Source organism: Theobroma cacao, chromosome 7, assembly GCF_053813885.1.
Source record: "Theobroma cacao isolate CCN51 chromosome 7, ASM5381388v1, whole genome shotgun sequence".
Classification (NCBI taxonomy): domain Eukaryota; kingdom Viridiplantae; phylum Streptophyta; class Magnoliopsida; order Malvales; family Malvaceae; genus Theobroma; species Theobroma cacao.
Window position 1 is genome coordinate 5,631,438 of NC_142645.1, and position 70,599 is coordinate 5,702,036.

Below are 70,599 nucleotides of genomic sequence, written 5' to 3' on the forward strand. Positions count from 1 at the left end.
CAAATGTAATAAAGCTGGAAGGTCTGGTTACCTCGAGGATGTCTTGCAGCTTGTACCTTGTTTTTGAGTACATGGAACATGATTTGGCTGGTCTTGCTTCACACCCTGGTCTGAAGTTTTCAGAAGCACAGGTACTTCAGATTGTTTTGCTTTATTATTCTTTCTTAGCTGCAATTTAATATATTTCCAAAGTTTACATGTTGGTAAGTAGTAACTGTGGTCCAGAATGATTATTCCCATAAACATGGGGATTACATGATTTTGCATTTTTTTTATATTGCAGTCTTAATAAGTAGAAAATATTCTGTGAAATCAGAAAATTTTGCTTTCATTGAACGGCTATCCTGACATTCAATTCATTGAACTTTTGGGCAGGTTAAGTGTTACATGCAGCAACTTTTATGTGGTCTTGATCATTGTCACAGCCGTGGTGTCCTACATCGTGACATAAAGGGTTCCAACCTTCTAATTGACAATAATGGCATCTTGAAGATTGCAGACTTTGGCCTGGCTAGTTTTTATGATCCCCATCAAAGTCAGCCCTTGACAAGCCGTGTTGTTACTCTTTGGTATAGACCACCAGAGCTTTTACTTGGGGCCACTTACTATGGTACTGCTGTGGATTTATGGAGTACAGGTTGCATACTTTCTGAGTTATATGCTGGCAAGCCCATCATGCCTGGAAGAACTGAGGTGTGTTTTTGTTATTAAATGAAGCTTTCCTGCTAAGCATTTACAGTCTTAAGTAGAAACTTTATTGTGTAATGTGAGATGCATAACATGTATTTTAGCTACAGAATGTGTGATATGTGGCTGTTAGACTTCAAGTCATATAGCAGCCTAGCATTTATTATACAAATGATACTGATTTTACCAAGGTACTGATTGAGGCTGAAACATCTGTCCCCAATTGGGGTTTTTAAGGAAGATTTAGGCTTGATCAAAACAGCTCAAAGCAAGCTGTTGCAACTTGAATATGCATGCAGGAGTCTTCAATGAGTCTAGCCTTAATGATATTTTCGAGAGCCAACTTGATTGAGATGTATTGGAAATATCTTTTAGGATGTTTCTAGGCAGGTTCAGGCTCAATGATGGTGATAGCTCAAAGCAAATTGTTGGATATGCAAGAATCTTTGGAAAATCTAACGTCTGAATCGAATAGTAAGAGCCATGGTGGAATATGTGTGTGTGTGTGAGAGGGGAAGAAGCCCATCTGCAGGAAGTGATATTGATATGGATTATGAGAGAACTCTTTTCCCGTAACCTTTATGTGTATACTGACTGCTGACGAGGAGAATAGACTTTTTAATTGTTCTTAGGTCTGTCATAAGCACCACTGGTCAAATATTCTCGGAGATTTCTGGACCAGTTCAAAAGCTTATATTGTTCCTTAGTAGTGCCAAACTACCGTGTATCTAATCAGGGTGTGCTACTACAGGGATTATTAGGGAGTTGATGGTTCTTGTAGGTGTAGTTTGAATAGCATGTTGTCCTCATAATAATATGTTTCTAAGCTGGTAAGCTGGTATTTGAGATAGCCTTGGTTACAAGAATTTATTTTAATGGGAGATTTAGTGTAACTTATGATAGAGTGCACCGTAATAATTTTTTTAGTAGGTGCATCAGCTAGTACACTATGTGTTATATGGGCTTCTCTCTTCCTGTAATACTAATTTTTATGTGTATTTGTGCAAATGAATTTGAGTGGTGACATGCCAATGCATATAAGCTGGCTGTATGGCCGGGGAAATATTGTTAATGTGAACTTTGAAAGCAAGTATAGGTGTTCATTCTTATGTTTAGCATTATCTCATTTTTCAATTAGGAATATTTTTGTGGCAATCAGATATAGCTATTAAGTTTTCTTCAATTATGTGTTGTCTCCTTTGTTTTGTTTGTGGCAATCTGACGTGGTTTTGTCCACTCAAATTGGAAATAGTTTGGTTATAAAATTAAATGATTTGAGGTCTGTCATTCTGCTTTGTAGGTGGAGCAGTTGCATAAAATTTTCAAACTTTGTGGCTCACCGTCTGAAGACTATTGGAGAAAATCAAAGTTGCCTCATGCAACCATTTTTAAGCCCCAACAGCCTTATAGACGCTGTGTTGCAGAAACATTTAAGGAATTCCCTGCCCCGGCTTTAGCACTCATGGAGACCTTGCTTTCCATTGACCCTGCTGATCGTGGATCTGCAACTTCTGCTCTCAAGAGTGAGGTATAATGTTTTTGAGAAATTAATTTCTATTAAAATTTTAGATAATGATAATCCATGCATATCTGCAAGCATGTCTATTTTTTCAGGGGGATGGTGTCACAGGGTGAATGTTGGTAATGAAGGTTGAATTTTGCAAAATGACTTGATTATTTTAGCAAGATGACATGCAACCAATGCTTATATTGTAGCTCTTTTGCCTTTTCAATTCTTATATTCCTTTTTAGGAATTTTATCATTGTTGATTAAAGTAGTTAAGGGAACATAATTTTTCATTGAAAGGGTAGGACACATTCTAGTATCCTAAGACAAGTTGCACATCTTATTTGTTTGACAACTGGATCAGAATTTTGTTCTACTATATTTCATTTATTCAGGGTAAATATTAATGGTATTAATGGGCATATTTTTGTGTGCCTAAAGGTCTGCTATCACAGTTATTTGTCATGTATTAACATGAGCCTCCAGGTCAGGCTTTTTTAGAGCATTCGTGCCAGAGTTCAAATATGAAACTTGAATACCAAAACCCCTTGACTTGTTTTACCATCTAGGTTGTGTTCAATCCCCTGCTGCCTTGGGATGCAAGAGAACATTTCTTAATCACCATCTCATCTAAGTCACTATGACTTTGGGAAGTTTCCTCTGGAATGGATTCTTTAGTATAGTACTGCCAATTGTATTTTAGTCCTAAATCATATTGTTATAATTTTTTGTTGTAATGATTTATTAATCTTATCTATATTATCTAGTGTACTTGACTTGTTTTTATTTGTGTTTTGCAGTTCTTTATAGTGAAACCTCTTCCCTGTGATCCTTCAAGCTTGCCAAAGTATCCCCCAAGCAAAGAGTTTGATGCAAAAATAAGAGATGAGGAAGTTAGAAGGTGCATATTGTATAGTAATTACAATCAAATGTTAATCTTCCTTAGTTTGTTTCTGTGAAAGTATTTATGCTATATGGAAAATTTCATGCTTCTTAAGGAATATTTTCTTTAAACTCTTTGGATACTTTTGAAGGATTTACTTCCAAAGAAAATTGAATGCTTCAAAGGGATCATCCAAAAACTTATGATTGCATGTCAGTTCAGCAATCAAATAATTTGATCTCTTGAGTCTCAGCCTATGCCGGACTGCTGTAAACTTGGTGTTTATTTTTACTGGATGAGCTAGTATCCTCATCTTTGGCTGTTCTGCTGCTGCTGTCGCCATAATGGCCTGAAATCTTGAGTGGTTGGTATAGGTGCTAATAAACTACTTTTGTTTGTATTGGCAGACAAGGAGCAGCAGGAAGCAAAGGCCAGAGACCTGATCTTGACAGGAGAGGAACAAGAGAGTCTCGAGCCATACCAGCGCCTGATGCTAATGCTGAACTAGTCTTGTCAATGCAGGTAACTTATGATTTAGTTAATAATTTTCCATTTCCTTTCTTTGTGCTCTACATGTTTGGTGATGGGCATTATCAGCTAGCATATGCATCTGGATATCAGATTAATTATCAATTTCACAACTCACAAGATTTTTAAGCTTAATGATATACAAAAACAGCAATTAAGCCTTTTCCTGCTACATAGGTTGGTTTTAATGCTTAATGACATGTTCTCATGACTTGTTTTAAGTGCTTAGTCCTCCTCTAGACATGTTATTAAATTATCCCTCTGTTTTTAAACATGGTTGAGATATATATTCTTACCCCCTTTTCTTCTTTCAATCAAGGGCAGGCTGTTATACGCTTATGTGTAATAAGCATAAATTAAACCATAAAGGAATTGAAAATGGAAAATAAGAAAAGAAGCAGAATCTAACTTTTGATTCTGAAAATCTGAGTAAAATCAGGATGGGAGAGGAGGGAAGAAATGATAACTAACAAGTTGTAGAGAGACCTCATTGATTGAAGTAACAGGTGGATGGCTTGTTTTCTTTACAATTGAGGTGCAGTGCTCATGCTGCACTAATGACCAAGTTAGCTGATGCTTTACCGTATAACTGAATTAAGCCAAAAGGGATGAAGTTCCTGGGACAACAGTAACTGGAAAATAATGGAGTAAAGTGTAAATTGGTGATCATCCATATGACCATCATGCTTGCAATACTAAAACACCATTGAACAACCATCATATAAAGCAGAGCATAAAACATGATAAATGTCTTCCAATGATCTCCGTTGACCATATGCCTTCTGGTCTGAAGGCTATCACTTCTCCATCAGACCAATTTGCATTCCTTTCCCAAAAAGTTCTGATAATTTTTCCTTGACTTTATTTATTTAGTTTTTTCCTGGGAAATAGGCATTTTATGAACAAATGCCTATCAGTTTGTAATTTGGGTAGGGCAATTCCAAGTACATAAACAATCTGCTTTTACTTGACTTTATTAATTTATTTTTGGCATGTCTATATTCTTCTGTATCAATATGATCCAGTTGGCTAAAGAGATTTGGAAAATGGATAGTTATTTGTTAGAAAATTTCAGTCTTAACTTTCTTTTCTTCATTTACATGCCACACAATGCTGGGACTGATGTGGTGCTAGGCCAACTGAATTGCTTGTTGAAGTCTGTTATGATATTAATTTGAGTGATTATTACTAGTAGATGGATTAGATTTAGATATCCGGGTAGCTAATATGGTGCTGCTTGATTTTGTGATTGCTTCTCCCCTCTTTTGCTAGCCTTTATGAAATAGATGTAAATTCCAATTCATGTTTTTGCTTATAAGCTTTCTACTTAAGTAATTGAATTTTTTTTGTTATTCTATTTTATCAAATTTGCCTCTTCTAGACAGTTACATTAATTTGATGTTACGAACATTTCTTTGACATTCCAGAAAAGACAAGGTCAATCCAATTCTAAGAGCCGGAGTGAGAAGTTTAATCCTCATCCTGAAGAAGTTGCCTCAGGCTTTCCTATAGATCCACCTAGACCATCACAAGCAGTAGAATCAAATGCAGATGCGCAGGGGAATCATTACAAGAGAGCCTCACATTCAGGGCCACTGGCTCACCGGGCTGCATGGGCAAAGTCTGGGAAAAACCTGGATGATGCTCCAAAAATTTCTACTGGGGCTGACTTGTCAATGATGTCAGGTTTAGTGGCAGCAAGGAGAAGTAGTCTTATATCTGAAGATCGCAGGGAAAGATCTGGTTCTTCGCAATCAGAAGCTCCAAAGATTGCAAGATTTCCAGGATCCTTCAAGGAGGCTTCAGAATCCTTCATCCAACAAGATCAGAAACATAATCTGCAGCAGAAAGAAGATGGAAGAAGTAACAGCAAAGATCCAGTTCTGGTAAGTGGTGAACCTATTTTTTGTGCCTTGATGATTGATCATCCTGGTCAACTTCATGCTAAAGAAGAGCCTCATTGTAGTGAAGTGGGATATTTGTGATAATTTGTTGATTCTTGTATTCGGTGTTTTCTGGTTTTCTGCATTTCAACATGCTTTTGGGTTTTTGGTTGCTTGCTAGTAACTTATGTCCATTTCAAGTATCTGATACATGCTTTTTATGATTTTTGTTTCCAGCTTGGTTATGGGTCAAAGGGTCACAAAATTCACTACTCTGGTCCGTTAATAGTTCCGTCAGGCAACATGGATCAGGTGCTCAAGGATCATGATCGCCAAATCCAAGAAGCTGTTCGACGAGCACGCCTTGATAAGGCAAAGATGAGAAAAGTTCAGTTAGAAGGGAACCAAATATCAACCAATTCGTTATTTGTTTCTGGTCGTTGAGCTAAATTTTGTAAACAGCAAATGAAGATGAGCATCATCAAGATGATCGCTGCAAGTAATTTGGCTGCAGATTCTCTTGTGAAATATGATCCGAGTTGTTGGGTGGGTTCTTTTTGTATAGGTTGGTGTTTTTAGGAAGATGGCTAGGGGTCATATTTAGCTAAAGCTTATAGCTTATTGAGAAATATCTCTCTGTGATTAATCACGTGTATTTCTTTCCACTCGGCAACTGTAATTTGCTAAGATATGGCCCATTCTTGTAGAGCTTATTGTTAGCCGTAAATTAAATGCAGAGATCTGAGATCATTTAATGTGATGAAAAAAGAAAGAAGCAAAATCTAGCACGTTTATCATTGCCTATTGTCAAGAAAATTGCAGTATCAATAATGTTAACCGAAGAAGAAATATAGCAGCCATGTATAAAGCATAATGTTCTAGCTCCATTGTTTTACCATGTATTCATTTGCATATTTCAATATTTTATATGGTATGATACTTCGTGGTGGTTAAGGTTGAATACATTTCCTTTGTACCTTGTGTTGCAGACCTGTGAAGTCTAGCAGCCTTGAAAATGAACTGTTCATACAGTTGAAAACTCTATCATAGTTAACCCTATTAGAAAGCTGCTTTCTTTTGACTTTCTTTAGCCGCCACCTTCGGTCGTTATGCAGTTCCCAAAAGCACTGCGACCGATGTTTGCTCTACAATCCTTTCATTCATGCAGTGCAGTTAGACTTTGATGGCTTTGATCCCTCACGCTTGTTACTCTTTGGCAATGCAACATTAAAATGATGTGTTTTCATTTTTATTTGGGAAAAGGAAGAATCTAACCCTGTTTTGCTTAATCATTAAGCCACGCATTGAAATGAAATGATGTGTTCTTTCTCTTACCAACTATCTGTTAGTTCGTCCATTTCTTACAACGAATGCTTGACCCTGGTTTGGTCGAACTACAAAGAGAAATCACAAGACTGGTTGGTCTATCCATGACATGAAGTTGCATGGAACAATGTCAACAAACTATGAAGTATGGATTGATTGATTATGTGAACACTCAGCTTAATTGATCAATGTTTCTCCTGACCTCTCCGATTAGGCCCGAACCTGTTTATATATTTTTTTATTATTTAAGTAATTGAATCCAGATAAGGAAGAAAGACATCCAAAATTTGTATCATCTTGATCAACAGTTTTCTTTATTAAATGTTGACAAATATATTAAAAATATAGTTAGTTAAATTACTAATGTGATAATATGAATATATATAAATAAAAATATTATTAGATTATTAATTATGTTTAAATAATATGAGTATCATATCATATTGTAAAGGAATATAATTACTAATATACACATTTTTAATAAAAATATATTTACTTTTTATTTTGGGTTAAGATTACAAAAATTATAACTTATAATATATATATTTAAAGAGAGTCTTTGAGTTTAGAATAGTTTTGGAATCTAACTATTTTTTTAATTTCATGTAATTAAAGACAAACTCATATAGTTAATTAAATTAATTCATTAAACTATGATTATTAATTAACCTAAAATGTTTTCAAATATATATTATATATATTGAGTAATATTATAAGAAATATAATTACTATATTATATATATACTAATACTTTTAGTATATATATACTTTAAATATAAATATATTTATTTTTTATTTTGTGTTAACATTATAAAAATGATAACTTATAAAATTATTAATTGTAATATATACATATATATATATATATATACACACACTTTATAATATATTACTTGTAATGTCTTTTAACACATACACTTTATATTATATATTATGTTCATTTATAAAAAATATAATTACTATTATATAAATTAATTACTAAATAATATATGTACTTTTGTTTATATAAATTTATAATATATAAACTTAATTATTTAAAAAGAAATTGTGAGATTAGAATAGTTTTGAAACCTAACTATTTTTTTTAAATTTCATGTAACTAAGGACAAATTCATATAATTAATAAAATTATAATTATTAATTAAATTGTAATGTCTTTTAATATCTATACTTTATATACATTGGGTTAATTTATAAAGAATATAATTGTTATTTTGTATATACACTATAATACTTTTAGTATATATAGTTTAAATATAAATATATTTATTTTTTATTTTGTGTTAACATTATAAAAATTATAACTTATAAAAATTATATTTTTGTTATTTAAGTTTATGTTATTTGTTTGGATATTTGTGTTTAGTTATTTAAGTTTGCATCGTTGTATGGATATTTATTTTTAGTTATTTAAATTTATGTTTAAGATCTTTGTTTTTGATTATTTCAATTTAAATTTAATTATTTTTGTTTCATTAATTTAATTAGTAGTTAATTTTATGAAATACGCAGAGAAATATTATTGTATATGTATACGGGTTTAGATAATTGGGTACCTATGAAGAAGATTTTAATAATTTTTTTAATTTAATTGGATTTTTAAACAGGTAAAGTTAATTATAGGGTAGTAAAAATGTAATAGAGTTAGGTTTAAGATAATAATTTTAAAATTATTCGGGTAGTTAATAGGGTTAGGATAGTTGATTTTTTATAGAATTAGGGTTCGGATACCTCGAAATTATAGGGTACCCAACCCATTAACATCCCAATCTCCGATGTCTTAACAAATGAAATATTGTATTTTGGGTTCTCAGCCAGCACTAGCCTGTTTGCTGCAAATCACAAAAATTTGAGCTGAAGCTTTTCAAATGGAAAGGTAACATTACCTTTGGAACTGGTTTATCTTATACTATAAAGATTAAGAATCGATATCATGTCCTTCCATATTGATGATTGTCAAACATTTTAAATATATATTTTATTTAAAATCAATTAACAGTAAGTGAAACGATTAATGAAATCTGTATTAAATCGTTATGTTCTAAGAAAAAATCAGAAAGACATAACTTTTACTATTAATTTTTAAAATAATTGTTAAGACTAATCACTCTTTTACAATTTTTTTTCTGTTTGCATCTACCAAGAAAAATTAACGCAATCCATGGCTTTGGTTCATTAATTTCCTTTCATCCTAGGTCATCATAATGTTCACGGTCCATCTCTTTGAAGATATAACAGCTTCCTTCCATTATTCATCTATGAGAAGAATGATTACCTCATTGAACAAATTACCCTGTTTAATTAGTAATAAACTTTAAATTCAATGTTAAGTGAGCCATAATTGGTCTCAAACTCTACCTCGTCTTGTCATGTCAAACATTTAAATTAAAGCTACAATGGTAGGCCAAGATTTTATGTTGCTTCAACTTCAAGGACCATCTGATCTGCGTTCATCATACCTTGAGTCAAAATCATTAGACAAAACCCTTGTGAATCCTGATTCAAGCAAAGAATGGATGGCTTTTTCTGGCATGAATTTATGGAGCTTTTGAGGATGTGAAAAATCTAGAGCAAGGGTTAATAAGAGCTTAATGTAAGGAGAAATCATTAGATAGATACAGTATAAGAAAATCTTAAATGCAACTTAACCACATCATTCATACAGGTGTGACAAACTTTGGTTAAAATAATTGTTGGGATTTGGATATTAATATTGAGCAAGATCCATTTATTATGGATGTTCAAGATTAATTGAAAAACGTGTCAAATCTTCACTTAATTCCTGTGTTTTTTACTAGGAGTTTCTTCATCTAGTAAATCTTATTGGAACACTTAAAACCTACCGTACATAGCATGATGGGTAGTATCAATGGCTAAAACCTACTATACACAGCATGATAGGAAGTATCAATGGCTACTACAAACTACAGTAGTTAGTCTTCAAAAGAGTTCACAGACACTTGCAAATCGGACCCTTTGATATAAATTGTAAATGTAAAATACACACCATTCTATGTGCTTGCTTGGAACTACCAAAGAGTACATTGCATGTAACCAATAATAAGGAAATGGACGTTGCTGGCTGATGATAAGGGAAAAGCTTGCTCAAATTGGAGAAATATCAGTGGTCGAAGTATCTTAATACTTGACAAAATAATAACTAAAAGAAAGACTCAAAGTTTGTGGTCCAAAGTTATTTAGGTGACCAGATGAAGAAGCTATGGGACAAGGGCGTGGCAGAACCCGAACCTGAGAGTTTTCAATCACCCTTTTGTCCAAGGATGGATTGATGCATTAAATGTTTAGGACCATCTTCGTTACTGCATGTCCCCCCCACCCCCCCAAAGTTTTTGTCTTTTGAAAATCAAAATCAATGTACTAAACATTGCAAAATGCTTCTGTTTCTTTTGTTTTTTACATTGGCGGGTAGGACAATCTCATTTATGGCAAAGATGTTTCTTGTATTTTTGGGTTTTAACCACTTATATAGCATGTTTGGTTGGAGGAATGGCTAAGCCATTCCCCCTCTACTCTATTCCTAAGGAACATATGTTCCTTTGTTTGGTTCCTACATGCTTCCAAGAATAACCATTCCTCTAGAATGATTATTCTCAAAAATAAGTTAAAACTAAAGAATAACTAATACCAACATCTCCCATGGTATCAACTATTCTTTAGTTAAGGAATAGTCTCAAAAAATTATAAAATCTAAAATATCCTTTATAAGTTTAAAAAATTACATATTATATATTATAAAAAATATTTAAATTTTAAAAATTAATTAAAATTATTAATATTTGAACTATAATAACATTTAAATTATAAATAAAATATTAATATTTTAAAATATTAATGATTAAATTATATATAAATATTAATATTTAAAATATCAATTATTAATATTATTATAAAAAAGAAAGAAGTTTAAATTTTTAATTATATATTGTAAAAAATAACATTTTAATTTTAAAAATTAATTGATTAATTATTAATATTATTATGAAAAGAAAGAGTTTAAATTTATAGTAATATATTACAAAAATATATTTTAAAATTAAAAATTTATTAAAGTTATTAATATTTTAATCAAAATATCATTTAAATTATGAATAAAATATTAATATTTAAATGATCAATTATTAATATTTTAAATTAATTATCAATTATTAATGTTTAAAAAATAAAATAAAATAAATAAATAATCATAATAACATTTTAAATTATAAATTAAATATTAATGATTAAAATATAAATAAAATATTAATATTTAAATGGTCAAATTTTTATATTTTAAATAAATTATAAATTATTAATATTTAAAAATAATATAAAATAAAAATATATAATCATTTACATAATAAATTATATTTTTATCTTTTTATACTCTATTCTTTTCTTATTTTAAAGTTATTTTTACTAACCAAATGTTGCAATAAACCATAATAACTATTCCTTATCTATTTCATTTATTGTACCAAATTACGTAATAACTATTCTATTTCTATTTTATTCTATTCTCATATAATAATTATTCTATTATATTTCTATCTATTCCGCTAATCAAGCATAATCTTATAACAATGATTTTAAGTAGATAATGTTTTGAGAGTATACACAATTTTATAAGTCAGAAATAGGAAATTGCAGGGACATTAATGAGAAATTTGAAAACCAAAAGGAAGAAAATGAGTAATTTGGAAACCGTAAGGAGTTACCATATAATTATATTTGCCATTTAGATTAGACCTACTCTATCTCTATGCTGACACTGTTCTAAATCTGACCCAACACCAAAGACCGATCGCTGTTCAGTTACAGTTTGAAAAGGCTCCTCTTTTTGGATTTTTCTTAATGAAATGAAGATGCTTTTTGAATAAAATGGAAAAATGGTATCCAAATTTTCATCCTTTGGAACTAGAAGAAGAAATTTCCTTGCTTTAAATTATGCCATCATTTATCCAAGTCTCAGGCTTTCAGGGTTTTGCAGAAGAAGCAAAGGTTTGCATTCACCAACTTTTGACTCTTTGAGTTACTTTTCTCTTATGGTTTTGTTTTTTAATATTTTGTTAGGATCAAAGCTGAATTCTTTAACATCATAAGGTTACATCATTCACATTTTTTAATATTAAAAAAATTAACTAAAAATGAAAGCTTGGGTTGGAGTTGTCCGGTTTCACTGATCTAAAAGGTTTCCCCTTTGGGAAACTTAAGATAGCCAAGATTCTCTTTTTCAACACCAAGATAGTCAATTTTTTAATAATATGGGGTATTTTTTACTAAACCCAGAGTCTCACAGTGAAAAAAGAGGAGCAAATTCTCCATGAGATGGACCCACAAGATATTCAAATTACTTTTTGGCCTGCTGCATTAGGGCAAAAGGCTTTGGGGTCATGGTAATGCCACGTAGTCCAATTGGAATAAAGCGGGAAGATAATGAGGTGCTCAAAAGAGTGGCCTGTATTTCAAAAAAGAAACATTAAATAAAGTTACAAGTTAAGTAGTTTATCACAATAAAGAAAAAGCAACTTTTTTTAAATTTTTTTATGTTGATATTTAAACGGTCCGCGTTTTTTGTTGGGACGATTTTGTTTTGTTTTTCAATTCTTTTTTTTTTTTTGGTTATGAAAATATTGTGGGAATTTTGTGAGGTTGAGAATCTTAGGTGTCAACTAAAAAGTATTTTTTTGCTGTGTGGTTCAGTTTTCAGGTTGGTCTAGCAGGAACAGAAGAACATCCGTTCATGGTGTTAACTGGTGCCTCTCTCCCACTCTCTCTCTCTCTCTCTCTCTCTCCCTTTTTTCTCTTAGAAACATACACTAAATATATAGATATTGGTAGCCTTTTGTTTGTTGTTTTCTTTGTGCTGTTTGGTGTGATGTGAAGGTGATTGTCTGTTGAGTAATGGGTATGTTCTGTTTTGGCTGTTGGTTGAGGTTTCGTTAACTTTCTTTCTTCTCTGATTGGCGGTGTTAGTGGTGGTGGGGTTTGTGATAGCTTCTGCACTGAGAATTTTGGTGTGTAAAGGTTACTGATTTTGGTTTCTTGTGTTTACAGGGGATTGAGTTTCAGTTTTCTTGATGGGAAGTTGGGGCTCTTTCATATTTTGACAATGAAATGAGTTCATGATTCAAAATGATAATGGTAGGAGTCAGAGAGTGGATAAGAAGCCAGAGAATTTTTTCATTTCTTGGATGTTTAAGTGGCGGTCTTCATGCAATTCTCGGTGGATAACTATGGAAGGTTCATCTGAGTCTGCTTGGCAGAAGTCTGCTAGTTCTAGGGCACTGAATACTTCTGGAGTCTCAGACAGGGATCCAAGGCTGTTTGGTGCTGAGCAAATCGACGTTTCAGGTGATGTTTCGCATGATTTTGGGTTTAGAAAGGAGGATGGTAGGGATGTGCTGGCTCATAATGATCACCTTAGAAGCCAGGTTGGTGTTTCTGGGGTTTGTGAGGATGAGGCAGCAGTAAACCCTTTTGTCCGTACCATTGAATGGGGTGATGTTAGCTTAAGGCAGTGGTTGGATAAACCAGAACGGTCCATTGATGTCTTCGAATGTTTGCACATATTTAGGCAAATTGTTGAGATTGTAAATGTAGCACATTCACAAGGGATTGTTGTCCATAATGTTCGGCCTTCCTGCTTTGTCATGTCCTCCTTTAATCATGTTTCCTTCATTGAATCTGCATCTTGTTCGGATTCTGGATCTGATTCTGTTGAGGATGCGTTAAATAGCCAAAATATGGAGGTTGAGGATTTATCCTCTACTTTTCCCCTTGACATGCATCAGCAACGTGGGCTGATGAATGAAGATGTGCAAACTCGAACAAATGCTGTATCAGAAGCCAGTTGCATGCAGTCAGGCTCAGTATGTGCAAGGAATGCACGTTTAGAGGAAAGTGAAGAAAATAAAATCTTGGACAGAAGAAATTTTGAGCAAGTAGAAGAGAGAAAGCAACCATTTCCTATGAAACAAATATTGCTTATGGAGACCAGTTGGTACAGTAGTCCTGAAGAGGTTGCTGACTCTACCAGTACCTGTGCTTCCGACATCTATAGGTTGGGAGTTCTTCTTTTTGAGGTTTGTAAATAAAATACTTGATATCATCCATCATTTTGAACTTTTGAAATAGATTTGTGTAGTTAGTTTATCGTCTTTGCTATTAGTTATGGCTAGATTAAACTATCAGATGCCTTATTTTCGTTTTATTTTCTATTATTTTGCTAGTAATTATTATTGCATTGAATCTTAAAACTCTTTTTGTTGTATTTTTGTACTTAGTCTTTCTTTATGTCTGCAGTTATTCTGCCCCTTTAGCTCCAGAGAAGAAAAGACTAGAACTATGTCTAGTTTAAGACATCGAGTTCTTCCTCCACAGTTGCTATTGAAGTCGCCGAAGGAAGCTTCATTTTGTTTATGGTTATTGCATCCTGAGCCAAGTAGTCGTCCAAAAATGGGGTAATTCTCCTTGCCTTTTACATATACACCATTATTTATATAATCTCTATATCGGGTGCCCATCACACCTTTTCTCTTTAAATTTGTTTTTCTTTTCTTTAATGTTATCAAACATTTGTATTAATATGATGGGATAATAATGTTTTTGTTAATGTGCTGGACAGATGCTCTCATACAAATCTTATGAACAGTCTGGCTTTATGGAGTTACGTTTTAATCTTGTCACTGAAATATAAGGCATGATGTGTATGTGACAGTAGTCTATTGAAATATTGATGGTGATCTGTATTAGTACATGGAATGTATAATATAAAGGTGTTACAGCAAATCTGGGTGGCCTCAAATTCTTTCAGTCTGTTTTGGTCATCGCATGGTTTCTGATAGAGTTATTTTCCTGTGGCTAATAGTTTATGCCTTCAACAATGTATTTATTAGTGAAGTTGATTCAAGATATATGTCTTAAAGACCATGATGCCTTGGCGATTTAGTCAGCCACATAGGTAATTTTGCATGTCATTTTCTTGATGAATTTCATTTTAATACTGGAATGAAGAATGCGGTCAAATCCCTTGCATTGGACACACAATGTTAGGAACTTCCATCTAATAGGTCTAGGTGTATATGTAAGTAGCATCGTGCTGGATTTCATTGCATGTTTTATTAGTGTCTATGATGGACAATGGCATGTTCCTTTTTTGTTTCCCCTTATTGATGTAATAATAACAATGTCACCATTTCCGTTTTGAATGTACTTTTAAGTTTTATTTGCTTAAATCACTTGTACATGAAGCAATAATTGTGTTAGGTCTGAAGCTCCAACATTTGATCATAGCAAATTTGATATGCTAAGCGTTTTTTTTTTCATTTGTGTAACAGTGAGTTGTTACAGAGTGAGTTTCTTAATGAACCAAGAGATAATCTGGAAGAACGTGAAGCGGCCATAGAACTCAGGGAGAGAATAGAGGAGCAAGAGTTATTGCTAGAATTCCTTTTGCTGATACAACAAAGGAAACAGGAAGTTGCTGATAGGTTGCAGGATACTGTTTCTTTTCTGTGTTCTGACATTGCGGAAGTTACAAAGCAGCAAACAATTTTAAAGAAAAAGGGAAGCTCATATACAGAGGTGGGCAAAGATGACAATTCAACATCAAATCTCCCCTCAATAAATATCATTGATACTGATGATTCTTCCAGCCTGGGGTCTAGAAAACGAATTAGACGAATTAGACCAGGACTTCAGATTCAAAATATAGAAGAATGTGGTGATAATCTAGACACTCGTCAAAAGTCTGATACACTTACTGAAAATCAAGAAAGTATTCTCCTGAAAAGTTCTCGGTTGATGAAAAACTTTAAGAAACTTGAGTCGGCATATTTTTTGACAAGATGCAGGCCAGTGAAGCAATCAGGGAAGCCTTTGAGTAGGCAAACACCATTGATTAGTGATGGCAGAGGATCTATTGTTCTGACGGAAAGAAGTTCTGTCAATAATTTAACATCAAAAGAGAGGTATAGCGAGAGCTTGGAAAGTGGATGGATAAATCCCTTCCTTGAGGGCTTGTGCAAGTATCTATCTCACAGCAAGTTAAAGGTCAAGGCAGACTTGAAGCAAGGGGATTTATTAAATTCTTCCAACCTCGTATGCTCACTCGGTTTTGATCGTGATGCAGAATTTTTTGCTACAGCTGGTGTAAATAAGAAGATTAAAGTATTTGAATGTAATGCAATAATAAATGAAAATCGTGACATCCACTATCCTGTGGTAGAAATGGCTAGTCGGTCAAAGCTAAGCAGTATATGTTGGAATAGTTATATTAAAAGCCAGATTGCATCAAGTAACTTTGAAGGAGTGGTACAGGTAGGTAAAGTGTTCACTTAGCATTTACCATTCAGTTGTCCGTTGCTGGATCTAAAACAGTATCTAAACAATTTTCAGGTGTGGGATGTTACAAGAAGTCAAGTACTCACTGAAATGAGAGAACACGAGAAACGTGTATGGTCCATCGACTTTTCATCAGCAGATCCAACAATTTTGGCTAGTGGGAGTGACGATTGCTCTGTAAAGCTATGGAGTATCAATCAGGCAATTCTATTTTTGCTCTTGGTGGATGTCAGCTTTGAAACTAAACGTACAGCAGTCATCTAATTTCTTGATGTGTTTATTAAAATCTAGATGTATGATAAGTTTTTCTCTTACCTGGGTTGCAACTGCAGGGAGTAAGTATTTGTACCATCAAAACAAAGGCCAATGTTTGCTGTGTCCAATTTCCCTTGCACTCTGGTCGATCTCTTGCATTTGGTTCAGCAGATCATAAAATTTATTATTATGATCTCCGAAACTCTAGGATTCCTCTATGCACCCTAGTCGGACACGATAAAACTGTGAGTTATGTCAAGTTTGTGGATTCAAGTACTCTTGTGTCTGCTTCCACGGATAATACTCTGAAGCTTTGGGATTTGTCAATGTGCACATCTCGGGTTATTGATACTCCCCTTCAATCCTTTACCGGCCACATGAATGTAAAGGTACATTAACTCATGCATCATATTGAGCTTTTATGCTTGCATTATGATCTCAAGTTTGGTTTGGACTTGATTACTATGCTTAGTAAATTTGTCCTTGTTATGGTTAATCTGCTTTTGTTCAATAAAGTCATAAAGTTCAGGAAGAAAGGAAGTGAAATGGATAAGGTCATAAAGTAAGTTGTACATTATGAAGTGGTATTGATGTAGCCGAAAGGTTTAGGGCAATTAGAACTCAACAATTAGGTCTAGAATAGGGTTGATTGTGTTGGAACAATAGAAAGATAATTGGGTTTTTCAAAGAAACCTCTTGAATAAATATTCAAAATAACAAAAGATGATAATAATAATCTTCTATCTAAGATCACCTATTTATAATAGCTAAGGTAAATCCTAATCAAATAGTAATCCTAATCCTAAATAAAGACTCAAAGTACTAAAATTCTAATAAAGATAGGAAAAAGAATCTCAAACTAAACAAAATAAAGAAAATAAAATCCTAAGCTAATGAAAATACTAAATAAAATAAAATTCTTGATGTGCCTGCATCAGGTATTATTCCACATTGCTTAATATAGGATTTGCTATAGCTTTATCTGTAGGTTGTGCTTCTCCAACTATGGTGAATTGGTTATAGGTTGGATTTGTAACATGATATTACGGCCATGACTATTTGTTTCCCCATTTGTTGTTGTTTGTCATTCATTGCTTGTTTCCCATGCCCATTTATTTTTGTCATTGTAGTATTGGACATACACACGGGGGAAACTGCTAAGTATTAGTATCTCACATGGTGAAATATGGGTTTGTTATAACCTTATATTCAGATTGGCGGATTGTTTTAGTTATGTTCTATTTATATTCTTTTTGTAACTTTCCTGGTAATTATAGTTCATAAAGTTAGATCATATATTAAGATTATTTGTCTATTTCCGAACACTTTTTGCTCAGTTTGTTTTCTGTCTTATAGTTTTAAGACCAAAATATGAACCAAACTAACATCAATACTCATTGTATACATTTAAATTACAATAATCATTTTACCTCAAAGTTTCCATTCTTTTGGGCTAAAAGCTTTGCTAGTTGGCAATGTTAACAAAATAGGCTGCCTTTAAGTCATATACCTTTCTTGCAAGCACTTCCATTTGGTAGCCATATATTTGCTGCAATGAACATGTGAAATTGTGACAAATTTATTTGGTTTGCCTGAGTTTCTTTCCATCCTCATGTACAATGACTAGTTTTCACTCTTCAACATATTGCTCATGGAAAATTATTCCTCTGGTTGATGGTACTTCATATTGTGGATGAATGTTCTACATGTTGCAGAACTTTGTGGGCTTGTCTGTATCTGATGGTTACATTGCTACTGGCTCAGAAACTAATGAGGTAATCCATATATTCCCTCATTATACAATTAGACAAACATTCATTAACAGCTGTAGTATTGTTGGCCTTCTTGCTGCTTCTAAACTCTGGTGCCATGATGATATCATTTTTCTTTATTTGTTGCTTGAAAAATTAGCTTTAGAAAAGCTATCATCCTGCCAATTGCAACCATTCACTGAAGTGCATAAAATGTTTAGGCTGTCCTTAGTCAAACTTTCAAAAATGAGCCTCCTGCAATCAATCTGTTTGAAGATCATGCCATGATCTTGCTCTATTACATGAAAGAAAATCAATTTAAAATCATTACCAGAATTATTAGGTATCACAATTAATTTGAGAGATTATAAAAGTCCATTGATGGTGTTGCAGAAGAGTAATGTTTCCTTTAGTGTTGCAATATTTTTCTTACCCAGAAGCATATTTGGACAAGCAAAAAGGCTGATCATATTTATTCCGTATTCATCAAGATCATGACAGGTTAGGTGTTTATGAGTTCTGTTTTGTGCAATTCTTGCAACTATAATATTACAGGTGTAAGTTAATATGCTTGTCATTCACATTTTATTGAGAAAAGTGAATAGATTTAGTTAAAATGTACTGCAGTAAGTACTAATCGCTGAGATTTGCCTTAAGTCATCACAACTTTTCTGAATCTTATGTGAAGACTCTACAATGCCAAGTCCTGATTTATGTAAGATCTGTGGTTTACAAATAATAAGCACTTAATAAGCTGCAGCTTCCCACTTATTTCAAAATGACAGTATGTAATATGTTTTGCATTTTCCTGATGAAGCATTCCATCATGCCTCTTGAACATGATATTGTGCCATTTTTTTGTATTTAGCACTCACTCGAAACTCTATTGTTATAGGTATTCATATATCATAAGGCTTTCCCAATGCCAGCATTGACATTCAAGTTCAACAACATGGATCCACTTTCTGGGCATGAAATGGATGATGCAGCGCAGTTTATCTCTTCCGTTTGTTGGCGTGGCCAGTCCTCTACCCTAGTTGCTGCAAATTCTACTGGGAATATCAAAATTTTGGAGATGGTTTAGTTTGGCCTCTTCTTCTAAATCATCCACAATTCAAGCAGGGACATGACCAAACCAGTCCTCCATGCAGGTGCAGAACAACAAATAAGGGCAGGTACCTTCCATTGGAGAAGATTAAGGGTATAGCTTTTGAGCAAAACAATTTTTGGCTGTAGATGATAGCGGATGCAGTTAGCATGAAGAGTGAGAATGATTTGATCAAATATATGTAGATAAAAATTCAAAGGAGAGAAAAGGGATAAAAAATCAGCCCTCTTGTATATTTTATAATGTTATAGTTCATAGCCATTTTTTTATTAAGTATAATTAATTTTCTGATGCATCACAGTTTACCATTTCCTGATGGATGTTATTTATAAATGTTTCCACAACTGTTAGCAAAATGGCTGAACATAATTGTCAAGGCACTTTATTTCTTTTTTATCTTATTTCTTTTCATGGTATTGGATTCATGCAGAGAGAGAACCAGTACTGGTACCTGATAATGTTGGCTGCCGAAACAATAAGACTATAAATCTGATTTCAGTGGTTAAAGAGTTGTGGGAACCTAATGAGATGCACCTAAGTGAATGCTTTAGATGACTAGTCATATCCCATTAGCTTCAACTGGCAGGAATGATTTCTATCCCTAACCATTTCAATACACTCACATATATACCTACATGCGCAAGCGCATACATTCCTTTTAGACACTTCAGTTTCAAGGCAGGATTGTTCAGAAGGATACTTCAACCTTGTTAGACAAAAACTAGAACAGCTATTCTAGTAGAATATTGAGTCTTGGGATCTGACCAATAATTGGAAGAAACTTCAACATCAAGAGTTTCCAAGATATATCAAAATTATTGCTATGGAAGAAAAATATTGAATAACAATTCTGAGAGAGGGATGTATGTAGGTTTTTGTAAAATTAGAACCTAACAAAAGTAGGGTGTTGAGATTGATTTTTGATCCTGAACATGGCTATAATTCTGAGTTCCTATGGTTGCAGCACAACTAAGATTCGCATTCAATTATAACCGAGATTAGGCCTGATGAGCAATGCCATTATTGAAATTCTTCTATTAGATACAATTTTCTCAGCTGTGGTCTGCCTCATCGATTAAACTTCCCCATCATGAAACCTATTTACACTGATCTTGACCAAGATTAGCCTTTATAGCTAATGCAGCTATGAGTTGGCGAAGCCTTTGAGCTCCTGGACCTGGTTTGATCTTGTTGAAGTCCCCAACTTCCGAACATTTTGGTTTGCCAGAGCACCAAGCACCTGGGGTGAAGCTCCTGCTTGCCCGACCAAGCAAATCCTTATCAATCGTATCCAAGACAGGATCATCTTGTTTGAACTTCCGTGCAAAAGCAGCATTACTCCTAATCATCTTGTCTGTGTCATTAAGGGTAAGGGTGTGTGGGTGCTGTTTAGGGGGTGTGTCCCATGAAATATAATGCAAATCATGATTGACAACAGTGTTAGTGAACTCTGGAACATTGCATATGACAGTTTGAAAGTAACCTTCAGGGGAGGAGACAAAGTTTGTGTAGTACATGAGTAGAGTTCTTGGTAGATTATCCCAACCCCAAACACAGAACTCTACAAATGAATGTGACAACACAGTCCATGCTGAACCTGCAACCAAAGAGGATGTTGTGACTTGTGAGACAGTATACCACCAATTTTCTAAAACAAAACAAATTTCCATTTGCGATAAAGTGTCAATGTGCATGTACACAACTAATTTTCTATTTCTAACATTTGAGGAGAGCTGCAATATGTGCTACCTATCTGTAGGAATGTAATATGCAGTTTCAATTTGAAGTGCAGAACAAAACCGAGGCACTGCTTTAAGACCAAGAATCCAACTAACTGCATCACTAAACAAATGCATATATGTTTTCATACGTTTTAGCAGAGCTTGCCTAATGAGTCTAGTATATAAGTAATTTAACTCAAACACACCCCATAGCTTCAGATAATTCACTTTTCGATAGAAATTTGTTTTGTCTATGAGATCAGAAACAATAGTCTCATCAGCCTATAAGAAGATACAGCCAAAGATGCAGCTACCTATCGAGACCACCAACATGGAACGGATTCCTAGAAACAATTCTTATGAAATTTCAATACTATCTATAAAAGCTTCAGTACGCTTCATATTCTGAATTGTAAAGAATCAAAGACAACTAAAAGTTGTAATTACTGAACAGAGAAATTAAAGAAAATAAGGAGTATGACAGAATACTAACCAGTAAATAATTTAAATGCTGTAGGTAATGTTCTTCTTGGAGTGGCCAAAAATACATCAGACTTGGTTGACATGTAGAGCCCAGGATCTATAATCAAAGGCATTGCTCGTTTATCCCTGCACAGACACAGGCAAAATATTTTGGCATTTGACATACATAAAGATTTTTACATAGATAGGGAAATAGGGAGAAAACTTACGCTTTCCAACCAAGCTGGCTTGTATGCTCAATAAAATTAAGGTTCCGATTTAAAGCCGAAAATGCATAAAGAAGATCTGCAAATGACAAACTAATCGATAAACGATTGGTGCAGAATCAATTAAATAAATAAATAAATACCCAAAACAAGATCCACCACCCCAGGAACAAAAATCATAAGGCATATGATAGAGACAAACCATCTTGAGTCACAAGAGGATAATCTGACGCACTGAGATTGATAAACCAATCCCAATCTTTACTTCTCTTGAGAAGAATGGCACAAGCATGGAGAGTATTAGCAACCATGGTGGGTCCTCTATAAGTAACCATATTAGCTTTGGTGATCATATAAACATTCCCAACTTTGGAGAAAATTGTATGGTTTTTTATTCGAGAAGCAAGCGCCAATCTTTCATCTGCAGGTGCCTCAAGGTCCAAATGGACCACATATTGGTTCCTTGGATGATACAGTGCATGAAGAGTTCTCCAAAGCTTTTCCAGATCACCTTTTGATCCAGAAACCAAATAAGCAAAACGCGGTATTGTTGGACCAGGAGGAGGCGGCAGTGCACCTTGATTAATCTTCGATTCAGCATAGCCTGGCTTTCTTTGATTCATTGAAATATGAGCCGGGAAAATGGAGAAGAGTGAATTGATTCTGTAAACTGAAGAAACAAGCCCCATATTGAAGGAAGTGACAAGAAGGAACATGCATATGAGAGAACTTATCACAAGCGGAAATACCCATTTCCTCTCCATGTTCAACGACACCATTGCGAGACCTTATCATAGGATCCAATAAATAATCTTCACAGCCCAATTGTGCTCATCACCAACACAGAACATAAAAAAGAAACAACTTTCTATCTTGATTCAGTTACAAATGGTACCCACACGTACCATCGGTCTTCAGATCAAGACCTTTCCTCTTATGTGTATTCCAAAATATACTTTGTATAGCTGTTAAATGAACAACCAAAATTAATATTAGTTTATAATATCAGGAATTATTTTATGGTATCATAGCCTGTTATGTTAGTTCCCAGAACACAAAGGAATTGAAACTTGTTCCGGTGGCCGAATCAAAAATAGACAAACAATAAAATAATTACAAGCAACCAAAGAGAGAGAAAAGAGTATAAAGTATAAAACATACAAAAAGCAAAAGATATGATGCACAAGGGAAAATGGACAAGAACACTAGAAAAGGAATCAGACAAAAATAAACAATTAGTTAAAGCATCATTAAAAAAATCTGAACAATTAGTTAAATATACATTGTCACTAAGCTACTATAGGGTATCTGATTTCTGAAGAAAAGTCATTAAGAAGGAAATGATTGTTTCCACCTTTTACAATGCATAAAAAAAACAAATCTAAATTAAAATCTTCATCATCATCGAATCTGTAAATTTCCCACACATAGAAACAGATTCATAACTACCATTCAATATAAGCAAAACCCAGAAACAGCAAAATCAGGAAAGATCAAATCTTTGGACAAAAGAAACAAATGCCAAATCTGAAAAATCTCATCTTTGAATCATAAAGCTATTAATAGAAAGAAAACCAAAAAGTTCAATGAATATAACCCAAAAAAACAATCATGAAGAAAACATTCAAAGAAAAAACACATGAAAGGAAGCTAATTTAAGAAACAAACCTGATTTTCGATGCAGATAGACAACAAAAAGATTGCTCCTTGCAAGGAAAAAAAAAAACCCAAGGTTTTTCTTTTGAACTGGTGTGAGAAAGAACAGAGCTTTAAGTTTATTGTTAATAAAGAAAGGACGAAAGAATGTCTCTTTCTCTTTCTCTCCTTTTTTTTTTTTTTTTTTTTGTTTCTCTCTCTTGTTCTTTCTTTTAACTCTCTTTGTATCTAAGACTTAGGAGTTTCTGTTAAACGTAGGAGAGCTCCTTGGATTTGACCAAAGACTGCAAAAATTGAACACATTTACAAGATGCAAAGTCTTTCCCTCATATGGTAGCTTTACATTATATAAGAACATTGTTCCATGTTCACATTAGACTCTGTATGTTAATTATTTATCATGTTCATAAATAGATACAAAGGTAATATCTTTTGTATAGAATATTTGTCAATGGTGCATGCTTTTTTTTTTTTGTATATAAAAATTAAAAAATTGATAAGTAAAAACCCAATTTTTTTTTGAAGTAGGATAATATAATCCATATTTTCAACTGTTAGATTTGTGTAGATTTTGAGCATATTCAAATTGATACAGATGAGATAAGTCCCTAACAATTTAAAAAGACAATAAATTGACATTATTAATTTTCTTAATTAAAATTTTAAAAAATATATATTTAAAATTTAACGTTAAAATTATATGAATCTATCAGATTCATGTTTAATTCATGATATATTTACGTACACACAGATGATATGTTATAATAAGATATTACATTTAATGGGTAGATTTCGTTTTTATGTAAATTAATTTAATAAATTATTTCTGTTCCTTAACTGATCAGAGTTCGGTTTTGATCCAATGGATAATATTGATGATATATTGATCCAATGGATGTGACAAAACTTGTTTGGGGAGGCAGTGTCGTATGGGGAAAAATCGGATTCTAACCAGAAATGCTAGGGGTGTGACTGAGACACCGAGGTGAAATGAACTTCAAAAATTTTCTGTTTGTCTTGTGAGAAAATGCTTTAGGCAATGGAGTTTTGGCCCCCATTTCTCACTCTATTCTTGACTTTGCCCAACCCCAAAATTTCTGATGTGCTTCTAGTCAATTGGTCATGCCCCAAACTAGACGATCACCATGCCATGAATGTGTGATTAATACACAATTAATTTCTTTGTTGGCGTTGAGAAATGTAAACTAATAGGCATTGATGGTTCCAAATTAACTTTGCATTAAATTTATTGAAAAACCCAAAAGAATAGTAGACTGCACTTGTCAAGGCTTAATGCTGTGAGGATACTTAAATATTAATTAACCTTTGATGGCATTTTTAAAGCTTACTTTTTATTAGGTTTGGCAGCAAAAAGAATTTGGTTGAAGCCTCAATGTCTCATAGAGGCTTTTCAAAGAGACTAAGATTAGGTTGGGGTCCATTCCTTATTTTTATTAAACTAAAAGAAAATTTTAAACTCGAGATATATGAACTTATCATAGAATTAAATGTTTAAATCTCAATTTTTTTTGTTTTATATCGTATTTTAAAAGTTTTATTTCCGGGATAAATTCTCGATTTACCATATTAAAATATCAATCTTGAGGTTGTGTTTAGTAGGAAGTATATAAAAGGTTGAAGGGTGAATAATTATTGCTATCTAGTGGTTAAAACCACATACCTTAAAGAGGAAGTTTTTATATTTTTATTTTTGAGTGTATAAATTAGATTTTAGTAGATTATTATAAGGATTAAACAACAAGGAAATATCATTCTCATCATACCAAACACACTTTATAATGGAAATATATGTTTCATCCATTGTTCCATCATTTTCATCACCAAACATATTGTAAGACAAATATATAGCTTTTAATTTTTAAATTAGAGTGTAATTTTAAGTAATTTTTAATAAAACAATACATGATATAGTTAACACGTTTATTAAACATATTAGATTAAATTTTATACAACACAACATGATTAATATAATTAAAATTTATACGATTAATGATCTATTTACACAATTGATACGATTAAAATGATTAAATTGAGTTATTTATAAGTAAAATATGATTATATTATTTAAATTTACAACAAATATTATAAATATCATAATTTTTTCCAAATATAATAAAATTCAATATCAATAAATCTTAATCATAATAAAATTATTAATATTTATATAGATCAATAAATAGATTTCTACTATGTATTAAACGTGTTTACGTTAAACATGAACACCATTAAATAAATGGGTAATAAATGAGTCATAGGTTATACAGTTATGAGATAACATGGTTAATTAATTGTGACTTAAATGAGTTAAATGAGTTTAACATGGTTAATATACGAAATATGATTAGCCTAAATTCAAACTTGTTTAAACTCGCGTTGTATTGCCGTGTCGTACACAAAATTATTAGATCTAACTATGACATGTCAATATGTCATGTAAGTAACACATGACATAAAAACGATTAGGGATATTTTGACTACCAACAATTAATCATTTATTAATCATAAAAATTAATTTAATTCAAAATAAAAATATAAAAACTTGGTTGAATGTAGAAAAATATGAATTTTTTTATAACTCAAAAACCTTTTTAGATATTGTATCATATACATAATACACTACTTTTTCTTTTACCATAAAAAAACGTTGGGTGTTATTTTAAGTTTTAAGTTGATATCACAACCAATTTTATTTAATGACTTTTTAAAGTTTTGTAAACAACCCCAATTTAATCTAATTTTTAACTTATTTTTCCTTTTTTCTCTCCTTCCCTTATACCTTAAACAACTATATTGTCACTTTCCTTTTTTATATATATTAAAAATCTTTCTAAGGGTTCAAATTCAGTTAGATAAATTTCCTTTTTCATTAAGCTGTTGGTGTATTTCAAAATGCAAAGTTATATCTTTTTATATAAAAAGTTGTAAATAAAAAGTTATAGTTTTTCATATGAAAAAAGTTTTGATTATTGAAAAGTCATATATAAGTTGGAAGGTGAAGTCATATAATATAACATAATGTGACTATTGAATTGTAATATGTGATTTTTCACATGAAAAGTTATAATTCATGGTAAACTGATATTCGAGTAAAAATCTCTAAATTAAAAAATTATAAAATAATTGAAATATATTACTTCTCAAAAGTTTTGATATGATTTCATATTATAATTCAAATATTATATCTTATGTAATGAATGTTTATATCGTAGAGTTAATTTTGCTGGTTGCTTTGAATTTCAACTAAACCTCATTTGTATTTATACGCATAAATTGATATAATTGCAATTAAATCAAGCAATTAAAGAAAGAAGAAAATAATAAATAGTTCATGAATCTAAAACTTGAAATAGCCGCCACATAAACTATTAAGCTCCAAAAAAAGAAAACAAAATAAAAAATCATATCAAGAACGATATTTGTACTTTGATACTGTGTGAGTGAGATACACGACAACTACTCCCCACGACTCTCCAAGTTTCGATCAACGGACATTCTAAGCGGAAAGAATTTATTGGCTGATGACGCGAGCTGTTACCCAAAAATGACGGCCAAACATCATCCTTCTGATGTTGTAGATGGGACCCCGCCCCCCACTTTCCCCAAAAAGAATTTAATGAGCTTCACGATCGTTCATCAACCGCCTATCCACCGAGATTTAATGCGGATGGATCGATCATCTGTTTGACTTTGGAAATTTCACATTTTTTAGATCGGGGCTTATCTTCGTACAAAGACTAACTCATTTTTGTCACTCTTCCCCTTTTTTGTTTCTTTCATTTATTGGCCACACATTGCACTTTGTTTTTATATTATATAGTTTTGAGGGTTTGGTTTCTTTCCATTCTCTGATGTTGCAATTGAAGCTGAATTACAATGTCAAATATGAAAAAAACATTACGATAAATTTATTTTTAATTATAAAAATAAATAAAAATACGGTCCCGTGATTTACAATGTCAAATTAAACCTACGCACCAAGAAGATGGCAGTTGATTGTGTGCTTCATGGTCCCCAGAATTATTTAAGTAAGAAGTTTTGGGATTGTAATGTAAATTGACTTATTTATTCACTTTGATATGATTTTTTTATTGAAAATTTGTTACGATGAAATTTATTTGTTATCTTTGGAGATATTTTTGGCATTGGTTACACTATATATGTTAATTTGAGTTTTAATTTATATTTACTTTATTAAAAACATAATAAACTAAAAATAAAGGCAAGAGCATAGTTAAAAGAATTAAACCCATCTCATCACTAATGCAATTAAGATCTTTGAAATGCTCTTTCTTTGTGGCCAATTGTTTCAGGCCTATGTCCTACCCAAAAGCAAAAGGCCTGCGGGCAATGGCTTCAGCCCTATCAGCCTTCTTTATTCCCCTTGTGGGCCTCATAAAGTCCAAATAAGAGCATATTTTGTCAGAAAATTTATAAACTAGTAAAAAAAACGATGGATCAAGATTTTATATAAATGATAGTTAAAAGGGTAATTATATAAGGTTATAAATTAAATTAATAATTTAATTTGATATAAAAATTTAGGGTTTTTAAAAAAATTAAATTATAACTTAAAATTAAGATCATCTTTGATCCATCCTTGCTTAAAAAAAAATTTCTAATTTAAAATTTTTATCAAAACCTCTATCACTTGAATTCATTCGATGTATTAAAGTTGAGAGAAATAAGAGTTTCAAAATTTGAATTTAAATTTATTTATTTTAAAAAATAGTGATTTAAATCTTACATTATTTTGTATATTTTTTGTAAAAAAAAAATATTGATTCTTTTATTTAGCTATAGGAAGAAGATGCTTGTATAAGTTGCCATTAGTTACAATTTTTAATCTTTAACAGTTGCCGTACCTAGAAGAAGTTTAATTAAAGGAAAAATGGGATCAGAACATTTGACTAAATTTTTGTAAGAAGTTATGAAGAAACCGACTATATAGTCCAACCGTTACATTAATTGTATACATACAAAAGTAAAGCCGAATTCAATTAAAGCTCATAAATTGTGTGGTTTCAAAGCTGCCTAGGACATTAAATTATCAAACACAATTTGGCCCTCCCCCTCAAAACTTTACCTCCTTTCCTGTCATGTAACCCTATTTAATTAATAAATGCTTGTTTATCTTCTGTTTAAGATAATTTATGTTCAAAATTTAAATAATCAATCGTATGTAAATAAATTAATGATAATTTTTCTCGTTGTTTAGTAATTGAATTTTTTATGAATGGAAGTTATCATTTACTAAAGATTATGTAAAGAAATAGAGAATGTTACTCAAACAAGAAAGAGAGGACACGCTTTAGCAAAATTTGACCATTGAAAGAGCCCTACAATTTGGGGCAACATACTTAATACTAATGGTCATAAAGACACCCCCCCTCCCCGATCCCGTACTTTGGATTTTTGAAAGGATTTATTTCCAAAATTGTCCTAACGTTCTGCAAATGTGATTTTGAGGACAAAATGGGGGTATTTTTGTACTTTTATTTTCCCGACGCGTCGGCTCTCGTAATCATCGACGCTAAATGTGAAATTTTGGATTCGTGGAATTAACACGTGCTCAGGAATAAAAATGAATATTGTCAAGGTAGATTCTAACAAAATCAAGGCCACTAAAGGATAAGGGGACAAAGGCAGGGCCATCACTTTACTAATCCAAATTGTACCTTGGATTTTTTTGCTTACTTTTCTCCTTTCTTTGTTTTTTTTCCCTTTTTCTTCCTTCTTTTGTTTTATTTGTTGTTTATACAAATTTGAGCCTTGACGTATCATTTTTATCTTGGAATTAACATATCAACATGCACTGTCTCAATGGATCGAAACTTAAAGTCCAATTTGATATGATCTTATTTTTTTAAAAATAAAATTTTAATTAAATTTATAAATTATGAGTCTACATTTCTAATAAAAAGGAATATCTGATAGATGGTAAAAGATTTATATTTATATATTTAAGACATACTTATTTTTTACGAATGTGAGACTTATTTATATATTTAAGACACACTTATTTTTTACGAATGTGAGACTTATTTATATATTTAAGACACACTTATTTTTTACGGATGTGAGACTTATGACATTTTATTCTATCAATTATGCAAAGCTATTGTTGTACTATCTCGTTACTCATAAAAAAGAAACTCTTAAATTAAAATAGAGTTTTAAATAAGTTTATAAATTGTGAATTCATGTTTTAATTCAAAAGATATGCTTGATAAGTGGTGAAAGATCTATATTTAAATATCAAGACTCATTCATTTCTTATTTATGTGAAATCTATGATACATTATGCTTATCTAATTATTATTATTATTATTTATAGTTTATATAATTGATTTTTTTGATGCAATTTATTTGATTTAATATATCACCATTTTGACGGATATGAATAATTTTATGATTATATCTTAGAATTTTCATAATGCATACCTAATAAGGTTTGAATTCTCTATTCCGCATGTATATGACAATATCTCATATCCAAAAAAAAATAAGAAAATCGAACTATAACCGACATCTTAAATTTAACTTAAGAATTATCCTCATTATTTAAAAATATTGAAGTTTGTTTCATAAAATGGGATTATAGTTTAAAATCCTAATTCCATTTAAAAAATATATTCAAATCCCTCAACAATATTAATTCCTATTCCAAATATTTAGCAATAATCTAGATTTGAAAAAACCTTGAATTATTTAAAATTTAAGATATTAATGTTTGAATTTAGATTTAGATGATTTCATAGACAATATTTATTGATTTCAATTTTTTTTATGTCGAAAAACAAGAGAATTACCTTGGCAATAACAGAAACAAAGACTTTTTCTGTTCTAAACTCCATAAACAGCAAACCAAAGGAAAATCCTTTCTCTATTCTCACCTGAAAAATCTCTCTTTTTTTCCTCTTTCCTTCTATTTCTCTCTCTTCAGGACAGGCATTAATATAAAGCTAAAATATCTCTCTCCGTCCTTCCTTCCTCTCTCTATCTCTCTCTCCATTGAAAAGAAGCAGAAGAGAAACAGAAGGGAAAGAGACTGAGATCTGACCCATCTCTCTTCCCTTTGCCTAAACTCTTAAATTTTCTTTAGACCCCTTTTTTTTTGTCTAAAAGGGTCTTCTCCTCTCTTAATCTGTCTAAAAGGGTAATCATTTAATCTGTCTTTCATTTCTTATGTTTTTCTCTCTGGGTTTTTGTTTTTCCATTGTGATCTGTTGACTTTTTCATTTCATGTTTTTAAAGTTTGGGATTTTGCATGTTAGTTTTCTCGGTAGACAAAGGCTTGATCTTGTGCTATAACATGCTTTTTTTTTTGATTGGGTGTGCTTCATTTTATATAATTTTTGATGTGGATTTTGTCTTGTTATTATTCTTTTGTTATTATAGTTGATCAAAAATATATTTTTATTGTTCAATTTATTTAATTGATCTTGATTGAAAAGATCTCATGTAGAATATACCCAAAAATTTGGTTCATTTGTTTGAAATTATTCTGCTTGTTAACTGTTTTGATCTGATTAATAGGAAAACTAGCAAAAAGAAATTGCTTTGGATAGGTCTATTTTAATTTTTATTGATAAAACAGTTCTTTTTGGGAATTCGTTTATGTAATGTGTTATTTGTTTATGTCAATCAGGTATTTTGATTTTACCAGCTTGTTGACTCTTTTGATCCAGTTGACAAAAAGCTAGTAAAACAAATTTCGTTGGATTGATCTTTGATTCATATTGTTTTTACACATGAATTGGTTTTTAAATTTTGGTTATATAATGTGGTATCTTTTTTTTGTTGTCAGGGTTTTCGGATTTTATTAGGTTGTTCACTTTTGTGATTGATGGGTGTTGAGGTTGTGGGATCAGACATGGCGCAAGTATCTGTTGACAAAGTAGCTGAAGTAGAGAAATCATTTCTGCATGATAAGGAAAATGGGAAACTGGACAAGGATCCAGTTCATGATGAGCCCATTAAACTGGGTTCCCTTGGTGAGGAACCAGATAAGGGAGAAGAGATTAATGCATCTGATGCCAACTTTCCAAAGGATGCAGTTGATGAGTGGCCTGCACCTAAGCAGATCCACTCCTTTTATTTTGTCAGGTATCGCCCTTATGACGATCCAAAGATAAAAGCCAAAATTGATCAGGCTGATAAAGAGATTCAAAAGTGGAATAAAGCCAGGTTTCAGCTTACTGAGGACTTAAAAGTGAAGAGGGTGAGTGAAAAGCTATTAATTTTGACTCCATGTATAGCATTATCGTTTGACTGAAACTAGCTCAATAAAGGTGTCACGTCATCCATTATGTGTCAAATATGCTAGGTTTTTGGTTACGATACCCTTTTTATTAACCATTTGTTTTCATACTTCAAGATATTTATTTGCCCTATTGTGTTTTACTTTTCATTGGCTCCTGTAGATTTGGTTACATTAAGGTCATGATGAGTTTTTAAATCTTGTTTTGAATGCAATTGGATGTGCTTATAGTAATATGATGAATGTAGAGGCGTTGAACCTGATGCATTTATCTGAATGTTGGAAACTTTAGCCCTTTAGCATGTAATAACAATTACATATATGCTAATGTAGTTTAGTTTGTGGTGTAGGATATTGTTTTGGTATATCAATTGCTTATTGTTCTATTTGCCTCAAAATGTTGAGCCAAATTGAAGTTTAAAAATAATTATGCTGCCAGCTAGCCCTAATTTTAGCTTTTTTTAAAGTATTATCTTTCTCTTTATCTTAATGCAGTCAGATCGAGCAGAGTTGCTTTCTCAAGTGAAAGCCCTGAATATTGATTTTGAGCAATTTAAGGCGATTTTAGGTGAGAAAAAGAAGGAAATGGAACCTCTGCAGCAGGCTTTGGGCAAGCTTCGAAATAATAACAATGCTGGTGGTCGTGGTGGTATATGTTCATCTGAGGAAGAGCTCAATGATATCGTATGATATTACTGTGAACTTTGACTGATTTGTCAATTGTTTCCTGATGCAGTTAATCCTTTTCCTTTGCTTTCCATTATAGTCACTTCTTGGAAATTGATTAATTGCAGATCCATAGCTTGCAATATCGCATTCAGCATGAAAGCATCCCATTGAGTGAGGAGAAGCAACTCCTTAGAGAAATCAAACAACTAGAGGGAACCAGGGAAAAAGTTATTGCTAATGCTGCAATGAGAGCAAAGATTCAGGATTCATTGGGTCAGAAAGAAGCCATTCAAGATCAGGTTAAAGTAAGAAAATTCAACTTTGCACTTTTTGTCTATCAGAGTTTTGCTTTTCCCCTTCCCCGTATTAATATAGGCTATTATCTCAATTACACTAATAAACTTGCTTTATTGTTTTGTTGTAGCTTATGGGTGTTGATTTGGATGGAGTTAGGAAGGAGCAGCAAGCACTCTGGTCCAAGAAGAATCAAATTAAAGAAAAGGTGAAGGCAATAGAGAGTAAAATTGACTCTTTACAGGAGGAGCTGACAGCTGTGACCCAGAAGAGGGACAAAGCTTATGAAACCATTCAGGAATTGAGGAAACAACGTGATGAGGGGGTATGTGTTTTCTTTGCTTCAAATCTTAAGATCTTTGTTTCATATGCGTACATGGCCCTTCAAACATGCATTAATACATGAAGTGATACTGTCACTTCAGATATCTTGTGTGCATTGAAAATTCTGAGCTGATGGTGTGGCCTTAGAATGATCTTGTTCGTTCTATAAAATATTTTTCAATGTGATTTCTAGGCCTAATTTTTCTGGTGATATGATGGTATACTCTTTACTTAGTTTGCTTGCAACATTTTTAGCCCATCCTTTTTTCTCTCTATGGGATGTGCATGTATCAGGATTTGTCTATTGGCCCGGGAAGGACTATGTCTCTTGCATTGAGATGTGGTAATTCTACTTGGCCCTGCTTATGAATGTCTTAACAAAATTTAGCATTTCTTTTTCATTTTTTATTGAGGCTATTGTTGTCTTGATTGTGGTGATACTATGTATTTTTTGTGCAAAATGTATATTCTGGTATTAATAATGAAATATTTTTAGACAGTTCTCTGCATTTTGCAATGGGAGATCAATAAAACCTGCTACTGTTTACCCTCTGCTGGGTCAGATGGCTTGTTCTTGGAATCTTGTTGATTCTTTGTTGTCATTCACCAGAACACACACACAGATACACACATGTAAATGTCTTACAGTATATATGAACATCTGTTGTCATTTCTGTTTGAGAGCAGCTTGCTGGTGTCACAGGTGTAAATATTTTACAGTATACAAGTTATATAAGGAAAAGCAATGTGGGTGTTTGTGTGTGATTGAGTTGGTTTTAATGAAGTTATAGTTTGCAATTTTGATGCTTGAGTTTGAATATTTGGCTGCTTGTAAGGTGATCAAAATTGTTATTCTAGCATCATGAATTCACTGGCACATCATTGATCAGTGCAATAGGCCATTGTTTTAATAGAATGATGAAACTCTTAGGCTCACAAGAATATGAGCTTATTTTTCGTTCATATTTGTGTTCACTATGTGAAGAAGCCAAAGTTAGGATTTCTTCTGTAATGCTATAGAACTTCACTTTTATGGGCCTGTAATGGGGAATGACCCCTTATTGTTGGTTCAGAGCACAAGGACAAGGGAGAGCTTCCGGGAAAGAATGGCTGAGGAAGTATATTAACAAAATAACCTTATCATATGGCTTGTGTATAACAATATAGATCCTTCTAAAAGCTTCTGTGGCATCATTTTTCATGGTGGATAGATAAATTGTTTGAGCAAAAGCCTTGGTTAGATTAAATTTTTGTGGTTTTTCCATTGCTGTTTAGGACTATCATGAAGCTAAATGACATGTATTATATTGGTCAACTTCCAAACTTTGTTGAGTGTGCTAATACTAAGCACTCCTTTTAATTACTACCCTTTTTTTTTTCAATTCTTCAGAATGCTCACTTTTACCAAAGCCGTTCACTCTTAAACAAAGCCAAAGAGCTAGCTGCAAAGAAAGATATAAAGGCTCTTGAGGAGCTTTCTATTGCAGAGGTTTGTGGATACCGCTGATTAGTGTTTCATTCAGGGTATCTCATGTGCTTTAGCATTTGGCTGCTTTCTTATCTTTTATCTTGCTTTTAGGTTGAGAAGTTTATGGCTCTCTGGCGTGGCAAGAAAGCCTTCAGGGATGATTACGAGAAAAGAATTCTGCCATCCCTGGACAGTCGGCAAATGAGTAGGGATGGTCGGATAAGGAATCCTGATGAGAAACCACTCGTTGTACCAGAGGCACCGTTGCCTTCTGAAACTGAAACCATTCCAAAAGCTGTTGTAAAACAACCAAAGGAAGAAATCAAATCCTCTCCCCAGCCAGATATTAAACTCACTAAAAAGGTCCAGAAAGATGCTGAGACCAAAGTAATGGAGTCTAAATCTTCTGCAGAGAATGGTATTGTAGCAGAGAAAGAGATCTCTGGATCAGGCAAGTTGCAAAAGGACACTTCTGCAGACAAGGAAGTTGATGCGGCAAAACTGAAAGAAATGAAGAGAGAAGAGGAAATAGCAAAAGCAAAGCAAGCCATGGAAAGGAAGAAGAAATTGGCTGAGAAAGCAGCAGCCAAAGCAGCTATAAGAGCTCAGAAGGAAGCCGAGAAGAAGCTGAAGGAAATTATTTTCTTCTTTATCTTATTTTGCTTCTTGATAATTAGTTTGCAGGTTGAAACTGAAATCCTTTTGATTTTTTCAGGAGCGTGAAAAGAAAGCTAAGAAGAAGGCGGCAGCATCTGCAACTGCTGCAAATCCTGAGGAACAAACTGAAGATGTAGCAGAGGCTTCAGAACCAGAGAAGGTTGATGTTAATGCTGATGCTCCTGTTCCTCCTTCAGTTCCAGTGAAGGATAGAGTACAAAAGGAGAATACTGTTAGGTACAGAAATCGAGCTAAAGGACCTGAGTCACTTCCAAGAGCCATCCTGAAACGTAAGAAGTCGACCAACTACTGGATATGGGCTGCTCCTGCTGCGTTGGTGGTGCTGATACTTCTAGCGGTGGGTTGCTATTATCTTGTCTGAAGAAGTTGAATGGAACTGAGAATTGTGGACAACTTTTTTGGTTGATCAACATGCGAGTAGCTAGGTCCATAGTGGCAAAATTTAGTTAATTTTGTTCTTTGCATCCCGTGAGGGATGGACAAAAAACTCATAATGTTGCTGGTAGTTCTGTCCGAATGCTTATTGGGGCCAAAGCTATGTACTTATGGTTTGGTTGGTTGTATTTTTCAAATTTTGACTTCCATCAATTTGAGAAGATGCCATGAGAAGCCTTTATAGAGAACTGTTGTTTTTGTAGCATTTCCATAATTGAATTAGATCCTAAATAATAAAGGTGGTAAAGCCAACATTTTGAAGTGATTTCATTTCAGATTAAGTATTATTGTCCTGGAAGGTTTCAGTAGATTGATGGCAGGGTGTTCGTGCGAAGATTATACAAAAGGATATATATATAATACAAAGAAAGATGCATCCCGAAGGAAAGCTAAAGCCTAAAGCTACTCTGATGATTTGTGGTAATTGAAACTCGACTATATATAAAGCTGCAACATATTATTCGTGAAACTAGTGCACAGGACCTAGTAAGCAGTTTGAAATACTACATTTCTTCTCATTTGTCAAAGACTACTCCGCATTTTTTGTATAGTTTGTGATGGTCTGGATAAACCGTGGAATTGGTGGCATATGCACCTCTTGCACTCCCTCAAAGATCTGAACAACATTCCCCATGGATGGCCTTCTTTCCTCTTCATCTTGGATGCACCAACATGCAACTCTACAAGCTCTGATGACTTCGTTTGCATTTGCATTCCCCTGCAACTTGGAATCCAACAAACTTAGTACATCTCCTCCATTGCTTACGCTGTTTGCAGCACGAGCTGGGAAGTAAGCGTCTGGCCCGTCAAGTCTTGCATCCCAGTTTCTCCTTCCTGATATAATCTCCAAAAGCAACATCCCATAGCTGAAAACATCAGATTTTGGAGTGATTGGATCACCTGAAATCATTTCAGGTGCAAGGTATCCTCTGGTTCCTTTCATTGTAGTCAACACACGACTGAAATCCCTGCCTAACAGCTTTGCTAGGCCGAAGTCAGAAAGTATAGGATTAAAGTCAGCATCAAGCAGAATGTTCTCAGGCTTGATATCACAGTGTATGATGCATTCTCTGCACTTATCATGGAGATAGGCTAAGCCTCGAGCTATTCCCAGTGCAATATGATATCTTGTTTTCCAGTCTAGGATCTTTGAATCCTTATAAAACAGATGACTGTCCAAGGAACCATTTGGCATGTACTCATATACTAGAAACCTCTTCTTTCCCTTCACGCAAAACCCCAGAAGGCGAACAAGATTAACATGGTGGATTGTCCCAATGGTGCTCAATTCAGTGCGGAACTGCTTGTCTTCTTGGTCTAGGCATTTGAGACTCTTTACAGCTATGGCACCTGAATTCGGAAGTGTTCCTTTGAAGACAGAACCAAAGCTTCCTTCACCTAATTTTTCAGAAAAATTCTTTGTTGCACTCTTTAAATCACCGAACTTGAAGAGAATCAGAACATCATGGATAGGCTTAGTATCAGAGAAAATTTTCATTCTGCAGATTGAAACAAGGAGTCCCAAGATAGCAATCGAAATTACAATTGCTGCAGCAGCGTTAATAGTGGACCACTCAATTCTTCCCTTCGTCTTACCTTTCAAAGCTGGCAGCTCTGTCATTGGAAGCCGCAGATATAGATCGCTTCCCAGATAGTCACCAAATGAGAGATATTGGATGTTCAACAGAGCTTCTCGCCATATGGAGCAGTTACCATGAAAGGTGCATGCAGTACAAGAGCAGTCTCTTAAGCAGGCTGATTTACACTCTTCCAAGCTCTTAGTATTTGTCAAGGGCACATCATTCGCAGGTATTCTTATGTTAGAAATCACTTGGAAACCATCTTTCTCGCCTTTGTTGCACTGCAATGGAGTTCTTCTAATACAACCATACGAGTAATTACCTGAATTCCATTGTCCAGGTATTTTAGGTTTAAAACCATCCAAGCATTCGCATCTAGTCCTCGAACTGAACTGATTGCAGGCTCCATATGCTCCACAAAAAGCATAGATTTCACATTGATCCTTTGGTTTTGCCCAAATCGATAGCCACTTCATAGAATCATCCTGCCATACGAGTTGCTGCAGCTGCCCGGATATATCCATCACGTATCTTACCGGAATTAAGGAGTTGGTCACTGAGTAAGAGTAGAAGTTTTCTTTCTCACTTGACTCATAGCTTACAGTGGAATATTCGCTAGTTACTGTATCAGTACTAAAAGAAGAAACTCTTTCTAGCCACATCCCACAAGTCCAGTGCCTTTTCCCATTCTGCAGTATGAAATACGTGCTCGTTCCATTGGGGTCTAGCTCCAAGGAAAATGGACCAGTGGCAGGATCATTTGAATTGCTCCATGAAATATAGGTATTCCCTCTTTTGGTCATCTTATTTATCCCAAGCTTGGCGCCAGGCAGCCAAGTATCAGTAGGGTGATCGAAGCTTTGCCATTGGATGACTGAGGCGTTTGAACTATTTCTCAAAACAAGATTTCCACTATCCTCAAGAACTGCAACAGTGGATTTTATGGAGTTTGCTGATGACTCAGCTGACCAAAGTGGGATTTCAGATTGGTTACAGAGGACAAGGTTACCCTTTTCAGAGAGTTGAAGTTTTGAAGTGGAAGGATCAAGAAGTGGTTTATCTCTGTTAGCCACCCAGACCACAGTTTGACCTGGAAGTTTCTTGTACCAGATGCCTACATAGTAGTGTGAGGAGTTACCTGGCTTAAAGAAACCAAGCTCAAACCATCCATTTTCTGAGGTGATAGTTTGGTTACCAGAGAGTGATTGGCCTGGATATATGGTATCCATTTCAATGGAGAGATAGGTCTGAAAGGATAGAAAGTAAAGGATCAGAACATGAAGAGAGGGCAGAAGCTTTGTTCTGTTTCCCATTGGAGAAACACTGAAAAATGGTAGGAAAAAGAGGCTGCAATACCTAGAGTAATTTAGTATGGCTATAGATAGGGCTCTTAGTTCTTGAATGAAGCATTCTAACCCTGCTTGGTATTATATACTACTAGTCCAAAAAAGACATCTTCTGTATTAAATAATTTCTTTTTAAAAATTTATTTTTTTATCGTGTTTATTTATTTATTTTACATAAAATGAAAGAACTTAAATTTTACGCAAACAAAAAAAATTATATTTACGATTTTACCAAAAATTTTCAAATTAAACATTTTTCATTACTCTTTTGACTAGTTAAAACTCTCAAACTATATATACTCATAAATGGGTCGATTACATATTGGAGAAGTAGATAGTGGAGATAACACTAGCAGCAAATTAAATGCACTCCAAATTCTAGTGGACTTGATTCCAAAGAGCTTACAAAAGATTTTTTTTGGACTTTGGGGGGGTGTTCGATCATAGCCATGTTAGAATGCCTTCTTCTGTTTGGACTAATGCTCTCGTGTAGAAACCATTTAGTTGTTGCAACACCAAGTAGCACTTGTCTTTCAACACCTTATCAGCCACTGTCCCCCAAAGCTCAATAGGCTTCGGGTTTGTGTCGGCATGATCAAAGGGGTTATCCTAATAAAAAAAATATGTGAATTTGGGGTATTTGATATGTTTGAGCCGTGTGGACTCTTCTTTTGATAAAGTGCATTGTTTCTATTAGTCGGTATTGTTGTTTGATAATGAAAGCAGTCAGCAAAAGAATTTGACAGGGTACTTTGAGTGTTGAATGGTTCTTGATGGGGTTTGGTTTTGGCTTTGGAAAGGTTTAGACCTGGTCAAGACTCAAAGCCAAAAGGTATAACTAGTCTTCCCCTAGGCTCCACATTTGGTTTCTATTTGGTACCTTGAGGGCTGGGGCTATGGCACTTTTAATGCGCAGAGGTCACATGAGACAGCTCTCATTTTGTCTTTAATTTGGAAAATAATGGAGCTTGGATGGGCCAAGTTAAACCTTATCCTAGCCATAAGACCCTAATCGGATGATGTCCAAGTATTTTCCATACGGTTAACATAATCATCAGGCAGGGTATGGGTTGAGATCGGAGACCTTTCAATCACTTTCTCATATATTTATTGACACTGGTGTGGAATCTAAGTATAAATTTATACGTCGTAGATTTTGAAAATTAAATAATTGATTAATTTTATAAAAAATTGACCCGGATTTATATTAATCAATTACTAAATTTTCTGAATTTAATTCAAGACATCAGTCGTAGCAATTTTTATTTGAAAAGTATTATAAGATGAATAACCCTACATGTTGGAAAATATGGTACTCTAATTAACTTTTTGCATCAAATAATTAATTACGCTACATATTCCAAAATCATGTGCTTACAGTTAGAACCGATCAACAAAGCTAAGAAAAAAAACAAAGTCCCCTGTCTATTTCCTCTTTCATACTACTTTTCCACTAAAGTTCAAGCCATTTATCACTTTAATTTTTGTGATCGCTTATGCCTTTTTTATTACGGTAAACGTGATTGAAGGTAATTGCGTATTATATATCACAAACTTGCTCGTTTTTTCATCTAGAAAAGAAAGGGATATCTTTTGATCTTTAAATTGTTTGGCTTAATTTTTTTTAACTTAAAAATTATTATAAAGTTTTTATAAAAAAAATAATTTTTAAAATTAAGTTAAAATTATTTGATAAACTATTTAACAAAATAAATTATATAAATTCTAATTTCGATTAAAGTTACTATAAAAAGTATTTATACTATCTTCAGTCAGTTAATGAATTATAATGGAATATCTCAAGTTTATATATGATTTTAGATGTTAAAATCAAAAAAATCAATAAAAAAACGAAACAACTTTCAAACTTGTATAGTAACAATAGTATTAGATTTTTATTAATTTAGCAAGTAATCAGATCATGATGTTTGAATTTTCAAAAAAAATAAAACAATGTATTTGACATTAAAATCATTTTTGATGAAAAAGTGAAAAAATCTTTAAATAGTATCTGAATGCAGTTTTGAATTTAGATTTTTTTTAATCTTTATAAAAACAAAAAAATTTTAGATTTTATTATTTTGTTATTGGGTTTTTTATTTTTTTTCTTAGTAGTTTTTGTAGAGAGAGATCGAGGAGTGGGACATTGTAATTTGCGTTGAAGAATGGTGATTTGCAAAAAATACGAGAGGAGAGAGAGATTGATTAAAAAAGAGATATTTCTTGAAAAATTAATGTATTTTTAAAAAAAATCAGAATTTTCTTTTAAGTTTTTTTTTTTAAATTTTGCTTTTTTTTTTAAAAAAAACTACTTTTCAAAAATTATATTTGACTTAACTTTTATTTTTAAAAAATAAATAAACTAAAAAATAACCAAGATAAAGAAGCACTGAGTTTACTTCAACTTTAATGTATCTTATAGAGACACATTCGGTAAAGAATTGGGTAAATACCGTTGTCAGTTTTATGAGGATCAGGTCCGTTTTGAGTATAAACCCAAAACATTTTTGAGAATTTTGGTTTATCTTTCGGTTCATAGTTGGGCTTGGCCTTGTTATGATAGTCTTTAGCTTAATCTGTTTTTGTTCATGTATTACTTGTTGCACTATTATTATTATTATTATTAAATTTTAATTAACAAAAGATAAATATCAACAAGTGCCTTAGGAATGTTTATAAACTATTACTTTTAAAATGCTAAAAATTGCTTGTCAATATTGTGACGGATTAAAACTTAAACTTAATTTCATATAACTTTAAATTATGAAAATAAAATTTAAATAAATCTATAAATTATGAATTTATATTTTAACTCAAAAAATATATTTATAATTGGTAGAAGATCTATATTTATATTTTCAAAACTCATATCATTTTTTATAGATATGTGATATTATGATCATTTTTAATATTTTAATTAAACTCATTTAAATGAAGTTTAAGAATTAAAAATGCTTAAATAAAACTAAGTTTAAAAACCAAAATTTTTCATATTTAATGTAAGTTCTATCAAATACATTATTTAGATTATTGTTTTAGTTAATTATTTATATATATATATATATATGAAAAATTAAAATAATTTTAACGAGTTTAATATAGTATTACATAGTATTCTTTTTGGGCCGAAAGTTAGATAATACATTATTTTAGACTATTGTTTTAATTTTAAACTGAAAACGAACAAAACGACCATGGCTGCCGCCAGCGTTGCTGCTCCATGGCTTCTCAGAAGAGCATTTCAAGCGTTGGCTTTCTGTCAACCTCTTCACATCAACAGAAACCTTTCTTTCTATGGAAACTGTTGCTCCTTTCCGGTTCAAACTCCACTGAGAAGTTCAGGTTTTGAAATGGATTCATATATCTACTTGGCTTTTGTTTTGTCGTTGATTTTCGTTTATGAGTTTTACTTAATTTGGATTGGTTTGGCTGTAAACTTTTTTATAAATAGAGATACCCATTGAGCTAAAGTAGAAGAATTTACGGTTTTCATTTGTTTGTTTAGTTATCTTGTGTAATTAGAGATACCCATTAAGCTAAAGCAGAAGAATTTACATTTTTTCTGGTTATTTTTGTAGTAATCTTGGTGTAATTAGAGACACCAATTAAGCTAAATTAGAAGAATATGATGAGCACACATCTATAAAAGAAAGGGGGCAGGAACTGAAGCTAGGAAAAATAACAATGTTGTCGCTCAAATGAATATGTAAGTCAGTTGTATTACTCTTCTAAGAAAATAAATGTTTCCTTTCTTTAAAGTATACCAATTAGTGCTGAAACACTAGCCATGGTTTCAAGGGAAGAATGCCTGGCTGTGAGCCTCAGCCAGATACCAAAATGTATTCCCTTTTGTACCATCAAGCGTGGGGATTTCTGCACGCCTACTAGGTTAAGAGTGCATTGGCCACAAGCCTACTTTAACTGTTTGTTATTATGCCAAGAACTACTTTGTACACAAGGCAGCTTATAGTAATTGTTTTCTTATAATTTACCTACTTATCTGGAAGTTATTGTATATTAAACATTTGCAGTATCTGATGTTGACCATGGCTGTTGAACCTGTTCTTCTATCATTGGTAGTCAGCCGTAGGATTAACTCATGCAAGACCTGGCTTTACTATTGTTTTCTGTTATCTCTACACTATGTGCATGCTTCAATAAGTGGGATGTTAGCATATATGAGAGAAATTTGATTTTGTGTCTGATTACATCCTATTTAAAATTTTGATAAATGCATATTCAGGGTTATGTCACGTTGCCCAAGTTATAAAGGGGGATAATGATGTCTTACTTAAAGGAGTGGGTGATAAAAGTGCTATCGAAGAAGTGAAACATATTCTTGAAATGGTATTTTCATTACCCTTTTGACATATCTGCCTTTAGTACCTACTCTTTCTTTTTGGTCCTTGCCTTTAGTTCCTACTCAGAACCATCTGATTCTCTAAACAATTTTCTTTGGGGAGGTCAGAAGTTAAACAGCTTTGAAGAAATTAAAAGATGATGTCCATCTATATTTAGTAGAAAATGTTAATAGTTTCTGTCTGTTTACCCTCTCATCTCTTTGGATCTCATCAATGCTCCTTTAGGCTAGACGGGCAGCAACAAGAAGAGAGGTCCTCCATACAGATTTTCTCACCCCACCAGTAATAAAGGAGTCAATGCTAGTTTTGGGAAAACTGGCTGATGTCAAAGCTGTTGCTCAGGGAGGATACCCTCAGGTTGACTAAATGAGATTCAGTTTACTTTGCCTTGATTGATTTCTTTGGTTATAAAAATTGTTGAATCTTCTTGATCCTTTAGGCTGAGCGTTGTCGCATTTCTATTGGACATTCAGAAGTATTGACCAGTGATCCTGATGTAGTTGCAGCATTAAAGTGAGTCAGATTCTTCCTCATCAAAAACTGATGAATGCTGGACAGTATTTAAAACCCTGAATCAAAATTTCTGCATATTTAGTTTTTTCTTTCTCAGTATCACAGGAAACTTTGGCTTTCAACCTTGTTCTCATGGTGACTTCCTCGGTGCAATTCTTGGTACAGGTATTGCTAGAGAGAAGCTTGGGGATATTATCTTGCAGGTATCTTCTATTTTAGATATTCATATGGGGACTGGCTATGAAGAGCACCAGTGTAATTTCTTGCATTAAGATCCTTTATAACTTGATTCAAAGTACCTACTGGCTACCTAACTACCATATTAACAGAGAAGCTTTCTCTGCATTTAATATTGCATCCTGTCAAATTTTCTCTCTTTCTTTTGTTTTTTTGATATTTGGATGATTCAATAACCTTTACTTGTCAAAGTGTAATTTAGCATACCATTTTCTTTTGAACCAGGCTAATCTATCTTAATTGTTATCTAGGGAGAAAAGGGAGCTCATATTCTGATTGTTCCAGAACTTGTTGACTTTCTTATGTCAACCCTGGACAAGGTGAATATTTTCCCTCAGATTCATTTAATGTCTGTTGACACGACCTTTCTCAATGACTGTGATTATTTTAAATCTTTTCACTCTGTAGGATACTTTGTAATGAACATTATTGCTGGCATTGTATTATATAATCGATCTTGTATTGAAATTTTTATTCTGGAACACTGATAGTATCACGTTGAAAATCAATATATCTTCTGTCACCATAGTCTGATACTTTTGTGGTAAATTAGGCTGTTATTTTATTAACACTTGAATATAGTCATTATTCCTAATGGCATGAGATAATCTTGCTAAGTGGAGCAGGATATTATTTTCATAAACATGGTTCACGTGCTGTCATTAACATTTTCCTTAATACTCTGATATATTACTTTACCGGCTCTTTTCATGATGTATATATCTTTTGCAGGTCGGCAATGTATCAGTATCATGTATGCAGATACCTCTGCTTGCTCTTGAATATGAGCCACCAAGGTGCAAACCACCCATAGTTGTCGTCATTTTTGTCTCCCATATGTGGCACTTATCATTTGTATTCAGCAATGAGTTCATGTTGCCTTTGCAGGACACAGTCATTCAAAACCGTAGAAGCATCACTACGGGTTGATGCTCTAGCTAGTGCAGGGTTTAAGATTTCAAGGTCTAAACTAGTTAATTTGATCAGGTACACTTTTTGTGCTGCTTAAAGAGAAACTATCTACTGATATTATTTTTACTATTTTGTTTTATTTAATTCTTTGCTATATGTTCAAACAGCCTCCTGTACTTTCAATTATGCTGCATGGTGCTAACATTCCTTTTTGCATTCTCCTTTTTCCTCAACGGATCTGTCTTTGTGGAATAATTGGACCAACTGTATCTGGTCACACCTAGCACTTAAACATAGCCTCTAGCGTGTTGGTATAGTATCATCATCTTTAGTTATCATATGACCAAACCATTTTCGTCAGCTTTCCTGAATAGTGGCACCTCATAATCATCTTTGAGGTTAAATATCTTAGCCAAACTCTAGAGGATAATTTGCAGATTTGACACAACCACAGGTTTAAATCTTGTCTTTTGGTTTTGCTTAACTAGACTATTTTGAAGAGACTATATCTACCATCTAGTGCTGCCTCTAAAATGTCATCTTTTTACTTTGTAATATTTTCAATTGGGTTAGGAATGGCAATTTGAATTGCATTATGGCATTTTGAAATTATTAGAGTTTAATTGTAATCATTGGAAATTTCAACTTGGAAAAGACAACAACCTACTACTCCAAAATTGTATAGTATAGTTTTTCGATTCAAATCAATACAGATTCAATCTAGTAGGAGAATCAAAGTGAAGATTTGACTTGTAAAAGGTTTTGATTTTCCATTGAAATTTTGGTGAAAATCTATGGATGACCACTCAAATGTTGTCTGTTTGTTTTAGTAATGGAGATGTGCGTGTGAATTGGACAAGTGTTACAAAAAATGGAACAATTCTCAAGACTGGAGACATTGTCTCAGTTAGCGGGAAAGGAAGATTAAAGGTGAGCTATCGATTTGATCAAATCGTGCTGTCCACAAGGTCCTCTACATTTTAGTTTAGCCTTCTCACGTTTAGATTTTCTTTGTCCAGATAGGAGAAATAAACACTACAAGGAAGGGAAAGTTTGCCGTTGAACTCATTCGGTATCTGTAGGCTACATAGGAAGGAATTTTATTTTCCATAAGCTGGAGAATTTTCAAATATTGGAAGCCAAAGGGAGATATTTTTAAAGGTGAAAGAAAAAGGGATGAATAGTTGCAAGCTTCCATGCCAATATTTGGGTAATGACAAAGGTATTCCCCAGTAATGCTTATACAGAATAGCTTATTCTCTTTCGGTAGTTAAATTAGGGGTATAAGGATTTGAACTTGAGACCTTTTTGTTGTTTGAGCTAAGATGTGGCTACCACTATTAGTAGTGCATCGACTCATCTATTTTTTCTTCAAAATTCTTCTAAAAGATTATGCTTTTCTTCAAGATTGATGATAATTGCATAATGCTGGCCCTTGTCATTGTATAATAGTATGAAATTACTAATGCTTTTAACTGACCGGCAACAGTAGTATATTTGTTGACACTAGGCAGCTTGACTCTAAACATAGAGAAAGCATAGAAACAGCAAATAATTACAAACCAATACTCCATTAGAACCACAATCCCACTTCCCTTGAGTTGGGAAGAGTAAATTTGATGGTACTGCTAAGTGCTAACCGTTCCTTCTTCCTTTACTGATGCTATTAATTCCTCCATTTGGTCAAAACCCCAAACAATGATTTGTTCCTAATTGCCCAGATCTTGCATTTAGTCTACCATTTTTTTCTCTACTCCAGAAACATTCCTAATCATCTGAGCAACTGTCCATAGGTGAGTCAACACAAAAGGAAAACAAACGTAATAAAAACCTCATAAATGTTGGTAGACATGTATAAAACACTGAATAAAGTAGTTCACAACCTTACTTCGACTCAAATCATACAACAAAGCTTAGTCCCTTGTTTCGATGGTAGAAAACCAACTCTCTGTTTTTTGAGACTGAAATGGAGCTTAACAATCACAATTTGGAAGAGTTCAACAAACACACACTAATTGGTGAAGAAAATGGGGATGAATTGAATCTAAAATTACAAAGCATAGAAAATCAGAAATCAAGATGATTGAATTGCGATTTTACTTCAGCATTGGGGCCTGACAGTAACCTTCTTTCCCATAGTATGTATCTAGCGTAAGAGTGAAACCATATAACAGTAGTCACATAAGTTCATCAAACAGCTTTCCATTGCGTTTTCCTTGCATTCCGGAACTTAAGCAAAGGTAGAAGAACATTCCTAGCATTGGGATGGTCCCACTCCATTGATTCCCAGCATTCCTCTGGATCTATGCAGATTTCTTTGAGACAAGGAGGAGGAGATGGTTGACTATTGTCAAGCTCAAGCAGGGGAAGATGTAGAGATATCCTCTCGAGCTTTGGACAATTCCATATCTCAATTTGTTGGAGAGAATCACAAACCATTACTTCCTTTGTTTTACAAATGCTCTTCAATTCTGGCAGATGAACCAATTTCGGTATCTTTAATTTGGGAAGAGTAAACATGACCACGTTATCGGTACTCATTCCTTCTATCTCTGATGCTATTATTTCCTCCATTCCTATACAACTCCGAACTTCAATCTCTTCGAAGTTGTGGAAAACCCACTTTGCTGACAACAAATTCTTCAATTTTCCACACCAAACTGAATGAATTTCTTTAAGAGAGGAGAAGGTGCCAGGCGTTGATAGTACCGACTCTCCAACTATGGCTTCCAAATTCCTCAGCGACCTCATATGAAGAACCTCAAGTGTTTGGAGTGATGCACACCATGAGGAGAAAATGGACTCCAACCCATTGCAACTATCAATAATTGTACATTCTTTCAAATCAGTTACATCTTTTAATCCGAAAATACCGTTAAAACTTGATCTCCCACCTTTACACTTACGTAGTTGTAGTTGCTGGATGTCAGATGGAAGTACGATTGGATCTTCAGTATTCATGATAAAACCCTTAAATGTAACCATTTTACTATAATCTCTGCGAATGATATGTAAAACAGGTTTGACACTGAAATTCCTCCAGTGACCAAGGAATCCATTACTCACCCAAATACAATACTTGTTAGGCCTTTTTCTTTGAGCAGCAAACAGGCTCAAGTCATGCACGTCAGGGAAGCAACCTTCAAAAACTTCCAGCTTGTCCAATGTCTTCACCTCTTCCACTCTTAATAATGTTGGACGCATCGTCAGGTGCTGAAGACGATGCAGCTTTAACAATATTCCGTCGGGGATCTGTACGAATCCCATGTTAAATTCGAGATTGAGATATCTAAGGTTCATCAACATTTCCAAACCTTGAGGGATTTTCTTGATCTTTGTTTCTCTAAGATCCAATTTCTTCAGAGCTTGAAGCTTTGATAGAGTCGGCACATTCTTTAATTCGTAGCATTGACAAAACAACAATGCTGTGAGATTCTCTAATTTGGAGATAGAATTGGGCAAATTTTGAATAGAATTCGAAGAAAGGTCAAGAATTTTAAGATTAGGCATGTGTTCAAAGAAGGATTCTGGAATTTCTATCAAGGAATTGTTTGAGAGCAACAAAGTTGTGAGCTTCCAACATCTTGGAGATTGTATATTTTGAGGAATTTTTGACGTGGCATTAATCATCAAGGAAACCTTCTCAAAATCTTGCCACACAAGAGGGTCAGATATTCCCCTCATACAACCAGCTACCGTGACAATTGCAAGAGGGAGACCATCACATTCGCGGACAATGAGTTTCATAATCGATTCTAAAGTTTGATTGGGCAACATGTCTTGTCCGACTAATTTGTTCAAGAATAATTTCTTGGACTCATCCGTAGAAAGACAGGACACGTGGACTTTCTTACAAGCCATTGACCGAACAACCTCTTCTGAGCGTGTTGTCAATACTAACTTGCATCCATTATCTGTAGTTGGCTCAAGGATTCCAACATCCTCGAGAGAGAAGCTACTCCATACATCATCCAATATTAGCACATAGCTCCCTTGTTTCTCCAACATTTCAGGTAACAATGCTGCACGTATAGTAGTATCCTCATCATCTGACAAGTTTTTCTTCAATTGACTTGCAATTTTGTTTTGTAGCCTTCGAACATCAAAGTCTTGGGTTACAGTTACCCAAATCAATTTGCCAAACTTAGTTTCATTCAACAACCTGTTATGAACATGCTTCATTATGGTTGTTTTCCCGATTCCTCCCATCCCACACACTCCAATCATTCTAACTTCATCTCCCATCAACTACTTATAAATTTCCTCTGTTGCATTAGCTTCACCTGCTAATTCTGGTGTTGGTAGTTTAACAGCTATGGTAGAGGGGTCATTAACCAATAGGCTCCCAGAGGAACGACCTACAGCAGATACTTCCTTCAATGCTTGAGTCGTTTCATCAATAAGCTTCCCTAAGCAAGATCGAAAGAGATATTTCCCTTTACTGACTTTATCTTCAACACGTTGAGCTTGACCAAGCTTCTCCTCTACTTTCTTGAACCAACTTTCAACTTCCAGCTTTGGCTTTTTCCCAAAACGATGCTCGTCTTGCAATTGTTGATGAATATCCCCCTTACGGTCATGCAAATCTGCTTGAGCTTGTTTGAAACCATCCACATATTCACTGAATTTTCTGTGGTATTTTAGATATTTTGTAGCTGGTTGACCAATGAACTTAATAACCTCAATGATTGGTCCAATCAAGTCCATATTAGCTTGTCCCTGCACCATATTGTGGTATTGATTCGTTGAAGATTGGACGCAGAGGCATATCGAGTTTATGAAGTAAAGGAATTAGAAAAGGAAATTGATTGAAGACATTATAAAGTAGTAGACAGAAGTTGAATTTAATAATTTTACTGAGAAAAATCAAAATATAAATATTTGAGCTTATTAACCCATTTGATATGAAATCCTCAAGCCTGAAAAGACATTGACAATCATGTGTTATATGTGGAAAGTGCAATAACATAAGGAAAGAGAGTGATTCTACAATCTACACCAGAATGAAAAGCAAAAGCATTGAAACAAAACTCCACCAAAGAAGGTAAGCAACCATTCTTGCAATTTATGGGAATCAAAACCAATAGGAGGTTTAAAAAGTGCCTGTAGTTATTGAAAGATGAAGACTAGAATAGTAGAAGATCCGGAGAACAAATGCCCAGAATGTAATATAACCAGCAAACTTCCTTGCTATCGGCAACGCACTACCATTGTGCTAAAAGAGATTCATATGCAGAAAGAAAGCAATATTTTTAAGGTTAGAGTTCATATTCAATGACAATTGCTCATTACTTCACTACATTCTTGTTATATATAAAGAAATTTCCTGACAAGGAATTATCTAAGCAAAGTACTCACAGTTTAAGAGAATCAAAAGAAGAAAAGAGCTTGTTACAGCAGGCTGATACTTCCTGAATGATGTTGGCCAGACCAGAGATAAAAAAAGGGTAGTGAATTGAAGAAAGGCTGAGATCAGAACCAGAAATTAATGTTCCTAGGCAAAAGTGATGGAAAAACGAAGAAATTAAAAGGTAGGAGGGGGAGCCAATGAAACAGTTCAGGAAATAGCAGAGAAATAATGAAGCCTCTTTCTGATTTCATCTTTCTTTAGTCACTTTCTTGGCAGATGCAGGGTCGCATATAAAATGAAGGAAATTTAGCCATCAATTTTGACTCTGTTTGGTGTATTTATTTTTGCTAATTAATGTCTATTATTTGCTTTTACTTGCTAAAGGTATTACAAAGTAAAATTATGATTTGTTAATACCGAGCAAGTTAATAAAATATCTTAAAGAATTAGTAGCTGATCGTCAATGAATGTTGGAATGAGTAGCGTAAGAGGTTTACATAAGCATTTTCTTGTTATCAAGAGCAGGATGATGATACTAATAATGATGAATAAAAACAAAATGATTTTGCTGATAATGGTGATTATAAGAGCAGTATATGTCTACTACTTTGTCAGTTTTTGTTCAATTCATATCTGCATTATTGTGAAACACAAGACAAGAAAGGCAATAATAGAGGAGAGTAAGAAAAATGGCCCCTTATCCACTCCTACCTTGTGATGATTCAGACCAAATTCAGACAGTTTCAAAGTAGACAGTGCTAAAGAAATCAAGTCGTAGCAAAGCTGTAAGACATCCATCTGAAAGTCTCACTAGTAATTGAAAAAATATAAGATCAGAGAAAATGCAAAGAAAGGAAGAAGCAGGTACCCAAGAAGATCACCATTTTCACTTTTTCCAATCATTGTGGAAGACAAAGAAAGCCTCCAGCCCGGTTGATACTTGATGAGCCTGGAGAGCCATAGTTTTGTCAGCAGAGAAATGGCTTTTTATGGCGTATGTATGACTAAATTGTGACAGTGTAATAAACTTCTTATTTGGTTTTAAAGCAGTGCAAGGGCAATTAGGCAACTATAATTTACCATATATTGAATGTAATTGAAACCTTGTACAATGGAAGAAGAAAGGCAAAGAATAAGCACTGATAAGATCATGAACAACATGCATCAATCCAAAAAATTATACAACAATATATAACTCTACTTTTAAGCTAAAAGTCCATGACCCTTTTGAGGGTGCAAAGAGATCTTAACAAGAACTAACTGAAAAAATAAAATGAAAACTGAGTGGATCTGCTTCTATGATGTATCTGTTCTTCCATTTGACAATTGAAGGCATATTTTCTTCCATTTGACAATTGAAGAACAAATCTACACATTTATACACTCGAAACTAAGTCATACGATTCAAGATTTTCCTTTCTACAAAGACTAGAGTACACCCGAGGAACGTCAAATGTTAATTCAAAGGAGACTAAACTGCTTGTATGATGTATCTGTTCTTTTCTAGCTTCAAGTTCAGCCAAAATTGTACTACAGAAGGATCGTCTCGACTTCTTTTCCTTTATGCAAACTGGCAAGTTACTGAAGGATAAAGAAACAACCAAACAGTAAGTCGTATGGAAAGCTATGAACACCAACAACTAAGAATCATTTGCTTGTTGCTAGATCAGTTCATGCATCCCCAATGTCAGAGCTGGTACAGGCTTGATTAGGAAAGACAAAGTTCCCAAAATGTCCATCCAAACTCATCTGCTGGGCCTGGAATTCCTGAGGGGAGAGGATCTTTGATGCATCAGACACAGCAAACAAACTCCCTGAAATGGACCAGACATTAAAACTGTCAAGAAATGGACTAAATAAATTGAAAATCACCAGATCAAGCAAATCCTGAATGTTTATTATACATATATATATATATATATACACACATACATATAAATGGCTCAGATTTTGTTCCCTGGGGCAAACAACGAAAACAAGAGATGGGAAGAGCTCTAGAAGAGAAAAGGAATAAAAGGGCTTGCTCCTACTGGCAGAACATCATTCTCATGATCCACAAAGACTAGTTTCCAGCATATTCTCCCCTGGTGTTCCAGCTGCCCCTTTAGGCCAAACCTACGAGCCGTATCTTGTTTGAGCTCATCTTAAACTGAATAACGGGTTACATGTATTGATCTCTTAACAGCTCCACGTATGTGCACCTTGAAAAGGTAAACATGTAAATTAGAACCCTTGACCACTGAAATGAAAAGAAAAAGGATTTGCCGTGTGTGCATGAGAGGTGAGTGCGCACGCTTAATTTTGTGGATTAGGATTGAAAGAGGTAAAGGGTCTAACTCAATGTGATTGTTGTCTAGATTTCCTGGAGAGGAGGAGGTGATGGTTTTCTCTTGTCAAGCTCGAGTAGGGGATGATACAGAGGAATCCACTTCAGCTTTGACAAACCTATATGAATGTGTTGGAGAGAATCACAAACCATTACTCCATTTTTACTAAAAATGCTCTTCAATTCTGATATATTAGCTAATGCCAATTTCATTAGTTTGGGAAGAGTAAATTTGATGGTATTTTGTCACAATACATAACAGTCATCTCTTCCATGTAGTGCAGAACCTACCAAGCTGACAATAAGTTCCACAATCCCATAGAACAACCAGGCAAGACTTCAAAAAAGTTTCAAAGTAAAAAAAAAAAAAAAACAACTTAGAACAGGACAATGCAACCAAGAAAAAAGTATCACATCTCTAACTCTTAATTCTAGCTATAATATGGTATTTTCTTTTTCATGAATAGGAAACAATTTAAACAAGATAAAAGAATCTCAAATATGCAAATACAAGAAGAAAGGAACTCTAAGTTACGACTCTTAACTCTAAGTTGAACAAATAAAAATTCATGCATTACAGAGCAGCAAAATCAATTTGAAAAGTGGAGACAGACTATTGCATGTTTCAAGGAAGGAATACCATTTATGCTTCTCACATTGTGGCAGAAATTGGATATTTATACTACACATACCCCTGCACACATATAGAATGAAAGAGTCACCGAAAGGGTAAAAAAAAAAAAAACTAAATGAAGGTTTATGATTAAATTATGAAGAAAAGAAAGATTATAAACAATACTTAGGGTTTTGGTGTGGCATTTCATCCGGTAACTATTTCTCTGCATCAGAAACATTGCCATAAATTATGTGCATGGCTTTTACATTCCTAATCACTCGAGCAGCTGTCCATGGGTGTGTCCGTACAAAAACAAAACAGGGACAATAAAAACGTTCTAGTGTTGATAGACATGTATTAATCACTGAATAATGTAGTTCACAACCTTACTTCAAATTAAATCATACAATAAAGCTTAGTCTCTTGTTTTGATGGTAGAAAACCAACACCCTTTTTTTGAGAGTGTGAAATAGAGCTTATCAATCACAATTTGGAAGGGTTCAACAAACAAACACTAATCGGTGAAGAAGAAAGGGATGAATTGAATCTAGATTTACAATGCACAGAACATCAGAAATCAAGATGTTTGAATTGCGATTTTACTTCAGAATTTGGGCCTGATTGGAACCTTCTATCCCTTTGTGTGCACCTAGCAAAAGAGTGAAACAAAATAAGAGTAGTAATATTAGTATATGTTACAAACACTTAAAATGAAATGAACAGAAAATAATATGAAACTAGATTTTGCATTTGCATGATAAAAAAAGGACTCACATGCTTTTAAAGCAGTTCGTCAATGGAATTGCTTCCATTCACCATACTGTCATCCCGGAACTTGAGCAAAGGTAGAAGGACCTTCTTAGCGTTGGGATGGTCCCACTCCACTGATTCCCACCATTCCTTTGGACGTATAAGAATTTCTTTAAGAGAAGGAGGAGGAGATGGTTGAGTATTGTCAAGGTCAAGCAAGGGAAGATGTAAAGGGATCCTCTTTAGCTTTGGGCAATTCGATATCACAATCTGTTGGAGAGAATCACAATCCATTACTTCATTTGTTCTGCAAATGCTCTTCAATTCTGGCAGATAACTCAATGTCAATTTCTTTAATTTGGGAAGAGTAAACATGACATTGTTATCTGTGCTCATTCCTTCTTTCTCCGATGCTATTATTTCCTCCATTTCTTTACAGCCCCGAACAAAAATCTCTTCCAAGTTGTGGAGATTCTGGAGAACCCCCTTTGCTGAAAACAAATTCTTTAATTTTTCACAGTCTGATATATTAATTGTTTTAAGATTGGAAAAGGTGCCAGGCTCTAGTGGTATTGACTCTCCAAGAATCATTTTCAAATTGCACAAATATTCTAGTGCAAGAATCTCAATCGTCTGGAGTGATGCACATCGTGAGGAAAATATGGACTCCAACCCATTGCAATTATCAATCGTACATATCTTCAAATCAGTTACATCTTCTAATCCAACAATATCGTTAAAACTTGCTCCGTCGCATTCATACCAGCTTAGACTTAATCCTTTAATATCAGATGGAAGTATAATTGAATTTTCAATTTTCATACGGGAGCCTCCAATCGCAACAGATTTACTAAGTCCCACCTGACTAAAAATACAGTTCGTCAAGTTGCCCCGCACAAAAATGCGGTAGTCGTTGTTAGGCCATTTCCTTTGACTAGCATACAGGCTCAGGTCATGCATGTGATTGAAGCAAACTTCTAAAACCTCCAACTTGTTCAATGTCTTCATCTCTTCTGCTCTTGATGTTGCTGGGTATATGATCAAGTGTTGAAGATCGCACAATTTTGACAATATTCCATGGGGGATCACTTTTAACTGTGTGGTATTTCCAAGATTGAGATATCTAAGATTTATCAACATTTCCAAACCTTGAGGGATTTTCTTGATACTTGTGCCTAAAAGATTCAATTTCTTCAAAGCTTGAAGCTTTGATAGAGACGGCACATTCTCTAATGCATTGCAATGACAAAGCAACAACGCTGTGAGCTTCTTTAAATTGGAGATAGAATTAGGCAACTCTCGAATACGATTCCTAGAAAGATCAAGAATCTTAAGATTAGGCATGTATTCAAAAAAGGATTCTGGTATTTCTCTCAAAGAATTTTCTGAGAGGAACAAAGTTGTGAGCTTTTGGCATTTTGGAGATAGCATAGTTTGAGGAATTTTTGATATGGAATTCCTCATCAAGGAAACCTTCTCCACATCTTCATCCCATTCGGGTAGATCTTCCAAGCGCTTACCAGTTTTTACATAAAACACTTTTCTTGTGATATGTAGAGCCATATCTCTCACAACATCATGCATCTTTACGTGTGTACCCTTATCATCCCTTTCCAACAAACAATTTTCTTCAAGCTTCCGTAAAATAGAATGACCGTTATCCTGCATTTCTTGTCTAGTTCCCATTTCATCTATAAGTCCTTCTTCCATCCAATATTCAACTATTCCCCTTTTATTGATTGCATAATCTTCAGGAAATAATGCACAATATAAAAAACAATCTCGATCTTTTTGTTTCAGGCGATCGTAGCTAAATCTTAAACAGCTAAACACCTTATCTTCCATCTCATCGATGTTTCTTATGTAACCTCTCAATTCATTCAAAGCATTTCTCCACACAACGGGATCAGATATTCCCCTCATACAACCAGCTATTGTGACAATTGCAAGAGGGAGACCACCACATTCGCAGACAACATCCTTCATAATCGATTCTAAATTTGGATTGGGCAACATGTCTTGTCCGACTTTGCTTAGAAATAATTGCATCGCCTCTTCCATAGAAAGACAGGGCACTTGGACTTTCCTACAACCCATTGATCGAACAACCTCTTCGGAGCGTGTTGTCAACACTAACTTGCATCCATTATCTGTAGTTGGCTCAAGGATTCCAACATTCTCAAGAGAGATATGGCTCCATACATCATCTAATATTAGCACATAGATCCCTTGTTTCCTCAACATTTCAGATAACATTGCTGCACGTATAATAGTATCATCATCCTCTGACAAGTTTTTCTTCAATTGGCATGCGATGTTGTTTTGTAGCCTTCGAAGATCGAGGTCTTGGGATACAGTTGCCCAAATCAACTTGCTAAACTTAGTTTCTTTCAACAGCCTATTATGAACATGCTTCATTATGGTTGTTTTACCGATTCCTCCCATCCCACACACTCCAATCATTCTAACTTCATCCCCCATCAAATACTTATAAATCTCCTCTATTACATTAGTTTCACCTGTTATTTCTGGTGTTGGTAGTTCAGCAGCTATGGTAGAGGAGTCGTTAACCACCAAGCTCCCAGAGAACTGACCTTCATCACATACTTTCTTCATTGCTTGAGTCGTTTCATCAAGAAGCTTCCCTAAGCAAGAACGAAAGAGGTATGTCCCTTCACTAACTTTGTCTTCAACACGTTGAGCATGATCAAGCTTCTCCTCTACTTTGTTGAACCAACTTTGAACTTCCAGCTTTGGCTTTTTCCCAGGACGATGCTCGTCTTGCAATTGTTGATGAATATCCCTCTTGCGGTTATTTAAATCTGCTTGAGCTTGTTTGAAATCATCCACATATTCACTGAATTTTCTGTGGTATCTGAGATACTTTTTAGCTGATTGACCAATGGGATCAATGATTTGTCCAATCAAGTCCATATCATAGCTTGTCCCTGCACCAAATTGTGGTATCCATGATTCGTTGAAGAATGGATGCAGAGACATATCACATTTATGAAGTAAAGGAAGACAAAGTAGTATACCCTAAATTTATTTTAATAATTTTACTTAGGAAAATCAAATTATACAGTACCAATGTAAAGAAAAAAAAATAAAATTTTTAGCTTATTAACCCATTTGATATAAAATCCTCAGCCCTAAAAAGACATTGACAATCATGAGCTATGTGTGAAAAGTGCAATAACATAGGGAAACACAGTATTATTCTACAATCTACACTACAATCAAAAGCAAAACAATTAAAAAGGAAAAAAAAAACTCCACCAGTATTAAGATGACAAGCAAATATTCTTGCAATTTGTGTGAATAAAAAATAAAGGGAGATTAAGAAAGTAGCTGACCTCACAGACAGATAGTTATGGAATAGTAAAAGATGGGGAGAAGAAAGGTCTGGAAAGTAATACAACCAGTAAACTTCCTTGCTATTGTCAGCACACTAGCACTCTGCTAAAAGAAATTTACATGGAGAAAGAAAGCAATATTTTTAAGGTTAGAATTCATATTTCAAGACCATTGCTAATTGCTTCAGTACAATCTTGTTATGTATAAGAAATAGCCTGACAAGGGATCACGTAAGCAAAAGTACTCACTGTTTAGGAGAATGAAAAGAAGAAAAGAGCTTGTTAGAGCAAGATGATACGTCCTGAAAGATGTTGGGTAGACCAGAGAAAGAAAACAAAGGGCAGTGAACTGAAGAAAGGCTGCGAACAGAACCAGCACTTAATGTTCCCTGCTAAATTATATGCTCTGTGCAATAGTGATAACGAAGAAATTGAAAGGCAGGAGGGGGAGTCAATGAAACTGTTTAGGAAATAGCAGAGAAATAATGAAGCCTTTGTCTGATTCCATCTTTCTTTAATCACTTTCATGGCAAATGCAGGGTCCCATATAAAATGAATGATAGGAAGTACTACAGATGAAATTTACAGTAAATGATAATTTCTTTGTTTTCTTTCTTTTAATTAGCCATCAATTTTGACTCTGTTTGCTGTATTTATTTTTGCTACTTAATATCTATTATTTGCTTTTACTTGCAAAAGGGTATTACAAAGTAAAATTATTTTTGATACTTCCTGGAAGATGTTGGCTAGACCAGACAATGAAAACAAAGGACAGTCAACTGAAGAAAGGCTGAGAACAGAACCAGCAATTAATGTTCCTTGCTAACTTTACACTCTGTGCAGTGGAGGAAAAACAAAGAAATTAAAAGGTAGGAGGGGGACTCGAGGAAAATGTTTAGGAAATAGCAGAGAAATAATGTAATGATCTCTGGCTGATTCCATCTTTCTTGTTTTTTTTACATAGGATTCCATCTTTCTGCAAGTTAATTTTACTTTTGTCAGTGTGTAGTATTTTCTTACATTGTTTATTGGGTTATTTCACCGTATTGTCGGCAAACATTTCTTTTAATTAAAAAAATGGTTTCATATATGTTTTAGTTTGATCAGAAATTTGATCCATTAGTTGCGGTCTTGCTGACTAATTACAGAACAATTAAACCAAGAAATCTCGTTTCATTTTTTCTTCACCAATATCCTACTTTTCTCAAGGAAAACCAAACAAAAGGAGCCTCTCCGAAATGATGATTCATAGCATATACAGACAGTTTGCCACAAAAAATCAAGCCATGGAAAAGTTGAAGGCACCCATCTGAAAGTCCTCACCAGTCATTGAAATATATCTAAGAGTAGAGAAAATGGGATAATGCTTCATATTAATGAAAATATGTAGGAAAAATGCCTATAACCTTTAAGAAATGTTGTTGAAGAATGAATCCTGTTGACGGTAGTGATTTACTACCAAATGACTTGAGCTTAAATCTTAGTAAAACTGTATCCCCGTGATCTCAGAAATGGCATACTGGAGAAGACAAAAGAGAGTGGGATGACCCTGTAAAGCTTCAGATTGTCCTTGAAGATCTAGTTGAAATTGAACTATGGTTGCCTAATGAATACTGTTTTAGTTTGTTTCTAATTTTTGTATTCTATCTTGTCAGTGTCAGACTGATGGTAAAGCGTAGGCAGACTTAATGGCAAATTTGATGTGATTTTGTATGCCTATGCCATTGCCATGCATAAATAGCAAAAAATAAATGTGATGTTTTTGGTTTTAGCAGAATCATGGCTTGTTGCTCTTCACTGTTTTTTCTCCTTTTGTTTTCTGGTATTTGTTTATGCCAGATGTGAGCTTTGTCACGGACCCATAATGTGAAAAGCATCTAGTCCATAGGTAAGGGGCCACTGCTCTTTTGCTTTCTCTTTTGCATGAAAAACAAGCCCTATGAATTGGACCCAAGTTATGATTTGCTTTTTATGATCAAAAACTCAAAATGAAAATAGGAAAGGGATTTGAGACTTTATATTTTGAAGTAAGGACTTTTGATATTTTATTACTTATTTTTAAAATTAAATACAAAGGTAAATAGTAAAATTTTTGGAAATATATATATAAAATATGTAATTTTTCAAATCACAATGTATATGATTTTATGTATATATAAAATAAAATAATCAAAATTGATATTATAATTTAATTATTTATCCATTGCAAATCAATTTTGATTTATCTTTTACCTTATATTATATTATATTATTAGTTATCTATACTCATTCCTTATGTGATGTGTAGACACCTAATTTATATTTTATCTTTATTTTTATGTTTTTTTATTATTTATTTATTTTTTATTTCTTTCTCTTCATTAAGCTCTATTAGGTCCAATTTTCTTTTGAATCTCCTTTGGGCTTTTTGAGGATGTTTGAAATGCTATCTAAGTGGGCCTTGTAAATACTTAAAACCCAAAGAACATTTGGTCCAAAAAGAAAATTGATAAAAAAAAATTAAAAAAATTTAGAATTGCTGCCATGTCAAGGGTCATGAACTATGCTACTTCGCTTAAATATGCGATGGTTGTATGGTCATGAACTAAACAAATATCAATAAAAACCACAAATTAATTCAAGACAACGCAATATTGAAATCATAAGGCATAATGAATGCCATATACGTAACCACTGGAACCACATAACCAAATATTTATGAATATCAAAATAAGTACAAAGGGACGAAGACACACCATCATTGTGTTATAGAGGTAGCCTTAGATGGTTTGTAATAGATATACCTTCATCAGTAAGGCAGTATAACAATCCGTTGACTTCTCACCCCTTATAAAGAATTTATTAGATTTTATAAGTATTTCACTAGGAATCGTTATAGTGCGTGAGATAGTGATATTCCTTTCCTAAAGGATCTTCGTCCTAAAGACTTAACAAGTATTTTTAGAGATGTCACTAAGTGCCATTACAGTATTTAAAAAGAAGGTGTCTTCCTTAAGGGTACAAAAAACTTAATCTCCTAAGTAGTTCTACCTTGTCATAGCCCTATACAAGGTTGGCTCATGACATCCTCCTCCACTCAATCTGTCAACATCCTCGTTGACTGGTTGACTTGGAACTCTTCAATCTTTTGCTTGAAGGTGCGAAGATTGGCTTCCTTCTCTCAAGTGATTTAATCTGTCCCCAAACATTCCCATTTCACCAAATACTTTTGTGTTGGTCGTCAATCGATTATGGTCATCCTCTCTGTGAGAATCTCTTCTAGTCGACATTGTGATGGTGATTTAATGGTGATGGTAGCTCTCATGGCTTGACTCATACTTGCATATGCTGGATTTGTATGAAACGGCTTCAAGTTGCTAACATGAAACACTAGATGCACCTTCATCCACTTGGGTGGATCAATCTTGTATGAGGTCTTCCCCACCTTAGTTGTAATTTGTACAAGGCCTTTACACTTCTGTATCAATTGTTTATCTTTTTTTCTTAAGAATCTGAGTTGTTCGGGTATCAATTTAACTAGCATTAAGTCCCTCGGCTTAAAATGTTGCTCCCTTTGACCTTTATCTACCCATTTCTTCATGCAGTTAAAGGCTTTCTCTAGATAAGCTTGAGCGATCTTCGTATGTTGTCTCCACTCCTTAGCAAAGTTAAATGCTTGACGGCTCTTCCCACTATAGGATTCTACCGAGGTGTGTGGAAGTCTAGGTTCGTACCTCGTAACAACCGTGAAAGGGGTTTTGTTTTATGGTGGAACTTTTTTGAGAATTGAAATATAATTGAGCCACATCAAATAGTGTAGGTCAATTCTTCTGGTTTGCTTATACGAAGTGTCGTAGATATTCCTCTAGTAATCTATTGAAGTGTTCTGTTTGACCATCTGTTTGTGGATGATAATTGGAGGTGATGTTGATTTTTGACCCTAATACCTTGAAAAGCTCTTTCCAAAAAAAGCCAATAAATCATGGATTTATGTTGCTGATAATGCACTTAGGTATGCCTTAGTTTTTTACCACATGCTTGAAAACCATACGAGCTATTTCTTCTGCAGAGCCAAACTTCTATACTAGGATAAATGTAGCGTATTTTGAAAAACGATCTTGTACCACCAGAATTGCCATCATGTCTCTCACTTTAGAAAGCTTTACTAGTAAATCAAGATAAATACTCTTTCATGACTTACTTGATACTAGTAGCGGTCCAAGCATTCTTGCCAGGTTTTGTCTCTCCAATTTATCTTATTGGCAAATAAGAAACGTCTTGGTATAGTCCATCACCTCCTGTCACATATGAGGCCAACAGTAACCTTGTTTCAATAATGTAACGGTCCATTGCCAACCTGGATGCCCTACCTAAGGAGTATCATGGCATTCCTACATCAACTTCTGCCTCAGCTTTCCTGCTCTTGGAATAAATATTCATGTTCCTTTTGTTAGTAGAAGCACATTTTTCACCCAAAAGTAGTTGGACTTTCCACTCTCTACCAACTTCATAATGGTGATTGCTTAAGGATCTTGATACAAGTTTTATTTAATAAGATTATTGATATCTATGGTCACTTTGCTAGCTAGCATTAGCGCGATCACTATGAGAGCTATGAACTCGACTTTTCTACTGAAGGCGTCTACCACACGGTTTGCCTTTTCGGCTTTGTGCTCAAAAGAGAAATCAAACTTAGCCAAGAACTTCTACCATCTTGCCTACTTAGCCTTAAGATTTAGTTGTGTAAGAAAGTGACTTATAGTGGTGTTGTCAGTCTTAACCACGAACTAATATCCTATCAAGTAGTGTCGTCATGCCCGTAAACAATGAATCACTGTTAGTAGTTCTTGCTCTTGTGTTGTATATCTCCTCTCAACTTCGTTCTCTTTACAACTTTCAAAAGCCATCGGGTGTTTTTCTTGTAACAATACTCCTCCAAGAGCAAAGTTTGATGCATTTGTCTGTACTTCGAAAGGCTTTTTAATGTCTAGGAGTGCTAAAATAGAGTCTGTCATTATCACGTCTTTCAGGCCTTCGAAAGCTTCTTAGCTTTGTGGTGTCCAACTCCACTTTTGTCCTTTTTTCAACAATTCTGTGAGTATTACCTTCCTCTTAAGATGTCTCTCCACAAATCTTTGATAATAATTGGCTAGCCTTAAGAACGAGTGAAGTTCGGTTGTATTCTTAGGGGTTGCCCACTCCTTAGTGACCTTCACTTTCTACATGTCCATCTGAATATGACTTTGTTCAATGATATGGCTTAGGAATTGAATTTAGGTTTGTGCAAAGTTGCACTTTTCTCTTTTCACATACAACTGATTGTCCCGTAGCTTTTGAAACACTTGTCGCAAATGCTTTTAATATTCTTTTAATGTTTAGCTGTATACCACAATGTCATCCTAATAGATTATGACAAACTTGTCCAGGTAATTATAAAAAACCTAATTCATTAAGGTACAAAATGTGGCAGGAGCATTGGTTAGTTTGAAAGGCATAACAAGAAATTCAAATGTACCATATCGCGTCACCTAAGTGGTTTTCGATTCATCTCCATCGGTGACTCTTACTTGATGGTAGCCTGATCTTAGCTCTAATTTAAAAAAGTACTTTGCACAACTCAATTGGTAAAAAAATCTACTATAAGAGGAATTGACTATTTATTCTTTACTGTGACTTTGTTTAAAGCCCCGATAATCCATGTGTAATCACAAACTCACATTTTGCTTCTTCTAGAAAAGTACCACGACCTCCAAAGGTGCTTTTGAAGGTCGGATGAATTTAGCTTGAATCATCTCATCTAATTGTTTTCTTAGTTTTGCTAGCTCAAAGAGAGCCATCTTGTATGGGCCCTTTGCAAGTGGCTTAATGCTTAGGGGTAATTCTATATCATGATCAACATCTCATCAAGGTGGTAGGATCCTAGGTAGCTGTTCGAACATCATACCTTGAAATTCTTCCAAAACTAACTCCACTCCCTCGAGTATTGGAGTTTTACTTTATTTGTCTTTGTAGATGGGCATGACCACATAAGAGGGCTCTTCTTTCTTAATCTCTTTCTTGAACTGGATAGTTGATATAAACAAAAAACCATAAACAAAGAGAAAATAAAAAAATATAAGAGAGAAATGTTTAAGAGTTTCTTTCTATTTTTTTTCTAAGCTTCGATATTTTTGTAGATATAGGAAAATAAAGTGAGATTTTGGGAAAAGTGGTTCGATCAAAAGGTGAAGGAGAAAGAAGGGAGTTTTTGGCAAGATTTTAGGAAAGTTCTCTTGCCGGCAAGCAGTGATGACGACGATGGTCATTAGCCGCACTTTAGAGAGAAATGAGGAGAGAGAGAGAGAGAGAGAGAGAAGAAAATGAAGATTTTATAGTAAGGGTTCGTTGGAAGCACCACAACATGCCGTTTAAATAAAGAAAAAAAGAAAAGAAAAAGAAAAAAAATCAAAAAATAGGAAAAGGAAGAAAAAGCTAGGTGTGGTGGTGAAGGCTTAGGGTGGTTTGTTGGGTAGTTTATGTGTCAATTAGCAAATAATATAGAAATGAAAATAAAATATATGTATACATATATATATATAAATATATAATATTCATTATATTATTAGATTAATGTATTAGAAAAAGAAAAACTTTTAAGAAAAAAACATATATATAAAAGTAATATGATAAAATAAAAAAAATAAAATGTATTATTTAGGTTATATTGATGATGGAATATTTGCTCGTGACGTAAGAAGTCGCAATCCCGATTTAATTTTCTTAAGTAAGAGGTTTAATTAAAGCTTCATCAGTATGATGAGAGAGCCTTAGTTTTTAAGTCTTAATATTTTTAATCTAAGTAATATTTTAAATTACTAAGATAAAAATATAGGAAGTTGTTAGCTTAAAATAGAACATAAAATATTTATATCTAAAAGAAACAAATAAAAAAATAAAATAAAATAGAGAATATTTATTATTTTAAGATATAATGAAGTATACATAATACAAAATATATTTTGAGTTATACCGATGATAAAATATTTGTTCGGGATGCGAGAAGTTGCAATCCAAAATTAATTTTCGTAAGTAAGAGACGACGTTGTTTTTGTCTTCACTAGTCTGTTCTTAGAGAAATCTTGTTATGGCTCCTATTGTTGGTATATGCCCTTGAGCCAATTGGATTAATCAAGAAATATATATTATCATTTAATACATGTTTAATCACATAACTATATGTGATAGAGGTTTTCCTTCATGTTAGTGTAATAATAAAGAGTTATTAAGTACTGATTGGATGAAGCCCATGGAACATAAAGGCCTTGCAAGAGAATTGTAAAATTGTTACAATTATGAGATCACTATGCATCAAAGCCATGTTCCTAAAATTGTTCCTGATCATTGTATTGTCAAGACAAGGCATTGACAATGCTCAAAGACTGGTACATGTTAAGCCTCCTTACTTGAAAAGTAAGCAATCGATCTCATAAATTGAAGTATATAGGATACTTGAGGATAATATGTAGGTGCTTGTTAAGGAACAAGTTCACTGAATATGACCCACTATGAGAACTCCATTTGATATTTCACTCAAGTGTTTAGGGAAAATGTTCTCATGTGATAGTCGTGCAACTAGTCTTTGGACTTGAAGCACCAGGTCATATTGTATGGAGAATGACATACTTTGATTTCACCATGGGTTTGGAAGCGACTAGATGCCTAATAGGGTGCTTTTGAGTATGCTATGAAGCATGCAAAGGTGAATGAGTGATCAAGAAAGGATTTGTCACTTCAAGTAATATTAGGGGATGTATCTCACTTGTTCTCAATTCTTGATTAACTCGTGTAAAGTCTTTGGCTAAAGCATGATGAATTTAAGGAAAGTTAGTTTCCTAAATTCATAAGGTTAGTCATGAATTATGAGAACTAATATAGAATGTCATAAATAGACACTGAGCCATACTTAATGACATATTTGGGATATTTGATAAAAGGACCAAATTGCATTGAACAACTTATCACTGAAGGGCTTTGTCAAAATTTTTAATTGACTCTCTAACATTTGGATGACATGATGTATTGCTAGATGCCGCTCATGATCTGTAAATATAAATTAATTATTAAATTGATATTTGATTTTGATTTATATTTATTGCCAACATGTTAGAAGCCTAATAGGTCACACACATTAAGTGACATAATTGAGATTAAATAAAGATAATTAATTAAGTTAAACTTAATTAAAAGAGACCAAAATAAAGTAAAAAATTAATTAAGTTCTCAAAGACTTAATTAAATTAAAATACTTGTTGTATTTAGAGTTACAACTTAGTTTGGTTATATAAATATATTATATTAGCAAACTAAAACACTAAGCCTCAAACCACTTCTTAGCCGTTTCATAAAATAAGAAAAGAAAAAATTGTTTTCTTTGTCTGAAAAAAAAAAAAGATTTGGCAAGAACTTTGAGTCTTTTTGTTTTAGAAACAAAACTTGTTAGCACAAGTAAAATCCTACATTTGAGACGGTTTTATTTAGTCATTGTGTGGATTACTGTTAGTGACCAAACACTTGGGTGGCTGAAGATTTGACAAATCCTAAAGGTGAAGAAGCAAAGATTTTTGATTTAATTAGCTATTGATTACGATATCCAGAACAAGGTATGAAATTCTTAAACTTATGAGTGTTCATACTTAATTGAAAGTTACATGAAAACACAAACATTGATCTTATAGGATTCGATTGTTTATCTGATTTAATGCTAATTTATTATTTCGTTACGTTATAATTTTAATTTATTGATTATTTTTATGTTTAAGCATGAGATTGAATCCCATCACCTACTTGATGTTGATTTATGATCTTGTCTTCATAGGCAGGATGTTTTGCTTTAAGGTAATTTTTTTTTGTATTCTTGTGCCAATTTTGTCTTTGGCAACGAGAGCTTCTTGTTTAGCTTAGGTTCTGATCATGTGTAAGCTGCCAAGGTCTCCCTCAGCAGCTACCTTTTGTCAACTATACAATCTCCTCATTGCCCGAGCCAATTTACAGTATGCCAAGGGGAGTCTTCGGCTACTAGCCTCAGACTTCTAATGGCATCCGTGGGCTAATGCGGCATAATAATACCCGCTTTCAACCAAAAAAAAAAAGTTCCTTGCTAATCTTTGGCTGATTCCAACTTTCTTTAGACAGTATGATTGCCAGTTGATTTTACTCGAGTCATTATTTTGTATTTTCTTGGCTATTAGATTGTTAGCTTTATTGGGTTGTTTTATTATTTATTTATTTTAAGCATAAATAATATTTAAATATTTAAATATTGCTTTTCCTTTTGGATAAAAAACACAAGCATTATGAATTGGGCCCAAGTCATGATTTGTTTTCTATGATAAAAAAATCATGAGGAAAATAGGAAAAGAAATTGCTACTTTTTTAAAAGAAAGGATTTTTGATATTTTTATTATTTATTTATTTTAAGCATAAATAATATTTAAATACAAAAGTAAATAGTAAAATTTTTAAAAAATTGCATATAGAATATGTAATTTTTCAAATGATAATGTATATGATTTTGCGTGTATATAAAATAATTAAAATTGGTACTATAGTTTAATTATTTATCCATTTCAAATCATTTTTGATGTTATCTTTTACCTTACATTATATAGGTTATCTGCACTCAGTTCTTTCTCTAATGCTATTATTTCCTCCATTTCTTTACACCATCTAACTTCAAATCTCTTCCAGCATTCACTCTCACTCTTTCATCTTTTATTTGATTTATATTTTCTTTAGTTTAAAGCAGCTTTAAGGGAAGTGATCAATACTGCCATGACTTGCATTCACTTCCCCACTTTAATTAATTCATCCTTTTGTAATTACATAGGATTTTGCAAGGAGATCGGCTTATTGTTATTTTCCTTGACTTAGTGACTTTCTTTACCAAATTAAACCAAGACATTTTAGGAACTAGGGCAGTATACATCAACTGGATCATTGCTTCACATACTTGGTGATTATACATGGTTGTTAACGAGTTTAAAGCATACATCAAATTGGATATGTTCTTAAATAAGCTGAACCGTCTCTTCCAAACTTTTGGAGTAGAGGGAGGCTGCTTCTATGATGTATCTCTTCTTTTCTAGCACAAGTTCGGCCAAAATTGGAAGTGAGCAGCTGTCATGCTGCAAAAGGATGACCTTTTGAAGTTTGTTCCTTCCTCAAACTGGTACGTTACTGAAGGAAAAAGAAACAACCTAATATACATCGATTGGAAAGCTATGAACACCAACAACTAACAATCATTTGCTAGTTGTAGACTAGTTTACGCGTCCCCATTGTCAGAGCAGATACAGGCTTGATTAGGAAGGACAGAGTTCCCAAAATCTCCATCCACACTCATCTGCTGGGCCTGAATTTACTGAGGGGAGAGGATCTTGATGCATCGGACACAGCAGACAAACTCCCTGAAATGGACCAGACGTTAAGACTGTCAAGAAAAGGACTAATTAAACTGAAAATCACAGGTTTTGGTCCTATGGCTCGAATCTTGTTCACTGGAGCAGACAATGAAAACAAGAGATGGGAAGAGCTCTAGATAAGAAAAGGAATACAAGGGCTTACTCCCATGGGTCCTCTCCTACTGGCAGAAAATCATCTCATGATCCACATACACTAGTTCCCAGCCTATTCTCCCTCGGTGTTCCAGCCGGCCCTTTATGCCAAACCTACGAGCCACATCTTGTTTGAGCTCATCATAACCTGAAAAACGGGTTACATCTATTGATCTCCTAACAGCTCCACGTTTGTGCACCTTGAAAAGGTAAATATGTAAATTAGAACCCTTGACCACTGAGATGAAAAAGAAAAAGGATTAGCCGTGTGTGCATGAGTGGTGAGTGCGCACACTGACTTTTGTGGATTAGGATTAAAAGAGGTAGAGAGTCTAACTCAATGTGATCGTTCTCTAGATTTCCTGGAGAGGAGGAGGTGATGTTTTTCTCTTGTCAAGCTCGAGTAGGGGAAGATACAGAGGCATCCGGTTTAGCTTTAACAAACCTATATGAATGTGTTGGAAAGAATCACAAACCATTACTCCATTTTTACTAAAAATGCTCTTCAATTCTGATATATTAGCAAATGCCAATTTCCTTAGTCTGGAAGAGTAAATTTGATGATATTTTGTCACAATACATAACAGTAATCTCTTCCATGTAGTGCAGAGCCCACTTAGCTGAGAACAAGTTGCATAGAACAACAAGGCAAGACTTAAAAAAAGTTTCAAAGAAAAAAGAACAACTTAGAACAGGACAATGCAACCAAGAAAAAAGGATCACATCTCCAACTCTTAATTCTAGCTAAAATATGGTCCTCATTAGTATTTTCTTTTTCACGAAATAGGAAACAATTTAAACAAGATAAAAGAATCTCAAATATGCAAATACAAGAAGAAAGGAACTCTAAGTTAGAATTGCATGTGGTTGAACAAATAAAAATTCATGTATTATAGAGTAGCAAAATCAATTTTAAAAGTGGAGACAGATCTTTGCATGTTTCAAGGAAGGAATACCATTTATGCTTCTCACATGGTGGCAGAAATTGGATATTTATACTACACATACCCCTGCACACATATAGAATGAAAGAGTCACCAAAAGGGCCAAAAAAACAAAAAACTAAATGAAGGTTTATGATTAAATTATGAAGAAAAGAAAGATTATAAACAATACTTAGGGTTTTGGTGTGGCATTTCATCCCGAACCTTTTCTCTACACCAGAAACATTGCCATAAATTATGTGCATAGCTTTTACATTCCTAATCAGTCGAGCAGCTGTTCATGGGTGAGTCGATGCAAAGCAAAACAAGGATAATAAAAACGTTCTAGTGTTGATAGACATGTATTAATCACTGAATAAAGTAGTTCACAACCTTACTTCAAATCAAATCATACAACAAAGCTTAGTCTCTTGTTTTGATGATAGAAAACCAACACTGTCACGCCCCAAACCCAAGGTTTTGGACCCAACAGACGCCACATACTCATGAGATGAATCCCATAAGCATATAAGGCAACCACATCTTACTAAACTAAATGTAATAATTCCAAAATCTCTTTAAATTTTTAGACTTTACTAAACCTCAAATCTCCAAATAGTACAATATATATAATTCTCCAAAAAGTACAAATTTCTCATCTAGCTATCATCTCTTTACAAACTAAAACTGAATACGTACATCAAAACTTATAAATGTCAATAGGCATGTACAAATCTTGCTAACCAAAGCTCTCATCGAATAAGTCTAATCCCCACACATGAATACGTGTTGAAATCTGTAAAAATGATAAGAATTATAGGAATGAGTACAACCACTCAGCAAGTAACTAACATCCCTTCAGCCGGATTAAGCATGCTTAAAACATTTAGGTTAAAATATCATTTATAAATGCCAAGACAAAATATTGGGTAATCTTATTCAGAATCATATATTTCAAAATTTGCACATTCAAATAACAGAACAAATATATTCACAATATTTAACTTTTAATGGTCTCCTGTAACATGCTACGACCACACTTAACCCCTGTGGCATAGGTCAGAAATAGAACCATAATTAACCCCGATGGTACGGGTCAGAAGCATATCAAAGCAACTATTGACTGCACTGAACAGATATCACAAATACCACTATTCTGTAACCGATGATGCGGTTGGGAGATCAATCTCTAATCATAGAGTACATGTCGACAAGGCCAACATTTAACCCTCATTGGCAGGGTCAGAGCATAGTCATACTAGGAGGCAAAATAGAAATATATATATTTTTAGATCACCCAAAGTTCATAAAACAATATATCAAATTTCTCAAGCATATCTCATACACCTCAAAAGCATATTTATTTCAGACTAAATATTTATGTTTATATTCACGAAACATATATACATACATTATACAAAGTCATATACAAATTTCAAAGTCAGAAATCACGTTTTGCATAATCCACATTCTAAATCCAACATATAAACTCATATACATATACATTTTTGCATGCTTAACCCGATTTTAATAAATCATAGGACAAAATATTATATCTTATGTGCAAATTCAGATTGAGGTTAATTTTTAAGGTGTAAAAACACCGAAGGAATATCAGTCACTTACCTGATTCTCTAAACCAAACTCGAAAGATAAAGAATTAAAAACCTCTTGAAGCCTATTGATTCAAAGTACTCAAAATTAGAAACCAACAGTGCAACTTATCAAAAGGAATCATAACTTTTTGTTGGTCATTATAAGGTATTTAAGGTGTAGCACCTCTTTCGCTGACCAAAATCAATTTAATTCCTTTAATAATTTATAAATACATAAAACATTCAGAATTTAGAAACTCATAGATTATAGTACAAAATCAGTAACAATATGAGGTTGGGTGAATCTGCTTTAAATGCAAATCAAAATTTAATTTGAATATTTTTAATAAAATTTTTCAAGATATGTCAATTTGAAAATAATTTATCAGATAAATATTTTTTTATACAAAAATTCACTAAAATTTAAATTGCTTAATTTTTGAAGTTTCTAGCAAAATAGGTTGAATATAAGTCAAGAATAATTTTTAAAATAATTAAAAATAAATTTTTATAAATTCTAAAATTTTAGATTTTTATGATCATTTGGCTTACTTCGATCACTTATAACTCTTAACCCGAATTATTTTCAGTGATAAAATCAACATCAATTTGAAGCATTCATATCATACTACAACACCAAAATTTTTTTTCGTTTAAAAAAAAACACAAAATTCTCAA

General features: G+C 33.6%; 6 protein-coding genes, 1 long non-coding RNA gene and 2 pseudogenes across 13 annotated transcripts in view; 4 read left to right on the top strand and 5 right to left on the bottom strand.

Annotated features, from left to right (window-relative positions):
- The window catches only part of LOC18593989 (Protein kinase superfamily protein), an 8,217-nt gene extending 1,932 nt beyond the window's left edge, over positions 1-6,285 (top strand). The window contains exons 2-8 of the mRNA XM_018125120.2: positions 1-131; positions 376-693; positions 1,988-2,215; positions 2,995-3,095; positions 3,485-3,599; positions 5,033-5,491; positions 5,726-6,285. The exon at positions 1-131 is cut by the window's left edge and continues 154 nt beyond it. Of these exons, the coding sequence (XP_017980609.2) occupies positions 1-131; positions 376-693; positions 1,988-2,215; positions 2,995-3,095; positions 3,485-3,599; positions 5,033-5,491; positions 5,726-5,932 (1,559 nt within the window). The 3' untranslated portion in view covers positions 5,933-6,285. The remainder of the gene's footprint in view (positions 132-375; positions 694-1,987; positions 2,216-2,994; positions 3,096-3,484; positions 3,600-5,032; positions 5,492-5,725) is intronic.
- A 6,162-nt stretch (positions 6,286-12,447) lies between these two features.
- SPA3 (SPA1-related 3) lies at positions 12,448-19,565 on the top strand. 6 transcript variants are annotated; one of them, XM_088808031.1, is made up of 9 exons: positions 12,451-12,567; positions 12,869-13,896; positions 14,117-14,274; positions 15,151-16,132; positions 16,211-16,357; positions 16,489-16,800; positions 18,127-18,186; positions 18,576-18,663; positions 19,058-19,265. In XM_088808031.1, exons 2-9 carry the CDS (start codon positions 12,937-12,939, stop codon positions 19,072-19,074), a joined length of 2,724 nt encoding a protein of 907 aa, XP_088664157.1. In that variant the 5' UTR covers positions 12,451-12,567; positions 12,869-12,936; the 3' UTR covers positions 19,075-19,265. The 6 variants fall into 6 exon arrangements, with proteins under 6 accessions (XP_088664159.1, XP_088664157.1, XP_088664158.1 ...); XM_088808032.1 differs by having other exon boundaries at positions 12,452-12,567; positions 18,600-18,663; XM_018124707.2 differs by lacking the exon at positions 18,576-18,663 and having other exon boundaries at positions 12,458-12,567; positions 19,058-19,565.
- A 520-nt stretch (positions 19,566-20,085) lies between these two features.
- On the bottom strand, positions 20,086-23,670 carry LOC18593991 (beta-glucuronosyltransferase GlcAT14A). 2 transcript variants are annotated; one of them, XM_007021428.3, is made up of 6 exons: positions 23,349-23,670; positions 21,883-22,645; positions 21,684-21,759; positions 21,485-21,600; positions 20,754-20,867; positions 20,086-20,624 (listed from the first exon to the last, which is right to left on the bottom strand). In XM_007021428.3, exons 2-6 carry the CDS (start codon positions 22,457-22,459, stop codon positions 20,368-20,370), a joined length of 1,140 nt encoding a protein of 379 aa, XP_007021490.1. In that variant the 5' UTR covers positions 22,460-22,645; positions 23,349-23,670; the 3' UTR covers positions 20,086-20,367. The 2 variants fall into 2 exon arrangements, with proteins under 2 accessions (XP_007021490.1, XP_017980201.1); XM_018124712.2 differs by having other exon boundaries at positions 20,086-20,867; positions 23,349-23,667.
- Positions 23,671-30,207: 6,537 nt separating this feature from the next.
- On the top strand, positions 30,208-35,673 carry LOC18593992 (proton pump-interactor 1). Its single transcript, XM_088808035.1, has 8 exons — positions 30,208-30,513; positions 31,165-31,578; positions 32,113-32,301; positions 32,412-32,591; positions 32,711-32,905; positions 34,295-34,393; positions 34,484-35,003; positions 35,086-35,673. Exons 2-8 carry the CDS (start codon positions 31,204-31,206, stop codon positions 35,409-35,411), a joined length of 1,884 nt encoding a protein of 627 aa, XP_088664161.1. The 5' UTR covers positions 30,208-30,513; positions 31,165-31,203; the 3' UTR covers positions 35,412-35,673.
- A 55-nt stretch (positions 35,674-35,728) lies between these two features.
- LOC18593993 (G-type lectin S-receptor-like serine/threonine-protein kinase At2g19130 pseudogene) lies at positions 35,729-38,475 on the bottom strand (annotated as a pseudogene).
- A 3,076-nt stretch (positions 38,476-41,551) lies between these two features.
- LOC18593994 (RNA-binding S4 domain-containing protein) lies at positions 41,552-45,840 on the top strand. The gene is made up of 10 exons (XM_007021433.3): positions 41,552-41,753; positions 42,655-42,758; positions 42,998-43,129; positions 43,212-43,285; positions 43,383-43,488; positions 43,774-43,842; positions 44,255-44,319; positions 44,411-44,509; positions 45,265-45,364; positions 45,454-45,840. Exons 1-10 carry the CDS (start codon positions 41,606-41,608, stop codon positions 45,514-45,516), a joined length of 960 nt encoding a protein of 319 aa, XP_007021495.3. The 5' UTR covers positions 41,552-41,605; the 3' UTR covers positions 45,517-45,840.
- Positions 45,841-46,130: 290 nt separating this feature from the next.
- LOC148761539 (putative disease resistance protein At4g27220) lies at positions 46,131-49,162 on the bottom strand (annotated as a pseudogene).
- A 1,786-nt stretch (positions 49,163-50,948) lies between these two features.
- On the bottom strand, positions 50,949-57,313 carry LOC148761540 (putative disease resistance protein At4g27220). Its single transcript, XM_088808307.1, has 8 exons — positions 57,082-57,313; positions 56,833-56,938; positions 53,501-56,424; positions 52,910-53,375; positions 52,751-52,804; positions 52,122-52,229; positions 51,717-51,985; positions 50,949-51,598 (listed from the first exon to the last, which is right to left on the bottom strand). Exon 3 carries the CDS (start codon positions 56,408-56,410, stop codon positions 53,507-53,509), a length of 2,904 nt encoding a protein of 967 aa, XP_088664433.1. The 5' UTR covers positions 56,411-56,424; positions 56,833-56,938; positions 57,082-57,313; the 3' UTR covers positions 50,949-51,598; positions 51,717-51,985; positions 52,122-52,229; positions 52,751-52,804; positions 52,910-53,375; positions 53,501-53,506.
- Positions 57,314-66,789: 9,476 nt separating this feature from the next.
- LOC148761541 (uncharacterized) lies at positions 66,790-68,279 on the bottom strand. The gene is made up of 3 exons (XR_016027349.1): positions 67,741-68,279; positions 67,414-67,603; positions 66,790-67,256 (listed from the first exon to the last, which is right to left on the bottom strand). It is a non-coding gene; the product is annotated as an uncharacterized LOC148761541 (long non-coding RNA).
- Between the last annotated feature and the right edge of the window lie 2,320 nt (positions 68,280-70,599).

What these genes read in the sequence shown, in the direction of transcription:
- SPA3 (XM_018124707.2), top strand. Translation starts at nt 12,937, where the DNA reads ATGATTCAAAATGATAATGGTAGGAGTCAGAGAGTGGATAAGAAGCCA. An exon ending in TGGGAGTTCTTCTTTTTGAG is followed by an intron (nt 13,897 to 14,116) that starts GTTTGTAAATAA and finishes TTATGTCTGCAG; the next exon opens with TTATTCTGCCCCTTTAGCTC. An exon ending in ACTTTGAAGGAGTGGTACAG is followed by an intron (nt 16,133 to 16,210) that starts GTAGGTAAAGTG and finishes AACAATTTTCAG; the next exon opens with GTGTGGGATGTTACAAGAAG.
- LOC18593991 (XM_018124712.2), bottom strand. Translation starts at nt 22,459, where the DNA reads ATGGTGTCGTTGAACATGGAGAGGAAATGGGTATTTCCGCTTGTGATA. An exon ending in TCCTCTTGTGACTCAAGATG is followed by an intron (nt 21,760 to 21,882) that starts GTTTGTCTCTAT and finishes TGTCATTTGCAG; the next exon opens with ATCTTCTTTATGCATTTTCG. An exon ending in AGCCAGCTTGGTTGGAAAGC is followed by an intron (nt 21,601 to 21,683) that starts GTAAGTTTTCTC and finishes GTGTCTGTGCAG; the next exon opens with GGATAAACGAGCAATGCCTT.
- LOC18593992 (XM_088808035.1), top strand. Translation starts at nt 31,204, where the DNA reads ATGGGTGTTGAGGTTGTGGGATCAGACATGGCGCAAGTATCTGTTGAC. An exon ending in AGGACTTAAAAGTGAAGAGG is followed by an intron (nt 31,579 to 32,112) that starts GTGAGTGAAAAG and finishes ATCTTAATGCAG; the next exon opens with TCAGATCGAGCAGAGTTGCT. An exon ending in GGAAACAACGTGATGAGGGG is followed by an intron (nt 32,906 to 34,294) that starts GTATGTGTTTTC and finishes TCAATTCTTCAG; the next exon opens with AATGCTCACTTTTACCAAAG.
- LOC18593994 (XM_007021433.3), top strand. Translation starts at nt 41,606, where the DNA reads ATGGCTGCCGCCAGCGTTGCTGCTCCATGGCTTCTCAGAAGAGCATTT. An exon ending in TGAAACATATTCTTGAAATG is followed by an intron (nt 42,759 to 42,997) that starts GTATTTTCATTA and finishes ATGCTCCTTTAG; the next exon opens with GCTAGACGGGCAGCAACAAG. An exon ending in CTTGAATATGAGCCACCAAG is followed by an intron (nt 44,320 to 44,410) that starts GTGCAAACCACC and finishes TTGCCTTTGCAG; the next exon opens with GACACAGTCATTCAAAACCG.
- LOC148761540 (XM_088808307.1), bottom strand. Translation starts at nt 56,410, where the DNA reads ATGGACTTGATTGGACAAATCATTGATCCCATTGGTCAATCAGCTAAA.